This window comes from Epinephelus lanceolatus, chromosome 23 (genome assembly GCF_041903045.1).
Source record: "Epinephelus lanceolatus isolate andai-2023 chromosome 23, ASM4190304v1, whole genome shotgun sequence".
NCBI classification, from domain to species: Eukaryota; Metazoa; Chordata; class Actinopteri; order Perciformes; family Serranidae; genus Epinephelus; species Epinephelus lanceolatus.
The window spans coordinates 24,366,462-24,435,910 of NC_135756.1; the positions used below are offsets into that span (position 1 = coordinate 24,366,462).

At 40.8% G+C, this 69,449-nt stretch overlaps 2 protein-coding genes across 2 annotated transcripts in view; one reads left to right on the forward strand and one right to left on the reverse strand.

The window, feature by feature from the left end:
* The window catches only part of il17rel (interleukin 17 receptor E-like), an 18,198-nt gene extending 7,711 nt beyond the window's left edge, over positions 1-10,487 (reverse strand). Inside the window, exons 1-9 of the mRNA XM_033614177.2 lie at positions 10,128-10,487; positions 7,511-7,538; positions 6,704-6,853; positions 3,761-3,867; positions 2,575-2,689; positions 2,327-2,371; positions 1,762-1,901; positions 125-196; positions 1-22 (exon numbers count right to left, since the gene is read on the reverse strand). The exon at positions 1-22 is cut by the window's left edge and continues 33 nt beyond it. Coding sequence (XP_033470068.1) covers positions 1-22; positions 125-196; positions 1,762-1,901; positions 2,327-2,371; positions 2,575-2,689; positions 3,761-3,867; positions 6,704-6,853; positions 7,511-7,538; positions 10,128-10,241 — 793 coding nt within the window. The 5' untranslated portion in view covers positions 10,242-10,487. The remainder of the gene's footprint in view (positions 23-124; positions 197-1,761; positions 1,902-2,326; positions 2,372-2,574; positions 2,690-3,760; positions 3,868-6,703; positions 6,854-7,510; positions 7,539-10,127) is intronic.
* A 9,769-nt stretch (positions 10,488-20,256) lies between these two features.
* On the forward strand, positions 20,257-58,350 carry LOC117249368 (protein phosphatase 1H-like). The gene is made up of 10 exons (XM_033614983.2): positions 20,257-20,814; positions 32,307-32,496; positions 37,117-37,488; positions 42,316-42,428; positions 45,326-45,410; positions 47,170-47,288; positions 50,695-50,758; positions 51,858-51,965; positions 57,271-57,422; positions 57,932-58,350. Exons 1-10 carry the CDS (start codon positions 20,582-20,584, stop codon positions 58,077-58,079), a joined length of 1,584 nt encoding a protein of 527 aa, XP_033470874.1. The 5' UTR covers positions 20,257-20,581; the 3' UTR covers positions 58,080-58,350.
* The last annotated feature ends 11,099 nt before the right edge of the window (positions 58,351-69,449 follow it).

Consider the following 69,449-nt stretch of genomic DNA (forward strand, 5'->3'; position numbering starts at 1 on the left):
CATCCATCACAGCTGACCACCCCTGTAAGGAATTCATTAGCAAAGAGTCAATCCCTTTTCCTGGAAGTGATTACTAAAAGAAACAAATCGGAAATGCTATAAGAAGTGTTGGCTGAAACTTTACCTCGATACAGAGGCAGGGCAAAGGTCGGGAGTATGGGAGGGTGACACGCTTTATGGGTTCCCCCTTCTTTATCTGGAAGATAAAGAAAGCTTTACAACATGCATCCATCTTTATTTGGCATGTATGTGAGTATGGGTTTGTGTCTGACAGGTCACGGGGATTCCTGAGTCACATGATAGATTAGCCACATATTTTCTCTGGCAGAAGCTGATTAAAGAGAGCTGTGAGAGTTTCCAGGAGGTTTCCACTGAGCATCTCAGCCAAACCGGTCATCAGTATCAATCACACATCAGAGAACAGCATTATGCTGCATTTCCACTGCACGGTACAACACAGCTCTATTCAATCTGACCTGCTCTTTTTTGGTTTTCCATTAGCAAAAGTTGTGGATTGTACCTCGTACTTTTTTTGATACCATCTCAGCTGAGGTTTCAAGCGAGCTGAGCAGACACTAGAAGGTGAAGTTAAAAGACTGCACATGACTGGTCAGAAAGAATCGTCCCTTGCGCACCACAGGACATCCTGCACATATCCGCCATTTTTAAATAGCCAAGCTGCTGTCAATAGCGACTGCACTTTTTTAATCATTTCACCGTACACTTCGTTGTACAACTGACTGATGAAAGGAATCGGCAAGTTGAAGATGATGCCATGGGAGTTTCAGATTGCGTCACTATGGCGATCATCTTAGAATCTCGCCTACACCGAAGGGGTAATATTGGCAGTGGAAAACGAAATAAAGAAGTCTAGTGATTGGCGGACTGATTCTTGAGTTGATACATGTAAATGTATTAAACCTCCTCTTGAAACTTTTCTCCATGACACTCTGTTACAGTACATGCTCGTCCAACAACCACTGCTGCCCAATCTGTCGTTCTTTGAGGGGCAAGAAGCAGACATCCCGTTACATTGCCTCTGCAACATTGTGCTGCATTCATGTATCAGAACAATCTAAAAATGAGTTCTCGATCATATTTCATGGATCATCTGATGTGTTTCCTTTGCTCTTTATTGCTCCTTATGTTACAACATAAAGCTAATGAACAATCTGAAATCCGAAGAACGACCCTCCAATGAGCACAAGAATGCACCACTGGCCTTGGCTGGAAGAGGTCTTGACTCAAGTCCAATTTAATCGGTTCCTTCTCGTTCATTCAGTGCTGTTGCTTCAAAATGTTTCAACATTTTAGGGACATTCCACAGGCTGACCCAGTACATACCAGACAGTAAAAAGAGTTGTTCAAAAAGATCTCTTTGTCCATTTTCGCCCATAACCAAAAAGGCCCTGGTACCGTTAGTGAGTCAAGTTGGGTCAATCCAACCATGCAGTGGAAATGATGCATTAATCACACTGACATTTGTTCTCTCAAAAATCTGCAGACAATTACAGGAAGTTAGTCCGTGAGTGAGTAGATTTAAATTTTACAAAAACAACTTTACTGACCCACTCACTGTTTAGCAAGAGAGAGGTGATACGTGACAAAGGGCACTCTGACACCAAAAAAATCACTTGTAGCGAGGGTCACTGTGCTTATGTTTAGAAATGAAGATAATGACATCATAAAAATTCATATTCAATATTTTGCAACACATAAATTCATTCAGATTCTTAGTTTCCAATACATAGGCAGACTAACCAGTGTATTGGCCCCTGTGCCAATGCAGATGAAATCCTTATGGCACAGACGAAGGTGGTAGTCGTGATCTTCCAGCATGTCTGACACACTGACACTCAGCTCCTTCCTCTCTGGGTCTACATCATATGATAGCCTCCCAGCTGAACAAGACAGAAGCCAAAGTTAGAGAGAGATTTTTATCTTGGTCATGAGTTATTCCAAATAGAATAGGATAGAGTGTTGGAACTGCCTAAGGGGATGTGAGATAAATCTGAGGGGGTCATACCATGAAGAAAAATCTGTAACAAAATTAGGTTTATCTCTCTGGCGTCTCTCCAGTCTATGTTTTTCTTATTTTACTTCTTCAGGCTCCTTAACTGTATTCAAATAAAATAATCTCAGAGGAGAAAGTTACTCTTTGATGAAATTGCTTCAGGCTAACTGACAACCTACAAAAGGATGTGACTATTTATCTTTATTTAAAGGGCTAAAAAGGCAAATATGTTGGAAAACACTGGTTTATAATACTGTACTGTATGTTATATGTAATGGTTCACTGTCTAATTTGATAATTGATAATACTTACTGATGCATTCTGGGACATGTTTTCTCAAATCTTCACTGACGCAGTCTGTGGAGTAACAATTTAAACTAATTAGCCATGGGGGAAAAGATTACAGTATGACAAATGTGACATAATCCTTGAGTGTGTAACTATTACATAATACCCATCTACTTCACTTTAAATCATTTATCTGCTAATGTTACCTGTTCGTATCAAATACAAGGAAGTACTTAAGAGGCATAATTATGCAAATATGCACGTGTTCTCACTTGGAGCGTCATAGGTGCCCGTCCAGGTTACGCCGCAGTAGCTGGGCACAGTTTTCACTGTCACGTGCACACGTTGGCGCGGAGAAATGTCAGTGCAATCATTCTCAACTTCCACCTAAAGGAACAGGGCACAAACTGTCACAGTTCAGAAACGTCACTGTGGAAACTGATGCACGTGTTCAGATAAATATCAACCAACAAAAAGTGGATTATGTAATTCGGGAACTTTCAGTGACAAATAAGCAACTGTTCTAGTCCGGGTTTTGAGATTTTAGAGCTTAAATATGCTTATAGAGTCATGCCTGATCTGTCGTCTGATGTTTTTTCAACCCAACTGCCAGAAAAAATGTTTCAATTTTATGCTGTGACAAGGCTGTGTTTGGGTTTTGGCAAAAAACAACTTGATTGTGGCTAAGAAAAGATCATGTTTTGGCTTAAAATACCTGGTTGTTGTCACCACAACCACCGCTGGACATGTGCCAACACTGTCTCAAAAATACCCGGATCTTGTCGCAACAATCACTGTTGGAAATGTACCTACATGTCATTAAAAACACAGCTCATGTCTCCAACAGTGCCTAGGTTTCATAGGGATTGCCCATTGGAGCCCCATTGGAGCTGCTGGGAGACACTGCGAAGGGTCAGTAAAAAACACCCAGCATCTGTGGCTCAAACACCACTGGAAAATTCCATTGGGAAACACAGTTGGGAGTGTGTGTTTCTGGAGAAACGGGACTTAGGGATAATCACTGTTTTTTTGTTTTTTTTGTGGGTCGGGGGGGGGCTTTCGGTCCATAAAGGGGCTTTGGAATTTTGGCCAAAAGTAAAGTACGTCATTTTAGAAACGTTGAAATGATACATATGAAATGTACAAATGTTGCTATTCTGTGGTTTGTAGGAATGTACAATGCCAACATTTTCTTTTGGTGACTGGGCTGCATTTTTTCTGTCTTCATCATCTTCAAGGATTTGAGAAATTAAAACAAATTTCTAGAATTTCAAGAATCTGCTGTTTTGGCAATGTCATCTCCTCCCTTAACTCCTATTTCTCAAATGTATTTGTTTGCTTCCAACAATGGTGAGTCATGAAAACTTACTTGGACAGAAATGTCGCTCTTGCATCACACAAATTGTAACAATATGTCTGAAAAATGTCAAATGACGTCTGTGGTGCTGTTAACAGTACCTGCGGTCCAGACATTCTTTCTCTTGACGCTTTTGTGAAGCTGATAATTCTGCAGTTGGCCATCATCCCTGCAGTGAGGGTGCAGATGGACACACCATGGATGGACTCTGGAGACAAAAATATGTCAAAGTCACAGTTGTCAAACAGTAACAGTAACTAGTAACAAGCCAGTTAACCATTCACAAACCATTCATGCATTTCAGAATGAGTCGACATTTAGGTGTCAGTCAGGAAGAACAGAATGCATCATGTTGTATTGGCTGAGTGAAATAAGACTTAATCAGGATCGAGAGGATTTCCCCGCTCCAGCCCAGGCAATTAGGAAATCCACAGGAGCTATGAAAGTGTGCTGGAGTGTACATTCGTCTATCAGCATGGTACTAATGACCCACACCTTATCAGATCAAGTCTGTGTGCGGAATAAGGAACATAAAACGTCAATTGACATACCCATGATGCAAAAGCAGAAGTTTTACAATGGAAAGTGGTTATAAAAAAAGACTTCCTTCATTGTTAACCTGCACTTTCACCAACCATAACTAGTCCCAGTTTGGCTTGACTACACCCAAAGAGCAGCATTTGAAACTTCCTCATTTAGACAAAGTACAACAATTTAAGCCACAACTTCTGTCGGCGTAAAGGTCAGTTCTAGAGAATACACAGTAACCCTGGAAAATAAAGACTGTGTGGACAGTGTGCAGTCACTGATAGCTAAAGTAATACATAAACACTGTGTAGATAAGTAGAGTGGCCCCATTCCTGATCAGAACCTTATTCCTACAGCAGTCACCAGCATCGCTGCATGTGTGAGGGATTGATGTAAGATGTTTAGTACCATGCCATTGTTCCAAACCCCCAACAATTTTCAGTGAAATGACACATTTGTCCAACAGTTTGTTATTCCAAAAACAAAAGCCCATTGCTCCAAATGTCCGTCAGTTCCAAAAATACACTCTCTCATTGCTCCTAGCGTTTCTCACCCTCTTTTCCCCAGTTGATCAAACCTCAGACCTCAAATCTGACGAACAACCACCCATCTGACCCATGACGAAATGTGAGTAGCCAGTTCTTCTCTTCAGTTCTAAATGACTGGTATGGAGTAGCAGGCTTCAAACTCTGTGTGGGTGTGAACCATTACAGAGTCGTTGGGGTCACGTGAGCTCTGAGTTTCGGAGCCGTGAAGGTCACAATGTGAGTCATTGACCCATCTGGCCATCATGTGTTAGGGACCAGATGTGAATGGGTGTGAAGTTGTCTGGGGAGGGATCCCAAGACTGCATTGTAGGTGGGTGATAAGTGGTGTTATAGTCCACCTCCTCTGTATGGAGGTGGACTACGACACTAGAACTGAAGAAGTTTCTTGGATGAGAGGCGAAACATCTTCAAGAAACCCAAGCAAGTCCAGTTGCCTATGATACAGCACTTATGATTAACTTTTAGGCACTTTTAACATCTTTAATTTACTTTTATGCTGATGGCATACGGATAGTAAATGGACTAGCACTTGTATAGCACCTTTCTAGTCTTCCTCCCAATGGTCCAAAAACTGTCCCATTGGGATTTCGGAATAATGAGCTGTCAGAAAAATGGGCAGCCCCTTAATGTTTCTGGGTGAAACTAAATTCAACTTTTAGGCACCTTAAACATCTTTTAACTTTTAACTTACTTTTAAGCTGATGACATATGGATGATGAATGGACTTGCACATGTATACCACCTTTCTAGTCTTCCTACCACAGAGCCATATCACCCGTTTACATACTGGACACCAAGGCTACCGTACAAGGTGCTACCTGCAACTCAGTTAATCCATCATACACAAGCACGCAACAATTGCAAACCCCAATTGTTGCAATTTTGGTTCTAGTATTTTGTCAAAGGATACTTGGGGGACTAGGACTGGAGCCGGGTATTGTTACTGCCAATCTTCTGCTAAGTAGACGACCCCCCCCCACCCGCCCCAACCTCTAAGCCACAGCTGCCCACATTTTGGTTGTTGTACTGCTTCATCAAAGGTGCCTAAACACAACTCAAATTCCACTGAACACTGCGGTTTAATAAGCAGCCAGTCTGGTTTTGAAGTATTTACTGATCATCAACAGCTAACTTAGCAAAACCCGGGTGATCTCTGGCTCACGTTAACAAGCCAGCTAAGAAGACACAATATTTAAATCAAACAGCTTTGGAGTTAAGGGGTGCAGGTCAGTGACCAGTTGAGCCACTTTTTACAAACAGACAAATGTAGTTGGATCTAGTTTATATTTTAAAGTAATACTGTGTCATTGGTGCCAAAATCAAGCTCCAGTGACTTGATACATTTCCTGCGAAACACATTATTCATTAAGGGATGTCTCTATGAGTCATTCCAAAAATTACTACCTAATATGGCAACTGTTCATCAGAGTTTCCCATCCTGTGGATGACCAGTTCAAAATGGTCACTAGATGGGCAGCTCAGAGGCAACTGAGCAGGGCTGCTGACTCTCACACACTTACCATGAGATTCACACAAGTGACACTTTCTACACACTCGCAAGCCACTGTCTTTCTTTTGCAGTTTTCCCATGCAAGTTCTTACTTACAACAGCATGGCATGAAAAGATGACACTGACAACTCATGGACATAGCAGCACAGTGCAACAGCAGCACCACAAAGTGACCATATAGTGTTTTAAGGAGTTTCATTGCACATTAGGCTGTTCCATAGGAAACATCAGCTCAAATATTATTGTAACACACAGACTTTAATTAAATTAATAAATGTTTTCCTTCAAAGGTTTGTTGATTGTTTTCAGTGCAATCCAGTTCAGGATGACCCTGACTATGAACATCAAAAATCTAAACTCATTTTACCAAATTGAAAAGTTGGCAGCCCTGTTGAATGGCATTTTTAATAAGAGGGATTTAGTAAATGTGTGCATTTACAGTCGTCACATTTACATACCAGTAAGCTGTACTGCGGTTTTGATTCTGAGATGCAGCGAGCACTTCTGCCTCCCCTCACAGCTCATGACGGTGGAGAGGCTGATGTTATGGAACACGGAGGAGGGTTTGAGACCTTCGGCGGGGCTCTGACACGGAAGAGAAAACCAATCTGCAAGGGACAGGCCCAAAAAAAGTGACACATTATTCAGGGAACATACTTCAGAGGAAAACACGGATGATGTCACGTTGTATTGTCACGTAGCAGTCTCTCAAGTCATACCCAAAATTGCCAGCATTTTTAATTATGCTCTGTTCTGTTTGTTTTAAGTGTGAGAGAGGCTGCCAGGTCATGTGTTTTTCTTCCCCTATTATTCATCGAGAAGAAACACACCAACATTTCCTCCATCGCTGCCATGTGATGCACAGCATTGTGATTCCTCTTTAACACTTCTTCAAATACATTCCAGATGCGCTCCACCACAACAAGAACAATGCAACGGTTTAGTTTAATGTCCAAACACCTGTCAGGGGTGCATGATATGCCAGTGTTAGAATAATATATCCAATGTTTTTTTCATTCCAGGCGAGTCATGCATACAAGAGTTTATGGCAGGTGAGAAGATTTGTGTTTCAGGTTTTAGTGTCAAATGGCCGTCTTAATGAGTTTTGATCAGCTTTTTTAACCTTAATTGCAATTTTGGATGTGGTTTCTTTGGCAACATGACAGTAAACAGGATATTAAATGCTATGTTATTGTGCAGACTCATGTCCTGTGTGCATGCATGAGTGCAGATGCGACGCAGCAGTCGTGTGTGTCTATACTCACTGTCTGGCTTGATCTTGCAGTTAAGGCCCTGCAAGAAGAGAAAGAAGAAGAGAAGTAAAATACATTGCAACTCTTTTGTGTGAATCCTTCTGAGCAAAAGCTCCAGTAATAAAATAATTCTTAACAGAGGGAGCAAAGGTAGCATCTCTCCAGAGCAGGGAATTCCCAGACAATAGGAGCTTTTAACATCCTCATTGCTCCCTCAGGTCAAACCCAACCTGCTTGTGTTTTTGCTGTTGTTCGTTATGATCCAACACACTGCCTAATACAAAGGGTAAATCTATCTATTGATTGATCACCGCACTTTTCTTTGTGTGCTTCAATTCTGCAGTTGCAACCAGGGTCTGTGCTAAATTTAGCTGAATTTAAACTGCAGGCAAAATTCACACAGCGATGCAAAACAACAGCGTGCGTGCATTACCAGCGTCATTAAGCGTAATTTGCCTAGGCTCAATTCCAAACCTTTCTGGAAATACGTCCGTGTTTCTTCATCAGCCAGGAAATATGCCCTATGGGAAATATTCCATTTTACGTTTACTCAATTGCTGCACCCAGTGATGGCTGATGGTGTATGACATATCGTTTATCACTGAGTGCTTCTGGGTTTTTCTAAATATAGTTAAAACCCTCAATTGTTCTTTGCTAAAACTGATATGTCTATAGGAGGTATTGTTCTGAGCTACGTATCATTTTGTTATGAGACCAAAAAGTATCCGGTATTCCATTACTGGATATGAGATCATGCACATGACCTCATTCATATGACCTCATAGGTAATGATGTTGTGAAAGTCAACACGACTCCCATTGGAGTCACATCTGGAGGAAAATGTTCGGATTTTGGGGGGCGCTGTTAGCTGCTACGAGAACCTATAACTTTATGTTTTTAGGGACACACATAAGGGAGGCATAATATGATGAGAGGAAGATGTGTTTATTTTAATTGCATTATGAGAAGTAAGTCAAGATGCCAAAGTCAAGTATGCCAAGTATGATAAAATCATACTTTCAGTACTCTATTAGTGCCAAACATTAGAAAAAATAACGCAGATTGATGACTGACTGTGTATGACATCATTTATCACTGAATGCCCCAGGGTTTGATAAATATGGTTAAAAAATCCCCAACTGATATGTCTGTCCCTATGAGATATTGTTCCAAGCAGTATCCTGTATCTCCTTACTGGATATGAGGTCATTGACATGAACTCATAATTAACAATGTTTTGAAAATCAACACAACTCACACTGGAGTCACAATGAGCACATAAACTTGTAGAAACTTGCACAAGAAAAACTTGATGAATGAAGTTGAAATGTAGAGAATAAAGTCAAACTTTTCGTATCAGCAAGAAAAAAAATAATCACTGAGGAAGATTTTTTTTTGTCTGCATTTCGTGAAAAAAAAACAACAAAATATTGAGGATAAAACCAGATACAATTTCAAGAACAAAGCCAAAACATCGGCAATCAACTTGACATTTCAATTTTTAAGTCAAACTTTTGAGAATAAATCAGACTTCTAGCGTAAGCACATATAGTTGCCTCAACAAAATGCCCAAACTGTACTTCAGAATCTGTTAAAGTAAAAAGGAAATTATTTTGCTATTAGTGCCTGAACACTGTGTAGTAATAAGTGGGCCAAAAGTTGCGTCTTTTCAGAAGGAAAAATCACACAATTTTGGAAGAGGTGGCCACGTTTGTGCAAACTAAAAGAGCAGGTAATGGACTGATGCTATGGTATCGATGGCTACACCTATGTGAGCACTAATTCTGAAAGTTTGACTTTATTCTTGAGATTCCAACTTTATTCTCGACTATTTTTGAAATACGCAGTTTAAAAAAATCTTCCTCCTCTCATTATTTTTCATTGTATTTATTTATTTACTTTTTTACTCATGCCTGGCACTGATAGTCTGCTGCATTATGTGCACCTGCAACACGGAGTTAACAAAGACCAGCTGGAACCGTCAAGGTATGCGAGTCTGTTAAGGTCACTGAGAGTGAAGTAAACATGCTATTGCAGTTGGGTGAGTGTTACCACTCTCCACCCAACGAGATCTGCAGCCGTTCTGGTTTCCTCCTCAGACGTGAGTAAATGATTAGGTGAGTAATACTGTGTGGGATTCAAAGAATACTATAGCCTCCAACGAGGAGTGAGCAGCTTCCATAACACATGCTTGCAGTCCAATACGCATGCTCACTTTTGCATTATCTATCATTCTATCTATCATCTATCAAAAAATGTTCACTGACTCAATAGGTGAGTCACACAGGAAGTTGACTTTGTCAGGAATTGGCTTTATAGCAGGGCACAGGAGAGCTGTTATCCTAATTAAACTGATAGGCTCATGCTGAGATAGCCTCTTGGGAAATTCATACTCAAGGTTTATCTCTAAAGCAAGTTGGTGCAGCTTTACATGTGGACGTTGTATTAGTATTAGTGGCACAGGAATTATGATAGACATGGGTGTATTTCTTTGACCCCCTGGAAACAAGACAATAAGCAGCAGAAGAAGAAGGGTGTTAATAATAGGAGACAACTGTATTTAGTAGCTCAGAGTCAGTCTGTCAGTGCATATGTGTCTTGTTAATGTTTCCTGAGGATGCAGTTTTACCTGAGAACACCTGGTGCCACATTTCTCTATCCTCTCCAGTCCTGTGCTTTCTGCTGCGGCTCCATTCAGACCCCACCAACAGTGAGACATCAGCAAGACGACCCACAGGACCATTTTCACCAGCCAGCACTAAGGCTTCCTCTCCTACTGCACTGCTTCTCTGGGTCCTGTGATCTGTAACTTTCTTCTTCTTCTTCTTTATATTCTTCCTCTTTTCTTCTTCTTCGCACCAGGGCTGAGTGGCAGGGTCAAAAGAGGCTTGACCTGGTATGACAAGAGGTTGGATGGTGAGGAGGCTCTGAGTGTGATGATATCCAGTGTGTAGTGTGCTGGGGCAGAGCCAAGCACACAGAGTGAACCACACTGCTGAAAAGAGTGGATTTAAATATTCCTCAATGGAGGCGGGGCTTTTGCTCTTTAGCAACATTTCCAATAAGATTTGTGTGTCACACTGCACATCCTCATACCTTCATTTAACGTTTGTAACTGGCACTTGTGACACACTTTAAAAAAAATCTATTCAAATGAACAAATGGATGAACATTTTTGCTACTGAGTCATTATGCCTAGTCTACATGGGCTTACTAGACACCATAGAATTAAACAAGGCAGGACCAAAATCCAGCGTACATAGTTTTTAACAATGAAAATAGAGAAACAAATGACTAAAGAATGCTTAAATTAAAATGATCATTGAATGGAAAAGAGTTCATAGATCACTCACAGAGACATTTATGTAGTATTGAAAAACTGCCAAACTTAAATCATATCATAATTCAACAACCATTCCAGTTTTAATTCATTTTAAAAAACAGAATATGTCAAAGTTTAGGTGAGTCATTTCAGGGAACATTAACTCTCTTGCATCATCAGTTTGTTACGTTTATTATTATACATTATGGCAATAACGAGTGCGATTACGTGGACATGAATAGCCTATTTATGAGGCTCATCCCGATTATGATTATAATCAGGATATGTTGTTGTCATGAGCTGAGAATTCAGGTTATTTATATTCCTCGTATACATCCTGGTTTCTTTCACAGTTCTCCAGCTAGCATATTTGAATTTCTCACATACAGCATGTGGTGTTTGCATGCTCAAACACATAAACGGAAAACTCTATAAACCCAGTCATAAACAGGTCATTCATGTCTACGTAAACGCAGTCAATAAATCCGATTTCCTCCTGAATATTTTTAGATCACATGACCTCAGTGATTCAGAGAAGCTTCTTCAAACTTCTGTTTGATATACACATATGTCCTTATATTTTGTTCATGCCGAATTGTTTTTTGAACCAGTTGTCTTTAAGTTTGAAAAACAGCTTATTTTTAATAGAGTTGTACCACAAATTATTCCTGTAAATATATATCATGTACACCTCCTCAAACACTGAGTAAAGCTCTTTTGCCCATGAAGCAGTGTGTAATACATAACATAAACATATTATTTATTCTGCCCTCTGACATTTTGAGTACACACACATGTACTGTATTAGCAGAAAGTCTGTATCAGGATTTACTGGAAATGAGCAACATTTCCCAACTAACATTTTGTTTTACTATTGCTTCAGAAATTCCATTTCAAAAGCGTACCTGGTGCATCTTTTCCCTTTTTCATTTACTGTAAATGCAACAACCCTACTGTGAATCCTGCCTCAATCAGACGAGTCAAAGAGGACACTGAAACTTGACACAACAATGATTTTCATTATTGTGGTTACCTCAGGGAACCTTTTTGAAGCCGCAGGGCAAGCTGCTGAGCGCTGTGTGCATAAACATAATTACTGGTTGAATTTTGAGATTCATATGAAAAGTTGAGAAAGACACTTAAACATTCATGAGTAGATTATGTTTCTGTAGAACAAAAACACTTACACCCAAGGCATTCATTGGTGATAATAGTGGCCATTGACATTTAACTCCCCCACAAAGACAACTTCCTCTTGGCTCTATGCAACTACTGCATGCCCTAACATGGACAACGTGCTGTGAGGCTGACAGCCCAGTCGTCAGAATAAAGTGTTGGCATTGCACGTCTCTGCAAATCACAGATGCATTATATTTGTATCTTTTAATACACATGACTTAATTCAGATCACATGTATTAGGCTTCTCAGCAGGAGGAGGAGAAGGGTGGATAGTGTTACACCTAGTTGAGCAACAGATCAATGTTCGAGACCAACAAAAGCAGGTATTTTTAACAACAGCTCAGGACATGTCAGGTTGTGTGTGTAGTGACAAAAGTGGGTATTTTTTTTTTACAAGACTTTGGGACATGTTCAGCTGTATATGTAGCGGCAAAAGCGGGGTTTTTTTTGACAATTCAGGATACGTCACGCCATGTTTACAGTGACAAAAGTGGGTGTTTTGCTTTTTTAAGATTATTTCTTTGGCTTTAATTTATAGGATAGACACAGAGAGAAGGGGGGATGACATGCAGCAAAGGGCCATAGGTTGGAATTCAACCTGCAGCTGCTGCAACAACAACATAGCCTTTGTACATCGGGCCGCTTTACAAAGGTGAGCTACTGGGTGCCCCAAAAGCAAGTGTTTTCTGACGACATTTCAGGACATGTTCAGTCATATGTATTGCAACAAAAGCAGGTCTTATTTACAAGAGTTTGGGACAAAAGCAAATATTTTAAGCAATAGTTCAGGGCATATCCAGGCCTATGTGTGGCAACAAAAGCAAATATTTTAAGCAAGAGTTCAGGGCATACCCAGGCCTATGTGTGGCAACAAAAGCAAATGTTTTGTAACAACAGAGAGGAAAATGTCTTGATGTGTTTGTAGCGAGAAAAGCAGGTGCTTTTTAACCAGAGTTCAGAACATGTCCAGCCATATCTGTAGCCACAAAAGCGGGTGTTATTTAATGACAATTTGGGAAATGTCAAGATGCGTTTGGAGCAACAAAAGTGGGTGTTTTTAAACGAAAATTTGGGAAATGTCAAGATGCGTTTGGAGCAACAAAAGAGGGTGTTTTTAAACGATAATTTGGGAAATGTCAAGATGTGTTATGAGCGACAAAAGTGGGTGTTTTTAAACGATAATTTGGGAAATGTCAAGATGCGTTTGGAGCAACAAAAGTGGGTGTTTTTTAATGACAATTTGGGAAATGTCAAGATGTGTTAAAAGCGACAAAAGTCAGTGTTTTTTAATGAGAGCTCAGGAAATGTGAGGCCTTGTTTGTAGTGGTAAAAGCAAGTGTTTTTTAAGCGGAGTTCTGTACATTTCTAGCCATATGTGTAGTGACAGAGGCGGGTGTTGCCTAACAGTCTTATGCAGCCAGTCACAGCAGCCATATCAGGGATATGCAGGTGCATTTCTAGATTACTAGGATGTATGAACATTCAGAGCTTGGCCCAAAATGATTCATTCATTACTGTTCTTTCATGGGTTTTCTCAGGGTACTCCGGTTTCCTCCCACACCAAAAAACATACTCCGGTTTCTTCCCACACCAAAAAACATACTCCAGTTTCTTCCCACATCAAAAAACATTCCTAATTTGGCAGTTTTAACAATCTGGGACATGTCTAGCCATATTTTTAACAACAGGGTTTTTTTGATGATGTTTTCCTTACCCTAAGTGTTCTTTGTGCCTAAACTTAGCCAAACGTTAACCAGCATCTTCACAACATAAAACTGAGAACCAAAACGTAAAGAGACATAATATTTCAACATATCTACATTAGAAATGTACAAATGTTACATGTCCATGCTTTGCAGAAACATACAATGCCAATGTTGATTCTTGCAATTGGGTTGGGAAGGACTGTCTTACACTGTAGAATTGAGGAGTTACATGCATCTCTTTGTATAATCATTTCTTTAATGTACAATATGCGATTTTTTTTGGCGACTTGGGAACAAGCTGTGAATACAACACTAATGTATAATCACCTTTTAATTCAACATGACAAACTTGTTGGCAAACAGTTCCTTATTTACACATCCAGCAGAGATTAGCAACATTAGCATTTATGTAAACTTGTGTTTCTGACCACCTGCAAAGTCCAATGTTAACTCTACTTTTTGCTTCCTACCAACTCCTGAGGGACATATTTGGCGCTTTAGCAGGTAAATGTTTCACTAAGTTCATCAGATAGTTGTTACCTGTGCAGATGAAGTAGCATACAGTAGCTATTCATTGCTTTTATGCTGAAAACGGAATCTGGATTTGGCCAAAATCAACATGACTAAAGCAGTGAGAGTAATCCTAATACATTTTTGAGTCATTTAACCCATTATTATTGTTAAAAAATATAATTACAGCTGCTTTAAATCACTCACCCAGTGTCTTTGTTATAGAAACATCAATTGTTAACATTTCATTTATCTTTGTAAACTGTGCATCACTTATTTCTTTTACACTCTCCATTTTACAATTGGAGTCTTTTCCACTCTTACTGAGTAACAGGCACAGACAGCACAGACAGCACTGAAGCACGAACAGTTCTTACACCACGTTGTTGTCCTTTTCTCACAGTCATTCGTAGGAACAGCTTGCACCAGAGGCAGAATATGCTGTTACGGAGAGCCGTTGCCACAAAGCAACTAAATGGAATGTCTTAAGGCATTCAGTAAACTTCCTATCACTCTCATACCGGGAATGACACAAGGAAGAATTACCCATACGTACTTCCAAGCACTTCCACGTTAATCTATTTGATAAACTTGATGGCAGTCACATCATTTAAGTCAAGTAGAAAGAGACATACTGTAGTAAATAAAAGTCTGTGTGGCATGCGTCAACAGCGACCCCGCAGTACAGGTGAAAGAGCAGCAGCTTCACTTCTGTTTTACTGTCAGCCACTGCACTTCTTTTAAATGCAGTGTTGTGCAACGACATCAAAGCAAGTCCATAAAAGAGCTCAGGCAAAGGAAGCTGATAAGTGCCAAGCTCAATTTCAGTCCAAACACAAGTGATGTGATTCTTAAGTTCATGGCCTTACCATCAGATTTTATCTTGTCACAACCTTTCATTTCAAGGATACCCCATCAGAAAAACAAACAACAACACATAGTAATCAAGTTAGAATTATACCTAAAATCTGGGGCTATGTTTTCATGGAGTTTCCTTTTTATCTGTTTGAAAGCTAGTAGATCAGCAACCTCATGCACCTTATCGCTGGTTGATAATAAGACGGGGAAAAAGCGACCTCAGTAAACAGTAAACACCCAACCATAGTCTCTACAAAAATAATGGACGTAGCCACAGTGACGTCACCAATTGGTTTGTGGAGTCCTGTTTTGAAGCCTTGCATTTAGCCTTTCGGCTGTCGCCATCTTGGATTTTTTGAGGCAGAAGTGACCATATTTGGACGAGAAGGTGGAACTGGGGAAGAGCAAGGGGTTTATCTGTTCAAGTGGGTTTAACTGCAGCTGGAGAAGCTATGTGACATATCCACGTACACACGCCAGTCCACGATCAGCACCCTTCCCATCCCGACAAAATTGCTAAGTTAGCAGTTAGCTAGCTATTAAGTATTATAGAGGTGATTAATGTCAGGATAAGGGTAATAGGAAGGCTATGTCTTGTTACTAATGCTAATGCTAAGTTAGCAATTAGCTAGCATTAGCGCTTGTAAATTATGTTAAAACAGAGGCGGTTAACGTTAGGATAAGGGTAATGGGAGGGTTACATCTCATTACCTATGCTAATGCTAAGTTGGTGATTAGCTAACATTAGCGCTTGAGAATTATGTTAAAAGAGAGGCGGTTAACGTTAGGATAAGGGTAATGGGAGGGCTACATCCCGTAACCTATGCTAATGCTAAGTTAGTTATTAGCGAACATTAGCTCTTGAGAATTGTGTTAAAAGAGAGGTGGTAAAGGTTAAGATAAGGGTAATCTCTCAAGACAGATTCTGCAATCTACATTGTAGAATCTCTCGGCAGCCCTGTGTGAAAGACGACTAGAGAGGGGGGGAGGGTGGGGCTTTGAGTCTGAACGATATGCTGCGCTTTAGCCAATCACAATGGAGGGGGCGCGGCCGAGACGTGCAGGTGTCCCCAGGAAATGTGTACCTACAGAAACAGCAAGCTCCGCGTCCATAGCGCGTCCATAGCGACCACTCCAGTAATGCCGTCTTGTCAACGTGAAAAAAATTTTTTTTTCCAGCGGATGTCTGAGTTACAACATGATTGAAATAACTGGAGTAGTTTCATGTCGTATCCAGCAACGGGAGGCTTTTAACAGATGACGTCCTGATGTTAGCTTTGCTAACTGTCCCTGTCAGCTGCAGCCACTGATGCTTTCTAGACATCGTGATTTCCCATAACTGAATAAATACCACACATAGCAACACAAAACTGCTTTGCTAGCTCAATCATGTTGTAACTAAGATATTCGCTGGAATTTTTTTTTATTCACGGACCATTTATTGAGTTATTACCTTATTTTTGTACAGTCTATGGTTATAGACAACGCTAACGGCTAAGGTTAACAGCTAACGGTTAGCCCAGCTAATCTACGATAACCATATTAATTACGTGCACACAGAAATAGTAACGTCTGTTCAGTCATTGTGTTTATAGACTTAACAAACATCAGATTAGTCTACACTGTGATATAGTGACGTGAAAAATGTGATATATAGCTAAACTCTGCTGGTTCTCTACCCAAATTATTTGCAAACAACACGGCGATTCCCTGGGGCACCACCGGAAGTGAAGGGCATGAAGCCCCTGCACTTCCGGTTAGTCAAAAAACTCCGGGCTGTGCCTTTTTTTTTTTTTTTTTTTTTTTTACCAATGGATTTCCAGATTGGGATAAGGGTAATGGGAAGGCTACATCTGGATACTTATGTCAATGCTAAGTTAGCAATTAGCTACCATTAACTATTGAGTATTATGTTAAAAGAGAGGCAGTTAAGGTTAGGATAAGGGTAATGGGAAGGCTACATCTTGTTGCTTATGCTAATGCTAAGTTAGTGATTAGCTAACATTAGCGCTTGAGAATTATGTTAAAAAAGAGGCGGTTAACGTTAGGATAAGGGTAATGGGAGGGCTACATCTCATAACATATGCTAAGGTAGTGATTAGCTAACATTAGCTCTCGAGAATTGTGTTAAAAGAGAGGTGGTAAACTGTTAATAAACTTCTTCACTTGCTTATTCATTGGGTTAATGCCAAATTATAAAATGGTACCAACATATGTTGATTTCTCAAAACTTGATTCCTATACCAGGTATTATAAAATAATAAGTAGGCTATTATTATTTTATTTATTTATTTATTCATTTATTTATTTTTTGTTCCGCTCATGTCCAGCAATCAAAGTATTTTACCTGCCCCTCTCTCAAAACAGAAATGATCAGAAGAAACCGTTATAGTTAAAAAGTTAAAAAGTGCATGTGCTGAAAATTCATATTAGGAAGTCCATAAAAAATCCACAAAAATTCATATCAGAAGGTCCATATAAAATGGCAATTGTGCATGCAAGTACTGGATTATTATTGCAAAAATGCCCGGTAAAGTGCAAAATGCTGTAGCTGACTGTCCATAATAAAGTACTTGAATGTCCGGTAAATACACAGACAATGTCAGGCATGTCTAAATAAAAAAACAAACAATAGGATATTAATCAAGTTGCATCTGGCCATTAGCCAGAGGCTCCTTTAAGTTTCCTAATGACATAAATGTAAAAGAATTTTATTTCAAGGACACAGCGTTACCAAAAGAAAACCCTCCCCAAAAATCCACACTTGTTGAAACCCAGTTATAGTTGGACCTCATAAAAGCAGTGATTATCCAGCTATGTGTATCATTGTTGTGCCTAACCCTTAGCAGGAAGAGGAGACAAAACCAAACACATGCCTGGATTACATAAAATCCCTTACACAGATATAAATAGACACATATAATAGGTCTAAATAAAGAAGCAAACAATAGACTATTACCTAGTTAGCACTAGCTCAGCTGGAGTCAGCTTGGAACTCCCTCAGTGAAAACATTGGTGAACTCAAAGAATATTGACCTGACCTAGACCTGAGGTGGAGATCAGTGAAAGTACTATTGACATGAGACCTCAGATGAGCACTTTGAAGCATTTCCTGTTTGAACAATGTCAAAAAAGAAGTTCTTTGGCACCTTGCACAGTAGTTAGGACATTATGAGTTCTTTAAACATGTTCTACTTCAGTGTAATGGCTCTATCTACTGGGATTCAGTGTGTATTACAATACTGCTTTTCCCCACAGTTATGACTATGCACTGGCTGTGGGTTTCTATGGGTAATAATGAAGTTATAAATATGAGTAATTCATTAATAATTAGACATTTTTAATATATTTATTTCACTTATAATAAGCCATAAACCCCACAGTCATAACTTTTGGTAATTAATTGATAAGGATTCAAGAAGTTCTTATTTTATAGTCTAATAAGTCATTAAGTCTGCTGTTTTTATTGTAAATCATTAATAAGTGATTCCTCCACTTGAATAAAATATCATATTTTTGGTTGTAAATGTTAATAATTTGTTCATAGATTTTTTGTTTTCAAACCCTATGTAGTCAAACAGAAGATTGGAGGAAGCGTCCTCCTGGTGAATTAAAGAAACTAAAGATAGTTGTAATAGAGAAGATTGTTGATGTAAATAAATAATTAATTGACAAATCATTTTTAAAGAAATCCTTACAAATTATAAACCCTCTCTAATGAGTTAATAAACTTCTATACTTGCTTATTTATAAGTGTATGCCAAATTACAAAATGGTACCAGCATATGTTGACTTCTCAAAACTTGATTCCTATACCAGGTATTATAAAATAATAAGTAGGCTATTATTATTTTTATTTATTTATTTATTTATTTATTTATTTATTTATTTATTTATTTATTTATTCATTTATATATTTTTTGTTCCACTCATGTCCAGCAATCAAAGTATTTTACATGCCTCTCTCAAAACAGAAATGATCAGAAGAAACAGTTATAGTTAATAACTAATACTTACAGTAACTTCAGAAAGAAAAATAACTTAATTAATGAATAAATTAATGAACAGGAGAGTCGAGAGCCACACAAAATGTCCCCTTCAACAAAGGAACAGCTTCTACATACAACTTCATATAGACTAATTGTTCTTTCTTTATATTCTTTCTTTTTATCATTATTACTGTTGTTACAAAAATAAGTTCTATCTATCTATCTATCTATCTATCTATCTAGTTCTATCTTATTGAAAAGTGAATGTTTCATCTTACCAGTAATGTCCCCCTCGGCTGCTTGTTGATGACTTAAGTCCTTCCTTTCAGTTGATTAGATAAATTCCTCAGATGCCACACAGTCTGTGTGATGTGCTGTGCGTAATTACGCACCGTTCAAGGGACTTGTATTTCAGTCATTGTGTTAAATGACACATCCTCGTGAAATCACAAAATAATCAGTGAGTTTCCTGGACACCAGACTGACCAGAGTGAACTCAGCGGACAACAGGAAACGCCCTCGGCTTTCTCCCTGAGCTCCACCCAAGGAACTTTTTACAGGCAAAACTTTGATTTTGATCATCACAATATTTCCTGTCAGAGCCCTACAGCCTCCGGCGCCCTTACTGTGTCAGGTTTTACAGTGTAATAACGTCTTAAATTTCATTTAGGACAATCTATTACACAAAGGCAGGGTCTTTATAGCATGTATAATGGCTATAGGCCTGATTTACCTTTAACCTGCTGTCAGCCTCTGTAAGCTGCTCATCCTACACTGTAAGAATTATCAATCTTTGCTCATCCTGCACCGCAAAAAATATCAGTCTCACCAAGCCATTTAGCAAACAGAGACTTTATTTTTTTTTCTATGAAATAACTGAAATGTAACATTCTAAAAAATTTATGTAATTTTTGTTTGTCTCCAGTGAGGTAGTTTAGAGTTGCCAAAATAGGGCTTTCTTAAAATAATGACATCAATCTTCTTGTTGAAGCTGATTCCTGAACATTTTATTAACAGTTAAACTTGCAGTACAGTAGCAGGAATGATATATCTCACACCACTGGGTGTTACATGTGGTTTTATGCTTTTAAATTGAGTGTGTAAGTTGATTTAAACGTGGAGCGCGTGCTTTGCGTTAACATTTTTTGCAGTGTGTATCCACGGTTGCGTCACATGACCCGATAATCTTCAGTGTATTTCCGCGTTCACGACGGCCGAGCTGTTATCAATGACTCTCCATGGGTGTGCAGGGCTTTACCTAATGCATTATATCTGTGTCTATCATTCTCTCCTCCGGCTGCGGCTGTTGTCTCCGCGCTGACTGAATGAAGCTGTAACCATCTGAGGTCCTCCTCCTCCTCCTCTTCCTCCTCCTCCTCCTTCTCCTCTTCCGCCGCCTCTTATTCTCCATTGAGCCTGTCGTCGACCAGCGCGGTCGAGCTGGGGGGGAATCCGGGGAAAGGGAGCCGCGGCGCCGCGCACCGGCCGACGGACGCCCCGCCGCGACGCGCCACCAACATGCTCACCCGGGTCAAGTCCGCAGTGGCCGGTTTCATGGGTGGGATCATGGCCGGGGGCAGCTCCGGCGGAGGCAACCCTGGTTCCGAGCTGCCGCTGAGATTCCCATATATGAGACCTGAGTTCCTTGGACTGTCCCCGGATGAGATCGAGTGCTCCGCGGACCACATAGCCCGGCCCATCCTCATCCTGAAGGAAACAAGGAGATTACCGTGGGCCACCGGATACGCTGAGTAAGTACACCCACGGCAGCTGCACTTTAAATCTGCTCCTGTTGTCTTTCAAGTGTCATCACAGTTGGGTTTAATGCAAAGCATCTGGGAGGCCCAAGTGTCCATCACAACACTGTGTTACTGATTTGCTCCTGTCAACAGATGTGCACACTAAGCTCTGCCTGGGAGCAAACCTGCACCTGTTGTCACCTACATCCACATCCAGCATGCTTGTGGATCCACGCAGCATCCTTTTGCTCTCTGTGTCAAATTGCAATTGCGTGCTATAAGAAATGGATGACAGCATTCACAAAGGTCACATCACTCAGAGAGCCCAAGCTGGTTCTCACGTGCAAGAGGATGATGATGCACCCTCCACTGTACCAGCAGCATCTGGGTATTAAGTCTACAACTGTGCTCTATTTATGGCATGGCTGTGTGTCAGTGTGTGATTGCATGCTAATGGCTTCTGGATGCACTGTAGCAAACCAGTTTAAAAAGATGCACCCTCATACTCCAGCCTGGCCTTTCCTGACATCAGACTGCTGACTGCTGTTTAATGCACTTAAGTGAAGAGTTTGTTGCTGCCTGTCATTGCTGCCCCTGTCAGCATCCACATAGTACAGGAGGGAACCAGTGCTCTCTTAATCATGTCACATTTTACAGTGGGTAATTAATAGCTTACTAGGTGGGTGTATTACAAGTTGACTTCCTTTGATGATTGCATTTATAGGCTACCATTGTTGACTTTATAGGTAAGCAGGTAGCAGGATGTACCCTGGGATGCCAAAACAAAAGAAGGGATATTCATTGTGTAAGATTTAGGAGGATTATGTGGCTGAAACTTCTCCTGGTTAGAATTTCTAAAGTGTTCTTTGTTCATGAGATTTTTACCGGGAGCTGAATTATCCGCAGAGGGATCTTCCTCTCTAACTCAAACAGACTCATTGATTTAAACGGTTAAAATGCTGAATTAAGGGAGTTCTTGTGTTACAAGTAAGTGTTTCTTCGACACTGTTTGGCATAACTTTGGATCCGGACATTCAGGAGATTTTTACCAGGAGCTGAATTATCCACAGAGGTCTCTTCCTCTCAAAACAAACAGAAACCACAATTTAAACTGGGAAAACACTGAATAAAGCAGTTTCATGTTAAATCTGTGTTTTTCCAAAGACTCTCACCACAAATCTGGTGCTAACTACGGTGGCCGATGCAAAACACGAATGGCCCTATCTATAGCCAGTGTTTGGTTTGTCCATTCTAAACTTCTAAAACATGACAATCTCCAAAGAAGAGGGCCTGGGATGCCTTACAACAGAAGGGAGCTCCTGGGTTGGACCAGACAGATAAAGTCATATTCTTAAGTAGGGGAGACCGGGTATGGTTGTAAAAAAGGGAATGGTTGTAACAGCACTACTTTCACCAAGAAGGGATGATCTATGAGTCATGTAATACATGTATTGTATGACCACTTCCTTCCTGACCTTGCATTTGAAATTTCATAGCCATGTAAAAAAGTATGCAAATTTTACAGGCAAAATACTGATTTTCAGGTATTAAAGTATTTCTATATTTTGGTTAATGCCGACATTGTTGAAATTGTAATGATGTAACTTGTATTAGATGAGAGAGCCTCTTAGGTGAAGTGTGAGGCATTTCATCTTCATCTCTCTCATTTCAAACCATCATGTTTCTACAGCTACCTAAATAGTGACTGACCGGGATGGGGATGGTTGTAACACCTTTTATAAAAGCGAACTAACCCCAATGACAACTAAACACATTTTCTCCATCTCACTCCTTTTTTCAGCCAGGAGATTTGGCAAGAAAAAACTGATAGTGGTGCTCTTACACACGGCCTTGTACTGGAAAATACAGCCTTATACAGCCTTAACTTTGTGTGACCTGATGTTCCAGGATACAGCCACAGTGTTCTCATCAAACAAGTATGCAAGGTTGTCTTGAAGCTTATCAGTAAGGGCAGTACTTTGTGTATCAGAGATGCAGCCTCAGACTGTCAGCTTTGTTTGACATACTGGTGTCACAGGTGACTTCACTGCAACTGTATTAAAGTGCTGCTAGGAGAAGTTGCCCATCTCAGCCTGAGACTCTGTTGAAGGTTGCCTGTGCCTGCTTGTAAGTGTGGTAATAAAACTCAGGAAGACACTCTGTTTGTGAGTCTATATTACAGACATTTTCACCACAGTCCTAATGTCTGTATTAGATGAGATGAGGCAGGGAAGGAGAGGAGGGTTGGTCTCCAAATAATAGCTTACCCCAGGTTGTGTTAACCTTACCGCCATGGTTGTGGGGCAGGTTGTAACAGTGGAACTCCTTGTATCTGACATAAATTAAGTGTTTAAGAGTTTTATGATATAGTTGGAGAATTTGGAAATATTGCTATTTGTAGTAGACAAAAAAAGGCTGCTTTGTGTCAAAATTTTAGAGCTATAGCACAAAAATTCACAGAGTTATTGGTGGTGAGATAGAAACTAGGGTTGAGAATCACCAGGGGCCCCATGATACGATATTATCACGATACTTTAGTCATGATGTAGTATTTTTGCAATTTTTAACATGTTGCGATATGCTGAGTATTGATTAATAAAATATATTGCAATATATTATCTGCAAATTATGTCCCCAAAGGAAAACTGTCATTTTTATCAAATAAGATAGATTTTTCAGTCTGTTCATCTCACTTCAGTCATTTTAATGGCAACAAAATGTATCTGGCGATCTGAAAAATCAATTGACCATATTCTTCTAGTAGGCTACTAAAAGTTTAATTTGTATTTGTAATATTATTAAATTTTATAATAAAAAATCGATAATTTGCAATCAAGAAATGTTTAGTATTAAAAAAAAATTAAAGGGGCATAATGCGAAATCGTTTCACTGCTAGGTTTGCTGTTGTGCACTGCCTGTAGACCAAAACAAAGTGTGTCATGAGCCACTCCTCCCTCTACCTCTGCTCTCCACCCCCCACCCCACTCGCCTCGTCTGTGCAGCCGAGGACCGCAGCATCTCCATGGACTGTTACATCCAGACGGTCCCTGTGTTTCTTCCGCAGGCTCCACTTCACTCAGCGGCCCGATATACCCGCAGCTTCTTCCCACATTAACCTGAATAACAAACCAGGGCTCAGTGCTCCAGTTGGATCCAAACGGAGAGCCTGGGCTAACGTTAGCTGGGAGGCTAACTGGCTGACGTTAGTGTTGGCACTAGTCGGCTGCCACGCTAACGTTCCTACTCTTCTCCGTGAGCCCACGGCTCATGGCTCCGGCTCACGCAGAGTAGGGACGTTAGCGTTAGCTCCTGGAGTTAGCTCTAGAGCTACTACGGCTACTGGAGTAACTTACAGCTATGGAGCGCTTCTACCAGCTCTTCTAGTCACTGAGCCTCGCCTCCATCTCAGCAAATATATTACATTTATTACAGGTACCATCATCATTGAAGTAGGCAGAGAAATAGCTAAACACAGCCCGCCAGGCTGCCTGCCGGGCTACATTTTACAATGCTAATTGCAAATGTTAGCTGGGCTGCCGGGCTACTCACCTAACACATGAACGTACATGAACGCGCAGCTGGACTGGCTTGTAAACAATTGGCTGGAGAACAACACAGAGAGAGGGTGTGTGAGGTCATGCTATACTGATGAAATTACACCTCTTGTTCTTCACATAGCAATTTTTTAATTCCTTCAATCTAGAAATGATAAATTTCACTTATTGCTCCTTTAAGGTTAGTTTTGTTGTTGTGTCAGTTGGAAACTTATTTTAAGAAGTTGGTCAAAATCCAAAACTTTTTTTTTACATTTTTTAGTGGGATGGAATTAAAAATAAATAAGTTAGAATAGAATAAAATAGTTTGACCATTAAATATTAACACAACTTTTTGATACATATTAAGTTGATTCAACTTAATTAAGTTTGTTCAGGTCAAAGCAAATCAAGTTGGTTGTACAAATTTCGTTTTTTTTTTAACTTGAACCAGTGGATTCTTTTTTAGAGTGTGTAGATACAATATTGCCATACATAACTATCGCAGTACTATGTTGTATTGATTTTTTTCCTCGACCCCTAACAGAAAGTGTTACAAGCATATCACCAGCATCACAGGGACCTGATATAGCCACAAAAAGACCTCATCTGTAGTCTAAGGGCAGGGCACAAGACACACAACGTGATGACATCAACATATAGTATGTTTAGACTTTGGAGAAGCTTGTTGCATTTGTTTATTAAAAGGAAACGATGTATGAATATGTAGCTCTAGAGTTATGTAGCTATTGTACGTGATATTTGATCAACGCACTAAATCCGTTTCCACCCTCAGTTAATATATCACAGTGAATGAATTCCTGGATGACAATCCGTCTCTCCACCCTGTTACCAATTATGTGTGTGGTTTCACAGTAAGATACGCAGAATCTTGGGTAATTACCAAGAAATAAAGGAGGAACAAATCACTAATTAATCAATAGTAATGACAAAAAGCAGATATAGATAACAACGGGGCGCCAGCTGAACCATTGTCTGATAATTGTTCACAGATATGTCAATCTACTACTTATCTCAAGAAGAACAGATTATATTTGAATATTTTTAAATAGTTTCTGTACTGTTTTCTGCAGAGGAAAGTTTGTTCCCATTCTGAATCCTGTGGATATATAAGCTATTATTAGAAATAACCCGTCCCTCATTCTCTTCTCTGCTGCTGTATTATAATAGAATAATACTGAAACAGTTTTTATCAGGTCTTTGGTCATATCTTTCTGTCCTTTTCTTTCTTTCTCTGTAACACACACACACACACACACACACACTGATACTCAGAGCAGGCCTGAAGTGTCTCTTTGGGACCGGTGTGGTTAATGAGTTCAGCTCCTACCAGCATTTATCTGTAATTAAAGCCTCCTGTGTTGTCATTACAGCAGCCATTTTGGCTCTCACCTCTGTTACCTCTTATACTCTCGACTCTTTTCTGCTCACAACAAAAACAACAGAACAGAACATCAGAAATCGATTACAGTTGTCTTTTTCTTTTCTGTTTGGAATCAAGGTAAATCCCAAACACTTACAAGTCAAATCTTTTTTTGTAATGCTCATACTTGACCATTTATTAAACTACAGTCATAGCTTAGCTCCCTTTGTTGAAGCATTGGTAGGAGTAAGTGCATGCTAAGAGCAATACTTGGCATAGAGAATGTGAAGGTACAGTACGTCATGCCCTGTTGGACGGAGGTGCAATGTTGTGAAGTACACACTCTGTTACCTCTGTCCAAAAACGATACCGTCTGGGGGAGGTAGTGCATGGGGCTCTTGCCAAGTCATATCAAACTATGCTGTTTATCGTGATTAGCTTGTCTAAATACTGTTGCCTAACCACAGTAGCAGATACAGCAAACAGAGCACGTTCCTCCCAAGATGGCACTCCCATCTAAAACATTTAACACAACGTGACGTCACATTCTCTATAAAGAGTTTGGATGGTGCTGTTTATTTTTTTTACCTTTTTAATAACCAAAAATATAAGCAAAAGTGTAAAGAATGTGAGCTTCAAAGGTTAGCATGTAGCTAATTAGCTTAAAACCTAGTAGCATGCAGCTTTGGTCGGAATTCGGAATTCGCACATTCCACCAGGGTCAGTCTTTAGCCCTTTTTAGATAGGAATTGTGCAGATTTGCAGGAAAGCCCAGTCTTTTTTCAGCAGTGGCAGTATAAAAACAAAATCGGGGAGTGCAGCAAAATGCAGCCTACCTACTTTTGTTTACAGAATGCGCCTTTTTCGGGGCAATGGGGGGCATGAGCAAGTAACAAAATGTGTGGCTCAGCGTGTGACGTAAACAGTGACGTGGGAGGGAAGTTGCGGCTAGTCAGGCGGCGATTCTTTCGTAAATCGGCCCGTTCTTCACCGTCCCCGTCATCTGACGGTTAATTGCCTCTTCGTTTGCGAGGACAAGGAGGTCGCGCAATACCTTGTCTCCCCAGTTGCTCATCTTCACAGTGTCTGTCAGGTTTACGTTTCCCTCTTGCTACTAGCTGCTCGCTAATTCCTGCTATCAGCTGTTTCCTGTTTATCCAGCGCCAGTGGCTCGCAAGTGCGGCGTCATCAACAGCTCCTCCCACAAGTCTTCAACAGCCCCTCCTGTTGCGGAAGGCCGCCATGGTCTTTTTAAACTAAAAGGGTTGCGGCAATATGACTACCCTACGAGGCGGAAAGTTGGGCGCCTCAGATCAATTCGCCAATCTGGCTCTGTGTGTCTAAACATTCGCAGCTGGCCGGCAAAACAGCCCAACATTCGTGGAAAATCTGGCAGTGTAAAAGGGGCTTCTTTTTCTGGGTGTTCTCCTCCCACAGTCCAAAGACATGCAGGTTAATTGGTGACTCTAAATTGCCCGTAGGTGTGAATGTGAGTGTGAATGGTTGTCTGTCTCTATGTGTCAGCCCTGTGATAGTCTGGCGACCTGTCCAGGGTGTACCCTGCCTCTCTTGCAGTGTCAGCTGGGGAAGCTCCAGCTCCCCTGTGACCCCCAACAGAATAAGTGGTTACTGAAAATAAATGAATGAATGAAAAGTGGAATTACAAGCGACTCCATCAGGTGATGCCATGGGGCCCAAAATGACTTTTTCCCATAGACTTACATTGGGAAAGACTCGTCTGTAAATCAGTGGATGCATTTTTTTGAGTGTCGCAACCCCCTCAATAAGACATGTTTAAATATCAAACATTTTGAAGAGTCTAGAGGAGCCACAAGATTAAAATAATTTTATTCCCAGTAAAGTTAGCAGTGCGCTAAAGCGGAAGTCAGCCCATTGGCCAGCAGAATTTAGCTCCTTGCCTGTGCTTGTTGGCTGTAAGTAGTGGGCTTGCTCTTTGGGTCCCACAATGCAAAACATCCAGGTGATTTCATACTTTTTTCAAGCTTTTTTGGCTTCATGCGCCACTGAGAAATTTTTATAGGAATGAAAAGGGGCCCGCTTCCAATGCTGTATCCAGGACTCTTAATACATCCATGGTACCATGCATGTGTAGCTCTCAACAGAGATGAGAAGGAGGCAAGATGGCTCACTCCTTAGCTACTTTTTTCATCAGCTACAGAAAAAACAATGTTTTTAATCCTTTTATAATTTTTGCCTAATCGAGCCCTGAATCTGGCAGCAATATTTGTTATTTCAGTGAGCAAAATTAATGGTCGTGGGTTAGAGATGAGTAGGTGTCAGTCTCTGTCTGAAATCAAAGACTAATTGCTTCAGAAATTACTAAGACTTTCGAGTGGTAATCTTCCACTGTTATCATTGTAAACTAAAAAAAATGTACCATTTTTACTGATGTTCCTCGCAGTCCCTTTAGAACCAAATATTGAAGACAACCCCATCCATTCTTACACTCCATTCAAACACCCATTGTTCCATTGTATTTTCTTATCTCTTATATACAGGTGGAAGTGCAATCCTAACCAAACCCCCCCGGGGAAAAGTACTAAATTTGGACTTTTTAAAAGACTGTTTTAAGTATTTCACTCGTAGCTCTTTTGCTGTTATTGTTCCTTTGATGTTACGAATTAAATGGAGGCAAAGCTATGAACCATTGTGCTTCACCAAAAATTTATATCTCATCCTTGGGGCCAATGTCTGGCCCAGAATCTGTTGCCGAGGGTAGAGAAACAAAGAGGGCATTAGATGTCTGACAATGGAGGGGAAAATTAGGTTTTGTTCCTAATGGGAGGAAAGCTAATTGTTCCGAATGAAACAAAAATTTGATTGGCAGAGAAGCGAAATGACTGTCATTCTTTCTGCGAATGGCGAAATGGGGACAAATTAGATGCAAGGGTACTTTCAGTCGCACACACCAGCTGCACCTACCAGGACACAGAGTAACACACAATGATCCATTATCGATTTGACCCATTAAATACATTGGACAATGCATTTAGTGGGTCCAATCAATAGTGAAGGATGAGGACTGGGTTTTTGCAAATAGTTTATAGGGTTCAAAAGTTTATACAAACATGTATTTTTACATACAAAATGATGTCAGGCCAGCAGGACATGATTAATCACACACATACATGCACAGGTCATTACATTACTGCGTTTGTTGACAGCAGATTGGATGAAGCAGACAAAGACTTCCCAGACCTCTGTGTATCATGAGCTCAAAAGTGGTTGATGCGTCAAAGTGTTTTATGACTATAATAACTCAGAGGGCATTTTCGACTGTAATTATGGGTGCAGTGGTAATATATTAGGTTTGAAAGCAGAGCTGCGCAATCACAGTGAAGAACAGCCCTCTGGACATGATGGCTTTTATACCACATGCATGGTGAATGACACAATATAACCAAAGCAGTGCCAGTTTTAGCTCCGGCGCACCCTCGATACCACAAGACCAAGCATGGCAACCAGTTCCATTTATAACACGTTGGGCTTTATGGAAGTTGTTAGCACAGTTGTAACAAATACTTCATCAAACGTGGCAGTGCCGGGTGCGGATTCTTGCCTGTTGCTGCCATATTCGGAGGAGAAATTAGATGTAGAGAGTAGTAATTCCACTGTTCCTACAACCCCAGCAGAGGCTAATTAGCTGTGTTTCAATGGAACAGTTTAATTATTTGAATGGTTTTAAAAACACTCAACATGATGCCAAAATTCGGCATCTGATGAGACAATAATGCTTCACACACTTTAAAAGAAATTCCCTGGTCATTGGGTTTCCACTGCAGGACACTGAAGCAAAATGGCCAACACATTTACTCTAAAACCAGATTAGAAATACAAAGGCCTTTATTGATTGGGTATCCTCCCATTTAACCACTGCATAATCCGCACTGATAATGGACAGCTACACACGGCTTTGAAGACAATAGCTTTCTTTTTCTCTCACTCACTCTGTGGGTATTAGCAAACTAAGTATGCAGAACAACATAAAAACTGTTACATCGAAAATTTAAAAGCAAAAATCCATATAAATTATGCTTATGAGCATAAATATTAACATATATTCATACTAATACATGCATAAACTGTCACTTTTGCTAAATATCTATGCCTGTCCTTATCATTCTCTTTGTATCTAAGGTTAACAAGCAAGGAACAAGGAACCAGACATTGATGCTGCCTAGCAGAAAGCATCCAGAGTCTGTGTCTATAAATAGGCATGCCAATTTCTCAACTCTCACACACACATTCACAACACCCTCCAGAGACGTCTGTCAGACTTGCCAGTCTCATCGGAGCTGCCTTCACAATCTTTATTTTTCCACCATTCATTGGTGGCCCCAATCACATTTTATCATTAACTGTTGTTCAGCAGGTTGAGCAACCTTTGAGGTGGCCAGTATGAGATTAGTGCTGCAAAATAGGCCCAAGCGTTTATTTCTATGCCAAAATTTTAATATTGATTTTTTTTCTCAGTTGTTGTAGCAAGTAGAAACTGGATTATAACCTTTAAAATGTCACTGCTGTGTAAACATCTTAAATAATGCTGTGACTTTCACAGTTGGAGCCCACAGTAGGGATACTCATCTTGCATTGCCCAGGGGCCACTTTTGCAAAATGACAGGAGGCCAAGGGCCAGTTGCAGCAGCCCCAACAGAGGGGCATTTCAAGGATTTGAGGACATTTGGGGCTTAGCCTAGAGCTCTATTGGGTTGTCTGGGGGGTCCTCTCCTTTTTTTTGATAAACAAGCTCCATTTTGATGCTTTTTAATGCACTCTGATATCTAATGGCACACCGGCCCTGTTTGGTTCGGTTCAATCAAACTCAAGTGTGTTTGCCCCCCAAGTGCGGTTCTTTTGGGCAGGTGTGAATACAGCAATCATAGTTGGGTGCGCACCACAACAACCAGACCGAGACCTTCTTGAAGAGGTGGTCTTGCAAGTCTACTACATTTTGTTTACTTCCTGGATTTTTCCCGCGTGGAAATTCTAACCAATCAAGAGCAGCTTTATCGTGCAAGACATTTTATCTGGTCCGCTTGTAAATGCTGCCATGAGAACATAAACCAACTCTAGGCAATTATGCAACTTTATAACAAAACTAGTCCCTGATTCAGACCAAAGCAAGACAACTCTAGGTCTGAAAGCACCCTTTAGATAATTCCCAGTCTGAAACAGAGTTTGGGGGCCACCTGGTACCCTATCACAGGCTAGATTTGACCAACGGGCTGTAAATTGAGTATCACTGCTGTTAGCAATCTATGTTTGGAATGAATGTAACTTAAAGAACATTTAAAGGGATACTTTGTCATTTCAACCAGCTCTGTGTCATAAAGATGTGGGTAGTATGTGTAAATAAACTGTGGTGAACTTCCCTTTGTCTTACGAGCGCCCAGATCTCCCTTTTCAACTCTCAGCTCAGATTCATCGGATGACGCATTTTGTGGCGCTGTGCATTCTGGTTGTCATAGGTTTTCTACCTCTTGATCAAAAGCAAATGCCTTTTTTTTTATCTGTTTTCTCTGGTCGTTTAGCACCAATTTCAAAAGTATTTGTGTCTCTACTGCACAGGCAGCCCAGTTTTATGAAAAGACTATCTTTCCAGCAGTGAAATATGTGTTCAACCAAATAAATAATGTATGAAAAATCCAAATAATTAAAATGTTTTCATACTTTACTGTTGGTCTCTGGTCAAAATTTGGGGTATTTTACAAGGGGTGGGGTATGTGTTGGGGGGGCCTAAGACTCATGACCTTAGTATATTTAAAACCCTGGCCACGGCCCTGCTCATATACATTATGTATTTCATCTAGCTTCTTTTGCTGTTTGTGACAACAACACAAAAGAGAAGCAGAGTAGTAATTTAAAAAAATTGTTGTCAAATGTTGACGTGTGAAAAAAGGAGGAAATAAGACATATTACTTTTGTGCAAACCACACAGTTATTGTGTGGCTGTCCTTAATCATTACCGGGTTGCATCTCTCCTTGGTACCGTCTCTCTTTGCAGTCTGCCTGGTTAAATAAGGGACAAATAAAGATGAATGAGGCAACATGCACATAGCTCTGGGCGTGTATGTATAGTCACACACAAACAAAGACGTCTAATTCTCCCAGAAGCGACTGTCCTGATGCATCAGGACACTCCCGGCAGAGCAAGACCACAAACAAGCTCTCGTGTTTGATCTTCATCAGGAACATGATACATACAAAGCCAGCTGCTTCGCTGGGCGTGCAGAGAGAAACCTCAGGCTGTGGCTCTGACTAATTGTTGTGATCCTGCAGTGAGCCATAATAACCATGAAAGACTGCAGTACCATTTCATCCAACAAAAAAAAGCATCTGATGTCGGCTTTCATTCACTGGCTTGTTCCAGACCACAGCTGTCAGACTGGGAAATTACAGCAAGTGGTGCATCTGTTGCTCATAGCAAAATTTTATCTGAAAAAGAAGAAGAGTGCTGAAAGTATGTTGCCAAATGGGATTTTTATGTAACAGGACCTTTGAATGGCTGCAGATAAGCTAACAGTTGAAAATATGAGTCAACCTGTGTGTGTCATCTTCTGTTTCAGGGTGATTAATGCTGGTAAGAGTGCGCTGAACGAGGACCAGGCCTGCTGCGAGGTGGTCGTAGCGAGAAGGAGGCCAATGAGCTACTGCCCTCCCTCCACGCCCAGCAAGACCCCCACGGCCAAGAGACGCAACTCCCTGCCCAACGGAGAGGGCCTGGGGCTCCGTATGGAGCACAGCAAGCTCGGCGAGGTAAGAAAACCCCATATACAAATACACACTCCATTTAATGTGTAAGTATATGCACAAGGGTATGCAGCATTCATACATAATGGATTTATTAACAGTTTTGCATGTGACTAAAGTAAGTAAACTAGCGGAAAGTTTGTTAACTCAACCATATCTGACAGTGTAATCAAAAAGGTAACATTCATTGTGGACCATCCATCATGGAAAAAACATCACATTTACAGGGAAACTTGGGTATTTTTTTAACTGTCCAATGGTCCAATACTGAGAGAGACAGCTGCAGCCACAGCGGCAAAACAGGCTGCAGTGTAACAGCCGGGCTCCACTGGGCATATCAGCGGCGTGACATGTCTGGAGCGCGAGTCCTGTAGCAGCTCACCCCCCTGTTAATCAATTACAGCGGCTCAACTCTCTATTTTACGCGGCTCTTCTATTTTTGTTGCACTACGCTCCCCTACGCGACCCTCCAGCAGATGAAAACTACATGAAATAGTGTGCTAAATGAGCACAGTGTGTTTTTAAATGAATAAACCATTATCAGAGGTGATATGTGATGATTTTTTTCATGCATTTACCCATGTTTATCCGTGACATTGTGTAAATGTCCGTGGCGGACATTTGAAAGCGAGTAGGTGACAAACAGTACTGTAAACTTGTAGATAACTCAAATATATGTAATAATTTAGGTGGAAAATGCTTTAACATTTCATGCAGCCTACATGCAGCCTCTCGGCTCAGCAAACGGTAAACAACCCCGCTGGCTTCTCTACGTGTCGCTTCTGTACGCAGTCAGTGGAGCCCAAATGAATACGCCGCGATGCTACACTGACATGACGCTTACGTTTGCAGCCGGTAGAGCCCAGCCGTAATCCTTTTGTTTATTGTGCACCGTTGAGTTAAGGCCATTAAAAGTGTTTGTTTTTGCCATTGACAGGCTCAGTTTGTTATTCTAAGTGTCTAACAACATTATGGAAAGGACCCTACAGAGAAATAAAAAGTTTTCTCTGCTTTTCGCTGGTCTGGTGTGTTTGTTACTGTGACTAGTCTCACTAAAGAAGTCTCATACTAAAATCTTGTGGACTTTCCCAGCTAAATATTCAGCCATGACATTGAAAAACTTTTAGAGAACACTAAGTTCTTTGTACTCCAACACAACCCACTCTTCCTGGCACTCTCCAATTCCCATCAATGTTTCTACTGTTATTTTTCCCGCAATAAGTCACCTCTCGGGAGGTTAAAGAACGAGAGTTCTCCGTAGGTGAGACTCAGTCAACATAACAAACAGACCACTGAAAGGTAAGGAAAAACATTCGATTTCTCTGTCGGGTCATTTCTGTAATGTTGTCAGACACATATAATAACAAATTGAGCCTGTCAATGGCAAAAACAAACACTTTCAAGAAACGTAAATAGACAGTGCACAATTGCCCATAGAGATTACATTGCAACTAGTCTCTATATACAGACTCTATATTCAGTGAATGTCGAGTCTGTAGGCAAACCCCGGAGATCTTGCCTCCGGAAGAGAGCGGAAGAGCCCTGGTTTCCAGTTGTAGGCTGTTTGTAGTCCACATGATATTGACCAATCACGTGTGAGCTGCCAGGTTAAACGGTCCGTGCGGTGAACTAACAAGGCGGAACATAATTGGCGTCACTGCAAACTCTGAATCCATCGCAATGGTTCAGCATATTTACTTATATATAAATGGAAGTCGGAAACGGAAATTCGCCTCCTCTGCCCAAATCAAAACGGAATGCCAAAAAATTGGGGGTCTGCCCCCAGAGGCTGTATCGCTGTCTGCTGGAAGTCAGATGCCGAATACAGCCGATGGGTTCCGAGAATGCATTGCTGCAACCTGTTTGGTTGATGTGGCTGCAGCGGTCTCTCTCAATACTGGACCAACTTTTAAAGATCGTCGTCTCTGTTAGTCACTTAGACCCAAAAACATGGGAACACAGAGTTGAAAAGGTTGAGAAATACTTAATATTTCAGGAAAAATCATCTCGGGTCAAAGCAAGTTTTATTAAACCTCAGGGGTGGAAGTTGTGCAAGATATATAAATAAAGTTGATTGCCATTTTAACCATAAAAATGATGAAATGAATTGTTTTAGACTTTATTGTAAATTTGATTCATGTAATTTTTTTTCCTGGAAACCTTCATCCAGTGCCACCTCCGCATATTGGCCAGCAGTTGCAAAAACTGTGAGAACTTTTCTCTTAGAGGAGGCAGTTGAGACAAATCATCATTCACACCACGAGGGAGTTTGTACAAAAAAACAAAAAAAAAGGTTTGTGTCCAGTCTCGTATATTTCCAGGGTTACGCCCTGTGCAATGCGTGGGAAAGCTTGTACGGAGGTCTGTTAGGAGATGATTGAACTCAAAATGTCCGGAATGCGAATTGCAAATATACTCAAGTAAGTTGTGGTACAGTAATAGTGGGGCATAGCAGCAAAAAAAAGCAAAACTTGAACGTGTGATAGCAGAGATATGACAGAGGTGTGTTCCTCCCTCCAGAGAGAAATAGAGATAAGGAGGTTTGACCTCCCAAACACCTTTACACAGGATGAGTCATGGTATTTTCTCCTGGGTCTCTCCTCCCAGAGATGACTCACACATACTACAAGCCCATCCGGCAGCATTACACATTTCGCGTTGTCTTTGTTTTTTTTAAACTGTCAAATGATTTTTCCTAAAAGGACATCATTTGAGCTTACGCATGGTACTGTATGATGAGCTGGTGGAGGATTTTGGCATACTTATGTCAGATTACTAGGACAATTTGCAGTATTGAAATATGTAAACTCATATTTATGTTGCTTACTTTCAGTGCAAAAATATACATAATTAACAGTTTCTCATTCATTTAAATTGGAAAAGGTTGTAGAATCATTTTTGCCTCGATATTTATTCTTCTGAGTTTGATCTTAGTCACTTATTTATCAAAGGACATGATGGTAGGAGTCAAAGTCCTCGTTTCAGAAGGGTGAGAACTGCATCTTATTGCCCCAATAGGCATTCAGTTTATTAACTTCTTCATGCTGTGGGTCCAGTAAATGGGTTTATTATATTTCATTTCTGAATCCAATTACATCCTATTTTTCCCACGTTTCCTCTATACCTCTCCTATATGAAGGCAGGTTGCCAGAGCACACGTCGGCCCCAGGGAGAGCTGTAACATACAGTTTTTGGCTGTACCTAATTGTCAGTTCATCAGCTTATTTTACAGGGCGCTTTTTTAAATTAAATATTTCTCATTTAAACTACGTCGGATCACTTAAATTTGTTTGGAGTGCACCACAAAGCGTGTCTAAAGTCATACCTGGAGCCTCAGGGCGAGTTTGGTCAATAGGATTCCCTGTAGTGACCCTCCACTTAGCTGTTTCCCATCAATACGCTGCTTCCATTGAAATATTGTAGATTGCTGCCAAGGGCTGCGGGGTTGTTTTACTTACAGTAACAGTGGGGGTGGGGGTGTTACAATTTTTAGTACTTTTTGCATCACTTTGCCTCTTGTGCTGGTCCTGCCGGGATTATACAGATTTTCCACTGAAGACTCATTATTCTTAAGTTTGGTACAATGGCTCCTGCCCTTTGTTAGTGCATTAAAATTGGGCGCCACCGCATTTTTAACAAAGTCAGAAGAACCAAAATATTCATTATAGCATCAGTTTATATTACGTCATGAGGGAAATTACTTTTGCAATTTATAGACTTTAAAAAATAAGTTACATCTGAGTGTGGTTTAAGTTTAGACAGATGTTTCTGGACAACCGCAGCTTTTACTTGTGTGTACGTAAAAAGGAGTCTGGACTTAAATGCTATTAAAGGAGTCTGTAATCATTTCCGTTGCATACTCCAGACTCATTATGTGGAGCATTTATGTGTATTAAAAGCCACTGTTTTACTGAAACCCCACTGGTGAATTTGACTTCTGAGGGCCGATGTTCATGTAGGTCCTGTCTTTTAACGCTCTGATTTGGAAACGACAGACAGTTGGTCAGCTACTCATTAGTGGGTATAAAGATGTGCATTTTTTAGCAAAAAAAATAGAGGAAAAAAAAATCAAGGAAAAAAGACCAACAAATTAGCCAGTCAATAAAATCAGGCAGGCAGAATGCTCGGCTTCTGAAATGCTCCCGCTGTGGTAAAACACCATGCAGAGGATGGACCACCTGGTCCGTAGCAAGCTGCACCAGGTGAAATTGCCCCTCCCAGCTCCCTTACAGTCAAGATGGCAATCAGGATAACAAAAATGGTTGTTTATTCATCTCATACTGTGTCTAACTTAAGTGGATTATAACATATGTACATGTATGTACATACATACAGATGCTGTGGTTCAAAATGAGTCCAAACTTTTCTATGGATGTCTGTTCAGAGCCATGACGAAGGACAAAATGTGGCCTGCAACAGACAGTTACAACCGTGAATCACCACAACCACAAGTGAACCTTGAGCATACAGTCATAAATGTGCAAACAGAATAGTAGGCTGATTGGTCCAGTAGTTAGCGAGATTAGTTGCCGACAGGCAGATACACATGCACAACCAAACACTTGATCCCCTCCAGGCTTACATGTGGCGGAGATAATGATATATGATTTCTGTATGTGTCTGCAGGACAGTGAAGGACTGGTGTTCCACTACTGGGCCTTGTTCGATGGCCACGCCGGTTCAGGTGCAGCAGTCGTCGCCTCCCGCCTACTGCAGCACCACATCGCCTGCCAGCTCCAGGCCGTCATCGAGATCTTACGCAACTTATCCTCCTTGCCCCCGACTGTTCTGGGCGAGGAGCCCGAAAACAACCCCTACCTCCAGGGAAACACCCCAGGCCCTCACCGAGCCCTGACCCGAGCCGCTTCCCTGCGGGGGGCCGCAGGTGCGCCAGGCTCCCCGTGCAACACCCCACCTCCACCTCGCTTCTTTACCGAGAAGAAGATCCAGCACGAGAGCTTGGTGATAGGAGCCATAGAGAACGCCTTCAAAGAGATGGTGAGAGGCAGGTGCAAGGTCATGATAAAGCAGATTGCTCATCCTGATGGGTCCTGAAAGCACTCACAGGAAGCAGCTCTGTCATGCATCATTAGCTTACACTTTAGGATTTTGGCTGGGAGTCTTATGTTGGGAAATGTACATTATCTTCTTGCTGGGATCAGTTGTCCGACCTCTCAGTTACAGACTTGCCTCCTTGTTATCATTTTATTATCAACATCTTTAGCACCTATACCACTTTCACCTCTGCTCCAAGTTCAGCACTTTGAAAATACAATTTTCAGATATTTAGGCTACTTGAACATTTTTACGTTATAGCAGGAAAAGCACAGGTGTAATAACTAACTATAGCTGCATTTCTATTATATGAACAAGAGTCCTCATACTGAGCATTTTGACTTACAAAAGTGGCTTACAGGGACATGTTTTTGTATCTTAGTGACTAATGGAGAGAACAGCTTTTGAAACTGGTCCAGTACTGAGCGAGAGTTGCAGCTGGCAGTGGTGAAACAGGCTGCACTATAACCATTCTGGGCATGTTTGTACCATCAATTTAGGTCCACTAAAAGTGCTTGTATTTACCACTGACCGGCTCACATTATTATTTTAATTGTCTGGCAGTATTATAAAAAGGATCCCCACAGAGTCAGAGCTTTTCGTTAAAGAGTAAGATCATTTTTGTTTAGCCAAAGCCACCAGACTCCATTTAAATAACCAGTAATTTTATCATCGTAAAACACACTTCATTTAAAGTTGACTGAAACAAAATTTAAAATTGAAAAGCTGTCTTGGTTCGTCCTCCACTGTTCCAACAATCACCAGCTCTGGTTTGCTTGAAATAAACCCTTAATCTTGTGATTTAAATGTAAAAATATGCTGGCAGTATACACACTAAAATTAACGTTTATTTAAATGGAGTCTGGTGAGTTTGGTGAAAGTGAATTCCAGGGCTGTTTCTGCTTCAAGAAAAAGGTCTATTTCTGCACGGCATCATGTTTCACAGTTAAAAGAGGACACCAGGCAGGTTTGAAACAAGAAGCCAGCTTTAATGTAATAAAGCTGAAACCAAAAGAAAAAAAGGCAGACAACAACACTGAGGGAGAGGGCTGAGGTCAAACAAGGTACAGAGAAATAACACAATCAACTGAACTGAGAACAAACAGGTACTGGATCAAGGAACACCAGTGACCAATGCAGACAGATTGACAAAGGACAAGGCGAACACAAAGACTGAATACACAAGGAGAGCAGGCAGGTAATGAGGAACAGGTGACAGCAGGGTTGATGAGGAGCAGGTGAAACAAATCAGGGCAGGGCAGACAATTACTGTGGTAGGATAACACACAAATGCAGGAAGAGAAACCAGACATGACATATGAGGAGCGAACCTATGAAATAGAAATGAGTGAATACCATGAAACAGGGAAAACCCCAAATCAAGAAAACAATATAAAAAGCTCAAGCTCAAGGTAGCAGACTTCAAATAAAAACCCAGGACCATGACACAGGGATCCTTTCTATAATTTTGTGAGACACTTAGAGTGACAATCTGAGCCAGTGGCAAAAACAAGCAAGTGGATACTTTGGAGCTGGATTCATCACTGTTAGCTGCAGTGCTCACAAATAATAATAAAAAAAATCTTAAATATCATTGTCTCCATTACTCACTTTGACACAAAAACACAGGAAATTCAAGTCCAGCTTGAAAAACACCAAAGTTATCCCTTAAATAGTTAATACATTACTGTACTTCCATTGAGTCATCATAAGATTGTTTCCACACACAATCTGTTAAGTATTAACCATTTTTATTCAATTCACTACTCATAATTATTCAACAAATGTGATTTAATTGTTTTCCTGGAAGTTAGTGCAGTCACACAAATTTAGAGCTGAAATCAACTTTGATGATCACTTCATGTTTTCTGTAATTTTTTCAAAGCAAAAAAATGGGTTAAAGGTCTAATGTGTAGGAATTCGTGGCTTCAAGCAGAGAGGTTGCAAAACTAAAACTTATTTTGTGTACTAAGGAAGCATGTAGGACAGGGATCAGCAAAAGCCACAAAACATATTTTAACCCCTATAATGAAGGTAGCACAGCCTATTTAGTCTAAATTAGCCAACCAATATTACTAATAGGTCTAAATGAGCATTCATTAATTTGTTTTACCACAGGGTGGTTGTTCTGCAGTGGGCAATTTATGACTATTTGGAACTTTAACTTTGCAGAGTTGGTGGCAAAAGCAGATAAGGTTGTTCACACACTGTAACATTCTCTATTCTCATTCAAAACTTGACTTTTTTGGATTTGGACTCCATAGCTAGCCTAGCCAGGAAGATGTAAGCCTAGCCACTGCTCCTGAGGTGTGGCAAAATTTGGAGGAAAAGGCATCAAGCCATAGATGTTTGAAGCACATTTTAGTTGAAAAAATGTTTTAATTTTTTTTTTTTTTTGGTGCATAATTTCTTTAAAATGTTAAAATAAAAAGACAAACATTTTTTTCCATTTGATTTTTTTTTCTCAAGGCCACAGGGAACCCCCAAAGAAGGGCTAATGTGGCTCCGCAGCCACAGGTTGCCTAGCCGTGGTGTAGGAGAACTATGGTGGCCAATGTGACGGCACAAAAACACAAATGGCCTGTTTTTTGTCTGTTCTGGGCTACTGTAGAAACAACATGGCGGACTCCGTGGAAGAGGACCCGCTCTGTATGTAGATATAAACAGCTCATTCTTAGGTAACGCAAACACAACAATTTTTATTTTCAGCTGATTATAAACCAAAGTAAACTTTCATAAATATGAATACATACTTTATGCCAGTAGACACCCCTTAAATCTCACACTAGACCTTTAAAATACTAGGCACATCAAAAGTTGGCAAAGATTAGGATTAAGGAGTAAGTTGTGGTTAGGTTTTATATTGATAACAAAATACTTAGATCATTGATAGTTGATTTATGATATAAATTATAGGCAGAGATGTGTTTCTCTGTAGCTGATGGTCAGTAGATAATTAAGTATGGTTAAAATCCCTTTAGATGCCCTTTGCAGTTTATTGGAGGCTAGTTAGGAGGATACATTTTGTCATATTTCAATTGATATGTGTTAGAGTATTACACTTTTTTAAGATATCTTAAATGAAGTCATCACACAATAATTACACTAGATTATAAATCCTCAAATGTATTTAATTTGAATGAATTATGTAGCTGTTTGCCTGGGAATTCCTGGGAACACCTGGAATCATTTCTCCATGTTTTCTTATTTGAAGGAAAATATTAACACTGGAGTGCACGACCTGTCAAATTGTATAATTTTTGCATTAGCAGCAAGCACACTGCCAGTGTGTGTGTGTGTGTGCAGTAAATATTTGCATGAATACTAAGCAGATATGGAAATGTAGTTACTGAAGGGGCTAACACATGCAAATAAGTCGAGATAAACAAAAGCTGGTATCAATTTCTGAAATTGTTTTTGCTGATATAATATGCGATTGCTATATACACTGACCTGAGGGCAGGAACACACACATATTAAGCAACACACACACATTTTACCGAGATGCTCACAAAGATTATTTTCCACCACAACCTTTAGTGGCTCTGTTTACAGTTTATTTCGACATCTGGCTGCCTCAGAGAGCTGCTGATGAAATGATGGCTGCGGGCTAAATGCCACTCAACCGCGCACATATGACTGTGGATGTCTGCCGCTGTGGATCAAAGGCAGCATCTGACTAATATGTCTCAAGCAGTTTGCTTTTTAATCAAGGTATTTAGCCAAAGTTCTTTATTGTTAAAGAATTAGCTACAGGGCAGTCTGCTTTTTATGTCACCAAATGTATCATGAAGTTTTTAATTTATACAGAAATCTGCAGTCCATTTCCAAAAGAGAACGCATTATTTTGCACCATTAAATTGTGTTTCATTGTTTCTTTTAAATTGCCTTGTGAAGAGATATCTGTAGAAGCCAAAGTCTACACAGTATAACCACTAGATGGCAATGGAAAACAGCCCACGCCACTCCAGCTGGACCCTGCGGTACCCAGACTAAAAAGATCACTGTGAAAGCTCCTCAGATCAACCCCCTGCCACCCTTTCCCGCTTGTGGAGAAAACGAAGTCTCCTTACTCTTGATTTGACGTCTTTGTAGGAGATTATCGCCGCATCAGTTAAAGCTGTGGCCTTTATAGAAGGAAGTCCACGTGCAGGAAAAGAAACTGCTCATCAGAGAGTTGTGTCTGCAGGGTCTCTGCAAGATGGGAATGCAGAGAAACCAACGTGATTATATTCCTATTGTAGAAGGTCAAAAAGTAACAAATGCATAATAAGCATTGTGAAATTGCGGGGGAAAAACAGCGCTCTGAGTGTGTGCATTAGTCTAAAGCCTCTTGAACCTGGACATGCTCAGGCAATGTACAGTGCAACCCCTCTCACATTTCGCTGTCTACATTATTCATGCACAACAAGTTGTTGTTTACTGACATGCGGTCAGCGGTCAGGTTAAGCCAATCGATAGTCTGCGGCGATGCCCACACATCGTCTGACTCTCTAAAAAGTTGATCAGATTTTCCTGCCTCTTGCTTTCTTTCTGATTGTTTCTCTCCGTCTCTCTCTCTGACGGCCGTGCAGTCACATTTACGAATGTTATTGAATAGAAGGAAGGCAGAGACTGCGTTTCCCTCTGCATATGTGGGCTGCCTGCAGTGTGGGTTTTTGACTTTTACTGTCGCACTGTGGGTGGACGTGGGAAGGTTTTTATTTTTTTCTTTTGTGCTTCTTAAGTAAGGTTTCATTAAAGATTGACAACTGTCTCTCCCTTTGCCAGGATGCCCAGATTGAGAGGGAGAAGCAAGTCTACAACATCACAGGAGGGTGCACAGCTCTCACCGTGGTTTACCTGCTAGGGAAGCTATATGTTGGGAACGCAGGTGACAGCAGGTGTGTATGCTTACTTTCTCTCCACTATATGACAGACTCTATAAAGCAGGCAGTGATTATCACACCGCAGTAGAATCTAGAGACCCAAAACATATGATGTCAGTACATTACGATGGCCGTCTTGCTGTTTTGGACGCTTTCCTGGCCAAACTCAGCAGGACATTGGCTGATATGGGAGGGTAGTCACCTGATCACCTGGGGCTGCCATGCTATAAAAGCTGGTCCACGTGTGCACTGTGTCTCACTTCCTGCAGCTTTCTATTGCTTTTGTACCCTCAGCACCTCCACAGCACATCCATGTATTGCTGTCATGGCTAACATTGGTAATTTTCACACCCTGTTTGTATGAGTTTGGATAAATTATGTTTGTTTTAAAGGTCCAGTGTGTAGGATTTAGCGGCATCTAGCAGTGAGGTTGCAGAGTGCAACCAACAAAAATTCTTCTCCTGTGTGCCAAGCATGTTGGAGAACTATTGTGGCTGACGTGAAAACACAAATGGCCCTATCTGGAGCCAGTGTTTGGATTGTCCATTCTGGGCTACTGTAGAACAACATGGCAGACTCAAGAAAGAGGACCTGCTGTATGTAGAGGTAACAAAAACACAACAATTCTTATTTTGAAGGGATTAAACACTAATAAAACATAGTTATGATTATGATATTCCATGATTGGCAATAGAAGCACCTAAATCCTACACACGGGGATTATGCTATAGAAGAATGAGGGCCTGGTTCCCTTGTCACAAAGCCTTTGGGATTTTTCCACTGGATTTTGGGTTATCGCCGAAAATAAGCTCTGTGATGAACAAACGTTTTTGATCCTTACACGTATGTTCAGCAGGATAATTTTCACAAATTAACACCACTTTCATGATTATTTAAGCCTAAATGCAATCGCCAGAAGTAACGCTAATGTTAGGCTATTAACAAACAACACTACAGTTGCATTACCTAATGTCACCACTGTAACAAGACTGTAAAGCTGTGTTTGGTGCAGCTCTGCGTGATGAGGTTCTGTAGTCTCATTTAGCCACCTGCCAGCAACTGCCGTTTGTGAGACACACAGAAGCTTCAAAGTTCAAGAGTGGGATATTTACTGACATATTCTATGTTGTAGAACTTAACGTGAAAGTCTCCTCAGCTTGTGTTGACCTTAGACATTATTTCAGGCATCTAATCAAAAACCCACTGACTTTGAGACGAGGAAACTGTGAATGGTAAAATGCTAACTCACTTCCGAGTTCTAGGGATCATTCCTTGGGCACTCTATAGAGACAGAGTGCAATAAGGTCCCACCACACCAGAGGGGAAGACCATTCGTCTCTCTCTCTTGACTTTGAATTGCGTGAAGGTCCCTCCTTTTCATTTCCGTCTGCTATCAAACAGTCAAAAAATGTCTAAAAGCTTCTGTGTAATAGGATGCACTACCAACAGGCTATAGCCCAGGACTACCTTTTTTAAGCTGAAAAGCCGAGCTCTTAATAAGAGTAAAGTGGATACAGGCAATAGGACGTGAGGCATCAGCAAAAAGAATAGGAAAACTGTGGGATCCTAACGCTCATAATTAAATTCCAGTTGCTAATTTTGCCAGACAGACTGTAGAGGTTGAAGCTAACTAAGCTATGTAATGCCTGGTTTTAATCTTTGTTAGGTAAAGTGATGATCTTAACAGGTGATTCGATAAAACAGTTGTCAATATTAAAGTATGCCACTACTGGCCTAGAGTGGGATCATTACTCCAAGATAAGTAAGGTAAAGAGATGAGGACACCAAGATAGACTGATTATATTGAGTTTGTGAATATAATATTTCTTCTCAGTCTCAATAATTATTTGACATGCTGTAATCTAATGTTTTTAGCAAGTTACAGCCATTTTCCTTGGTGTTTCAGCCGTTGGTTGTACATTGTGGCAGTGATAGTTTTTCCGTTCTGGTGGGCAAATTTGCACATCCTAGGTTAGCGTAGCAATGACCCACCCTACACTCCTGATGATTGGCTAGTACTTGTTGTCTTCATTGATTGGATTAGTTAGCCTTAGGCAAGGGGAGTGGGATTGGTTAGGGCTAGGGTGAGAATGTGAGGATAGGCTGATCAGAGGCAGAATAAGGCCGAGTAAGGTTGGCCATTCCTTCGCTATCCTAGGATTCGCAAATTCACCTCCAGTGGGTGTGGTTTTCGCACTCTGTCTCTATGCAGGAGTGGTCGGTTACTTTTCGTAAACACAACATTCAAACTTCGCTCGTCCTTCACCTGCTTATATGTACACTGCAAGCTGCTATTGTAGGAAAGTTACATTTGTTAAAATGGAAAAGCCAATACTTAAGCAAGCTAACTAAGCTAACTGCTGGCACCCAGCTACCCAACAAAATAACAGGCCAACTCTGTGCCACTCTTCATCTGCTTCTTAAGTACTCAGCAACAAAAGTGAAAAGTGAAAGTCAACCACATATTCACTCTTCTTTTGGAACAAACCACACTGTTTGAACCACTGTTTGAATTTCCTTTGCACCATGTCTGCAACTTTTCTGTAGCTTTGTCTTGGATGCATGCTGTTATCACCTGATCGCTACCTTTTTATTAAGTCCCAACCTCACCTGAGTGCTGTAGGGCTAAACACACACAACATCCCTAACATATCGCTCACAGCAAACTAAGAAGAAAATACAGGCAGAGGGCAAAGTCTCTGCAGATAAATACACCACCACACACTTCTAGTGGGTCATATGTGATGATTGAGAGGGATTAGTGCTGTATGAGTCTAAACATTGTTTTTTAGGAAAGTCTTGCATAGACCCCTCCTTGTCACATTCTCTAACACATTTGTTACAACATGATGGGGCAGAAAAATCCATTGAAATGAAAGGTTGTATGTACATTACTTTTTGTGTGTCTTCAGGGCCATCATTATCAGAAACAATGAGATCATCCCCATGTCGACAGAGTTCACACCAGAATCAGAGCGACAGCGACTGCAGTTCCTGGTAAGAAAACACTGTACCATTTCTGTTTTTATATCTAACAACAAACAGTGTTTATGTGTCTTATTTTGAAAAGATAGCACATACTAAAGTGTGATCTAAATCTTGACAAATACATGTAGTAATTTAGTCACTCAAAGTCATGTCAGTTTATATAGTTGAACAAAGAAACTGTACTTTTTGGTGGCCACAGTTTCTTACAGTGTGTTCACACAACAAGCAACACAATCAGCAAGGCTTCTGAAGTCCATCACTTTCCCATAGAGCCGTGAGCCAATGTGAGGACACTCAGCTGTCAGCTCAGAGTAGCGGGCTGCAATCGACTGTTTGAGAGTCGGTGGCAGTAAGCAGTGACGCTTCCATGTTTCCTTTTGATTGTATGAATAAATCTGGAAGATAATGTTTGGATAAACTCTCTAGTTGCCTCTTTAGTTGGAGGCAGTGGAAAGCTCACTATCAAATACTTTTTTTTCTGCCAATATTGCCTGCATAGATATATCGAGGCCCATTTTTGCTGGTAAAAGAAAAAATCCGATAAAAACTCTGCCTTTTGGTGGAAAAAAGGATCCTGTAAGTCATTATGAGAAATTGTAAAAAAGTATCTTAATATTTTTTGAGATACTAACTTAATATTTCGAGAATAGTCATCTGTCATTATTTTGAAATACTGTCATTATTCTGAGTTATGAAGTCATTATTTCAACAAAGTTACTCACTATAATGACTCTTTTCATCACTGTGATATCTATGTGCAATATCATATATTAAGAAAGAGTGAAGTCGAGCCTGACCAATACGTTTGAATTGTATTATCGCCGATATATCAGCATATGTGTTTGCAGGTAATTAACAAGAAATTCCAGCACAGAAATGCCAGAGAGGTGTGCGAGTTAGATTACAAATAGTGCCTTCATTACACAGTTTGTCCACCAGAGAGCAATGACATCTTTATTTTTCAACTGTAAAATATCCTGCTTAGTACAATTCTTTAATAGCCAAAGTTAATGAAAGATTTAGGGGGATTTAGTGACATCTAGTGGTGAGAAGTGCAGATTGCAACCAGCTGAAACTTCTACCAGTTAGAAATCCTTTTCTTTGTTCAAGAGGTTCTTACTGAGAGCCGAACTATCTGTAGAGGTCACTTCCTCTCCAAAACGAAAGGACTGGGTGATTTTAAACCGTAAAAATACTGAATAAAGCACTTTTGTGTTAAAAAGAATCCATGTTTTTCCAATGCTTTCATCGTGGAGGGGCTGCTAACTACTGAGACTGACGCGAAAAAGTGAATTGCCCTATCTTGAGCCAGTGTTTGGTTTGTACGTTCTGGGCTACTGTAGAAACATGGCATTGCAACATGCCGATTACCATAAACTGCTCCCTGTTTAGATATAAACGGCTTATTATAAGGTAACGAAAACCCAGTGATTCTTATTTTCAGGTGATTATACACTAAAGAAAACACATTTATTATATAATATTATAGTTCTGTCAATGCATCTCCCTAAGCTCCCTAAGCTAGGCATTATCCCTATATCATCAATGGGAGCCTGCTACACTCTTCTGCACACGTCAATCACATCAGCCTCGGCCAGTATTCTATCAGAAACTGTCAACTCTCCATTTTCATATTATCAGTCTCAAAATATGAGTCAGGCTGGAGACTGAAGTGGCAAAAACCCAATGTGATGAAAGATGACTTTCATTTAATCTGCCACATATTTAGCTGCTTGACTGACTTGAAGACCACCCTTGTGCCCTCCAGGGTTTTATGCAGCCTCACCTGTTAGGAAATGAGTTCACGCACCTGGAATTTCCCCGGAGAGTTCAGAGGAAGGAGGTGGGCAAGAGGATGCTCTACAGAGATTTCACCATGAATGGATGGTGAGTCGTCCTCCGTCTTTTCTTTATCATCTCTTTTGCACACTATTTTCACTGAGCAGACAAAGCACTTCAGGACGCCAGGTCTCAGCCATCCTGCGAATGTGTGCTTAAGATAAATGACCCGCCTTATCGCCAATCACACCTGTCAAATTATGATGTGAGATGAAAATGTTGTGGGATGGTGGACAGCCCTCTCCAGCTGCATCCACCTTTTAAACGGCACAGTAATCTGAAAGAGAATACCTGAGTTGCTGCTGTGCTGGAGTCTGAGTCTCCACGTCTCTCTCACTCCCTTTACCACTGCTTTTACTCTCCTATACAGCGAGAGTTGAAGAGACCAGCAGAGAGCTAATGAGGGAGCAGCCTGACTTGATACGATATAATGATACAGCAGAGATGGCCCTGTATGTGCAGTGTTCTGCGGGCTAGCGAGGCACCATGCTGTTCGACTCTAGCTTCAGTGGAAGCCGGTAATGAGATGTGCTTTTACTGCTACTCTCGGTCTCACTCACACTCACTCACTGATGCATACAGCCACATACAGCACTGTGTGCATTGTGATGTATATTTCACCATAACACCACCCCTCAGGAGCAGAAATGTGCCAGCCAGGATGTGCCACTGTGTGGGCTACTGCTATGTTTCTCTTCACATCCAAGCGTGGAAGCAGTTTGGAGTCTTTTTTTTATTTACTGTATCTGGGCTGGATATCATTTGAAATGTTTCAATCGGCCTGGGTCACAAAACGAGGCAGCTGGAGAATAATTTTGAGGGATCTGAGGAAGCCAGGAGATATATAATGACTCTGCTTTCGGCAACTGTGGCTTGTTACCGCAAGCAGCTACATCTGAGGTACCCTTGAGCAAGGCAATGTTCACTGGAGCTCTTCAAAGGGGCTAAACCGCTCATCAAAGTTTCTCACAGCCTGAGGTGATGTCTTTAAATTGCTTGTTTTGTCCAACACATGGTCTAAAAGCAGTAAAACCTCAACAGTGAATGGGTGGCATCTATGATTAAACACTAAATGTGTGTAGCTCTGAAATGCAAAGTACGACCTTCCTGAAAATGAGCATTCTGGTTTGGCAGTCCTTGACAACAGTGGGAGGATAAATTACTGCAGTGTGTGACTCAGTGTTGACGAGCAGGGATCCAACACAAAGGCCAGACAGAGTTGTTGCACTCGGGTTGGGAAATCTCGCCTGCGAGATAGACAAATGGGCAGAGAGAGAGACGCGGACTGACAGACGGAGCAATCCATGGTCAGACGTGACGCCGTTTGAAGTTGTTGATATTCTTCACTGACTGGCGACGCCAAGTCTAATCTAGCTAGTTTAAGTACGTTCGCGTCAGCCGCCGAGTCTTTCAGTCCGACATCAAAGCTCCGTTCCTAAGTGCGTTTTCAGATCTCCTGCTTCCATTTGTGCACTTCTGAACTCGTTTTTGTGTTGTTTGCTCGTGTGTGCTAAGATCCCCTCCCCCTCGCTTTCTCTCGCTAAATTTTTCAGCAGCGAAAAACACTTGTTATAGCACTCAGGAGAGACGGTGCAATGAGACACAGAGTCAGAACCTACAAGAAGAATGGCGGTGGCTTTGTTTCCCACCTACGGGGTGTTTATTAACAAGGGTTGAGCGAGAGCAGGAACAAATGGTGGGAAAAAAGGAAGTGAATGTTTGTTGCAAAGCTGACAAACACGAGACCTAAAAAACTCACAGGCTGATATCATTAAAGGGACATTACACCGTATTTCCACATCAAGACCAGTTCATTCATCATGGATGGATGTGGGCATTGACCAGAAGGGGAAAGTCAAACAAAGATGCTATGAAGTTGCATTATGGGAAGTGTATTTTTTGGAGCTTGTCCCATACTAGGGACTGTTGCTGTGTTTACGACCAGGATTATTATAATTAACTAAAACTAAACTAAAACCTAAAACTGCATGTGAAAAAACATTTGAGTTAACTGAAATAAGAATAAAAAAATTGACTTTAGAAAAATAAAATCAATTTAAATGATATTATGTTCTTAAAATCCTGACAAAATCCTCCCATAGTATAGTTTTTAAAAAACTAAACAAATACTGAAACTCGTAAAAACTAAACTGAAACAAGTTAACCCAGTCTGGGTTACTGGAGCTAAACTGAACTGAAACAAAAATCTTAAACTAAATAAAAAAACTTAAAAATAAATAAATTATATATATATTAGAAAAATATAATAAAATAAAAAAAATATAAAACTATAATAACTCAGTTCCAGACAACTCGGAACTCAAAAATATCCGACCTCCTGAAAGAAAAAGTACAGTGGAACACCGCTTAAAGTCAAAGTTCCCATTTGTAAACTCAAATCCATCAACCCCGACTTAATGAGGAAGCAGTTGACTGTGTTCACACAACAGCGGCACACACACATTGTAAATGTAAACCATTAACTAAAAGGCAACGGAAAGTAAATCTGCCTCTTTGAGATTACATAATTATTACTATCTTATGGCTATTTATACATAGTAGCAATTAGGAACATGCCTACGCCTTTCAGCCATTAAGTCCTTAATGGCCTTAACAGTGAGGATCTATGGTCTCCACTTCCTGTCACTGTACAAAAATGAAGCCATACACATTTATTCATTTATTTATCATTATTATTGGTATCTTTTTTAATATCTTTTTCTTTGCAAGTGTGAATCTCAGGTACATCTTACCACACTCAAACACTTCACCGTACATCTCTTAAACCTGGATAGATGTTACAGCAGCTGAAAACTTTGTACAGTGATCAAAGTGCTGCGTACTATGTGAGCTGAAGTTGAAATAAAAAATTAGTTTCAAAAAAATGAAGCCATATTATCCCGAATACGGCTGCTGCCATCTTGAGCTGGTCATTTGAAGCCAGAGTCTCTACAGTAGCGATCTCTGCAGTATCGAGGTCCCGCCCATACATTCATCTGACCAATGATGAGCAGCACTATTGATCGCAAACATACCGATTGGCATACACAGCTGTCAATCATGATGTCAGAGCCCCTTTTTTTATAGTGTCCAATAACTAATTAAAACCAAACTTATTAGAAAAATGAACACTTGAGCATACACTAGCATGATAACAAGTACCTAAAATGGCAGAAACCATCAATGGGAAAAATCTATTTGACATCTACTCTGAGTTTGAGAAGTTTGGGCCATGCCCCACCCACTAAAATGGAGGGGGCGGGGTTTATGACCTATACCAGGCTTCACTTTTGGGGGAGTTGTCATGTCGTCCATCTTTATAATACACTCTCTATTCTAACTCCTCTTAGAAGTGAGTGTGTGTGTGTGTTATTTGTGTGAGTTAGTGTTTGTGTAACAGAAAAAGATTCATTCACTGTCTTGCTCTCTTTTTCTTTTCATCCCTCAAACACAGGGCATACAAGACCATTGAGGATGAAGATCTCAAGTTTCCACTCATATATGGGGAAGGGAAAAAGGTAAGAGTGTGTGTGTGTGTGTGTGTGTGTCAACTCTAAGTTCTGCGCATCTACTCAGGAATTCAGAATTGCAAAGAAAATCGCTCTAACATTGTCAATCTGACACACACACACACACACACACACACACACACACACACACACACACACACTGCATGCCTGCCAGCCACCCAGAGAGTGGGTGAACACTTGGTCTCTGATGTGCGGCTACCACACTGTGTGCGCATGTGTGTGTGTGTGTGTGTGTGTGTGTGTGTAAATGTACACCCTCACTAGAAGAGAGAGGAGATGGTCCATCTGTTTCACTCCAGCAGCTACATCTAACACACACACACACACGCATGTGGACATTCAGACAGACACACAGCAGTCGGAAGATGACAGTCGTCTCTCTGAGAAGTGAAGTTAATCCCCACTGGGACGGCAGGGGATGAGATGAGAAGAAGAAAAACTGAAAATGAAAACACTCCACCAAATGAATTGCACAAAACGCTTCAAATTTTCAGTCGTGTCAGTTTTGTTTCATATTTTGGGTTTGATGCAAAGACAGACATAACGAGAGTCTCCATCAGAAAGGAAGGCAGCATCTGGCGACCACACAGTGCCAGTGTTGTCTGATGAATCGCTTTTGGATTCAAAGAACGGACAAAACTAGTTTTCACGCAGGGATGAAAGAGAAGAAAACTGAAAGAGAATTTGATAATTAATAGAAGAAACAGAAAACTTTTTTCAGCTCACTTATAAGATTTTACAGACGTCTGAACATTTTCACATATTGTCATATTTGTTTGTTAAATGCAGCACCAAATATATTTACATTTAATGCACCAAAATGCACAGCTACACTGCAACAGACTGTACTGTGAGCAATTACCAGCTCTGCCGCCCACATATGTTGTAAATTCCGACAGGGAGGAGGTGACAGGGTGAAACACTGCCATCGTGATTACTGTCAGTCAATATGGGAACATCCATATGTTCATTAATGGCTAACTGACAAACACCAGAGTTTCTGACAGAGACGCTTTGTGAAAAAATAAATAAATAAATAAATAAAAACAGGTAAGAAAGTGAAACTAAAGCAGTTTGTGTTTTGCAGGCACGAGTGTTGGCCACCATCGGTGTGACCCGTGGGCTCGGTGACCATGACCTCAAAGTTCACGACTCCAACATCTACATCAAGCCGTTCCTGTCATGTTGCCCTGAGGTAAGAGTCAATGCTGCAGATAGCTTAATTCAGCCATTAACTAGTCCATACCCACTGAGTGCACAGTTGCCCACGTACACTTTCATATGGTGTGTGTTTGGGATACAGGTCATAGGAAATTGCAGATTAAATAGTCAACTGAACCCATTAAGAAGAGCAATGTATTCAGACAGAGTTTTTGTGAAATTGATAATACGATTGCTTTATTGAAAGTACAGTAGTACCATTGCCAATAGTGGGATAGTTAGTGGGCATAGTAGTTGAGGTAGCACGTTGAAAGGCAGATAGTTAAAGTCATTGCCATATAGAAGCTCAGTTTTAGTAAGTTTTCCAACTTTTTCCAAGAGGGAACTTTAGATATTGGTCCCTAGATTATATTCACCGAGTTTCATGCAGATCGAGAACTTCCTAGGGAGAGATCGATTTTAAGTGTTTTTCGAAAAATTCTAAATGGCGGAAAATCTATATAACCGAAAGTTATGGGTTCCTCATGAGGAGAGGCATCTCTGTGCAAAGTTTCATGTCTCTACGACATACGGGGCATGAGATATGCCCATTCAAAATTTGCAATTTCAATCAGTTGCTATAGCGCCCCCCCTTTGGCCAATTGATATAATATTGCTTTATTCACATCCTCCCATGACCCTCTACCACTGTGCCAAATTTCACATGGATTGACCAAGTCAGTGAGGAGAAAAACGTGGAACAGACACACCCACAGACAGATAGAGTTTCCGTCATTATATAATAAGATGACTTGAAAGGAAGGTCCAACTGAAGTTAAATTTGCTTTTTTCTGTGCTACATCTTAAATATCTGCTCTGCGTTCAGAAACTAAAAGAGAGAAATGTATATTTTTTGGTTTCATGATGGCTTCCCCTAATTTTGCATTGCATGTCTACATAAATGGAAAGTTTATGTCAATACATAAGACATGCATGCATGTAAACGTACCTGCTAATGTCACTTTGGTTGGGTTAGATGCTGTCGTGGTTCCTACTCTTATATACCACTAACATTACACTGTCTGCCCGTGACATGTAGCCACAGTGCAAGTGTGATTATTTTGCCTCTTGTTCCCTGGTTCCCTGTGGTGTAATGCTGCGTTAAATTTAACTCAGAGGTTTGGACATCGAGTTGACTGCGTTCCAGTACAAGTCGGAAAACCAAGATGTTGTCAGCAATACCAGATGATAACAACACATTACACTGTATTTTGCACATACAAACACCATAGAATGAGAATGAGTGAAAGGATGTTCAGGGTGACTGAAAGGAACAGATCAGTGCTGAGGAAAGGAAGTGAGGTAAGTAAGGAAAAGAAGTGTCAAAATAAAGGAAAATAGGAATCTTTACTACAGTGTGTATGACTGTTGTCATCTATTGTACGTCTATTGCATGTCTGTCCGTCCTGGAAGAGGGATCCCTCTTCAGTTGCTCTTCTTGAGGTTTATACCTTTTTTCCCCCCCGTTGAAGTGTTTTTGGGGGTCTTTCCTTAACCCCTGTGAGGGTCTAAGGACAGTGGGATGTCATGTGCTGTAAAGTCCCCTGAGGCAAATTGCGAATTGTGATATTGGGCTTAAATAAAATTGAATTGAATTATTTTGGTGATACATAAATAAAATAGAAGTGCTAATAAACAGTATATTACTACAGCTCTCACTACTGTTAATGCATGGAGCAGCCATATTGGATTTTGAGGTTGGGGTTGGTGAGGTTCCTCCAGCTTCCGGAGTTGGAAATCCAAATTCGGGGGTAGAGCTCTGATTGGGCCCAAAATACCAGGCATGACTCGACATGAACCCACACTGAAACTGTGGGTTCAAGAGGAGTCCTGAGCCCGAGCTATGGCAGCAGTTTTGGGCCCAAGCCCGATTAAAACCTGATTTTTTTAACGTAAAAAAAAAAATATTGTATTCTATATATTCATTTTTGGTCGCTCCCCAGCACACGCTCCATCACTCTCCCCCAGTTCTCCACTATATTGATACATTGTTCCGCCATTTTCCCTTCTCAGTTACAGTCCCTCCTTCTTTTTCTCTCTGTCCCTCTTGCTTCAGTCCATTAGAACTCCTGCCATAGTGCCTTTTATGCCAACTGCCAGTGTCATTAAAAACAAAAAGGAACACTGGTAAATTGGCAAGAGCCCCAGCCAATTCAACCCTGGGCGAATATTGAGAAATTATAGCCCGGCCCAAACCCAGCGAGTCGGGTCAACCCAGCTGAGCGTGGGCAAAGAATCGGTGCTTCATTGACGGCGTGTTCCAGTTGAAATTTCCAGCTGGGAACATGGAAATTCCAACTTCCCAGTGTAAATGAAACATACCCTAACAGTGTGTCACACTCTGACAGCCTGCTCGCTGCTGTCAATCAATCAACCACTGACACTGAGCCGCCCTGACATTTGATATCTCCCCTAGACCTTTTTTTTCTTCTTAATGATAAAAAACTATTCAAAATACATGTAAAAACATTATTTCTGAGCTCAATAAAGCAGTTTTTGTCCGCTAGTATAAATGGGTAGCTTCCCATTTTTATGTCTGTCTGTAAGTACACAGTGTCCAAGCGGGTGACTCGATACAGTCCCACTAGTGTTTTTACACTATGCCAGTGATCTACGGGTGGTTGTAACACACCAAGAAACAGAAATGTGCCAACAAAGGGAGCAAAGAAGACCGCCATCTCGTAAACAGTTTTGGCAGCAGGTTGAAAGCACGAAAATATATGATTCCAGTCTGTGTAACTTTGGCAGAACATAATGAACTTGTCCTCTCTCTGTAGCTCGTGCCAGTTAAGAGCACACGAGGAAACACAGTAAATATCAGCTTATGTCTGTGGTTGGCGCGCTTCATTCTGTCATGCTAGACTTTCTAAACACGAGGAATGTGTGGGCCAACACGTCAGCAGCTATCTTGTTAAACCCATTAACCCTCAGACTGGGCGCAGTTACATTCTCAACGAACCAGTGTCTTAAAGATCCTAATTAGATGTTGCAAATGTTCTTTTTCTCGTCACCGCCAGCCCCATTCCTTACCTTGTTTTGTCTCATGAAAGCACAAGTCAGTCACATGACTTACCCTGCATCTCCCCCTGTCATGTCTGCACCACAGTCACAGTTGCATGTCTGTCTGAACACGGTCCTCTGCTGCAGGAGAACTCAGGCTCACCTGTCTGCCTGTCTGGCGCTGGTTTCAAAGCTCTTTCATCTCCTGATGTAGTTTGTCTTACAGAGTTTTGCATTTCCCCTCCCAGAGCTCTCTGCTTGATCTTTAATTCATTAATAACCGGGTTCACACCAGGTTCACATGGAAGACTGAACTCCTCTCAGCACTCTGTGTCTCTGTCTGCATCTCTTTCTTTCTCTCACAAACACGACTCTCGCCCCGCACAAGAGTCTCTCAAGTACTTTCTCGAGATGCTCTCTGTGAATGAAAACTGCATTGAATTCATTAAGGGGTGAGATTGCGAGGGCTAGGTCAGTATGGATTTCAATATGGTTGAGAAACTTGAGCTGCTGAGTGCACTTAATCTTGCCAGCCTGTTAAAGAAATCTTTCATCCTTGGTGAAACTTCTGGTAGAAGTATTGCTGTTATTGTTCTGGTTTCTGAACTGACAACCACCAATATTTAATGCTAAAAGTCTAGGTGTTGCAGGGAAAGAAAATAAAGGGCCTTCTTACACTATGTACCATTGATTCATGCCGTACTCAGGACAATTGTTGTTCTGTCCCATAGTACACTTGTGTCATCATTTTTTCCATACAATGCCCATACATTGGAGTCTATCTTCTCATTATGCCTACCGTGGGCCTCATTTTCAAACAGCGAGTACACACAAATATGTGCTTAAACCATGCGTGAGAACGTTTTACGCTCAAATCCTAGATTCAATAATATTTTCTCACCTGAATTTGTTCATACTCTGCAAACAAATTTAGAACTGCCTGTCTAATCCTAGCTTACAAGCATATGAGAATGTCCATATTGAAATGTAACAGTTTTGATTTTCATTGTTTTTATCGACTTGGCCTGTAGTGATTGGCTGCTCCTACCAATTTCTAGTGCCATAAAATTGAGCCTGTTGGTATGTAGCCAGTGTTATTTGGTAGCCGAGTAGAAGGCATGTAAGTTATATAAAAGATTCTGATTTATCTCCAAGTAGGTGTTAAGTTATCTACCCTTGCTGGAAGATATTGCTCCTTGCACCTTGAAAGGGTGGTGTATCTTCAGAGACCAACATAACGTGCTTTATGAGAATGATTAAATATGGAGGGCAACAACTTTACCGCAATCTCTAAGATATACTTCTTGCAAACAAATTTCCTTATATAGAGAAATGGGGGTTTGGCAGTAAGCTTATGCAAATAAGGGGCACACACCTGTCAATTTAGAATGATTCTGATTCACCAACATACACACAGTGGTTAGTACAAAATTGGCCATTACGCAGGTGTCATGAATGCGACAGTTATTTTGCATGTGCACTTGTTTTGCCTGCAAAGTAAGAACATTTCTACGCATATATGAGTAAATGAGGCCCATTGTCAAGAAGTGCTTTCTCACATGACTCCCTACTTTATCACCCATTGCCGTTCAGTTCAGAGGGTCATATCAGAATGTGATGCCACATACGCAGATTTCCTGGGAGACCAGCAACGTTGAGAACTCGCTTTGGAACTCTCCTTGCTGACTGCAACCACCATTAAATAGTAGTCCACACACACTTTGTAACAGTTTGTTTTCACACCTGATGTGGACTGTACCCAAGCATACATTAACTGTACTCAAGTCCCCAGCACAGTTTGTCGACTGTGCCAGGGTCCACCTGAGAAGGTACGGGACACAGTGTTCACACTAATCAAACAAACCGGAGTTTGTACTCAAGGGTATTGGGATCCAGGCCTGGGTCCCTGATATGAAAGCCTCCAAAGTCCGAAAATCAGGGTTCTCACAGTCGTGAGAAACCTGGAAATATCATGGAATTTCACAATTGCATTTTCCAAGCCTGGAAATTTATGTAATGAATGAAAGTAATTGAAATTTTTGGAGAAGTCATGGAATTTTGTTGTGAGGAAATCATTACAGTAATCTTGCCAGGAAAAGTTAATGTTACATAACTGCAAATTTATGTTTGTTCCCTCCATGTATGCTAGCTAGCTAAAATTATATTTGAACAAAACGCTAGGCAAGTAGGGCAAATTTCGTCCTTGAAAATATGTGGGAACCCTGTAAGTAATTTAGTAGCCACTTCAAGTTTTAAGTGTTTTGAATGAAACCCTTTGTGTATTGTGTTTTGGCATGCAGGTTAAGGTATATAACCTGACGCAGTATGAGCACGGGGCCGATGATGTTCTGGTAATGGCAACCGATGGCCTCTGGGACGTCCTCTCCAACCAGGAAGTAGCCGAAGCCGTCACCACATTCCTAGCCAACTGTGACCCTGATGACCTACACAGGTCTGCTGGTTGTTTACTGTCCTCAAATTTTAATGTCTTTCTTTCTCTTGAATTACAAGTTTGTTGCTTTAATTATGTAACTATGTAAACCTGAAGACTGGTTCTTCTAGTTCTCCAGTAAATGCCAAGTATTTTTGTCCACATTATTACACCTTAATAACAGGCATTGTTTCTCCTCAAGCATAAATTACACTCTTTGTCACGTTTCACTTTCACTCATGACTTTCACACTTTGTAATATAATGATAAATCTGTTAATAAAGCCAAAAAAAGAAATTCTCACCAGTGCAGAGGAGGCCCAGTATCTTTCCGTCTTGGTAAGTCTAAAGAAGGTATTAAATGAAGAATAATACAGTGGGACAGTACAATGACAAAATAAGTAATTCACTCCCAAAACCTGATAAGTGGCTTTATGTTTCATACACCATAAAAGCAACTCTATATTACAGTTCAGTGGATGGGTCATATACACTGTGGATTTCTTCAGTGCTGTTTCCTCTGTTGTCCAGGTACACAATGGCAGCACAAGACCTGGTGATGCGAGCGCGTGGCGTGCTGAGGGACAGAGGCTGGAGGATCACCAATGAGCGTCTGGGCTCCGGAGATGACATCTCAGCCTTCATCATACCGCTAATGTATGGCAACCGTCAGCCCTGAGGAGCCTGAGGACAAAAGATGCTGCGGTTCAATTACCTGAAGGGCTCATAGGCTCTTAAACCAACAGGACTGATTTAAACTGAGAATCCCCGTTCAGTTTTCCTCAGTGCCGTTTGCACATTTATTTTTCTTCCTTAGACCAAGGATATCCTAACGTTTGGATATTTAGATTTGTCGGTGTTTCATATCTCTATAGGAGTTCGGGTGAGGAGGACATGATCGTCAGCTCTGCTTTTTAATCTATTTTTGAAAGCCTCAAAAGTCAGAAAAACATGAAAATTTTGACACATGCTAATTTGATTATGTGTCATGAAAAAAAATTGTCAAGAAATAATTTGGCCTGTTTAAAGTGATGGAGGAAAAACCTTGACTGCCCCTGAACTTCTGCAGAGATATGAAAGCTGAAAAAGACACTCTTCCAAAGCGAAGAAAAGACCTCTTTTCTTTCTGTTCTTACCTCTCTTGCAGTGCTACATCGCCCCTCTTCCTTCTCTTTTAGTCCTCTCCTCTTCTCCTATACTGTACAGTCAACTTGTTTATAAAAGAAGAAAACCCTCCTCCTTCTCGTGACCATGGACCGAGCTGAAGGGTCCAGCTGCACTTTGTGTTTTGCCACAGTGTGGCTTCGAAGGATTCACTTGCTGAAGAACTGCTTCCAAATTGAGACTGATTGAAGCCATGAGATTTTGAACCCGTGTTGCTGTTCCGATTTTGAGCATCTTGTTGTCATGTTCGGAGGCTTGCAGGTGGTAAGAGCCCAGGAGGCCTGAAATCTTTTGTCGCATAGAAAGTTGGGCGGTGTTTGACTGTTTCACGTGCAATCACTTATCATGTTTCTGAGAATGTGGATGCAAAAGAAAGGAGACAAGGACCTTAAGTTGAACACAACACAGTAGCAGGACAAATCGGTAGTCAGTTTTACCGTAGGAGACATTTGGACTTGTCAAAGTAGGAAAAGCACAGGTGTAGTTAATGAATTTAATGATGGCTGAATTCCATCTAGCTGCTTTGATTTCAGGTTCCTGATATCGTGAGCGCTGGCTCACTGGAAAACTTGAATAGAAAAGAGCTATCAGTGATATTATGCTGCAATCCATTGCAAGTCTGGTGTTGATAATTCTCGATAATTCTGAGTCATTATTTCCGACTTCCGATCTTAATGCGTCAAAGTGCATCCCCATGGGAAAACATGGACACCCACAGTAAACTGATGTCTGTATGGCAAGTCTCTGAGCTGCACAAGCATCTACAGAGGACCTACATCAATTACCACAGCGCTATTAGCAAAGGGAAACGGTGCATAAAACTCATTCAGATAATGTTTACACAGCTCAAAATTGTGTAAATGTGGGTGCTGAGTATAATAGTGTGAACCACTACAGCCAATACAGAATGACGTGTGCATTTGTTTTGTGTGGACAGAGACGGAGCTATGCCTGCTAGCAAAAACCTCTATCAAGCACATATCAACTGACTACGGCAGCTACAATGTTGTTACATAATGTTTCACAACACAAACCATGTTGAGGTGATGTCAGGTGTATTTATGTTGGCAAACTCAGGCTTGATTGATCTTGCCCGAGTTTTGGACTTAACGTTACATGACTGTTCGATTGCACTTTGAGTTCCAAGTAAAATGGATTGCAGCATCAGTAACGTTAACACCTGTGCTTTTTCGATAATGACAAGTCAAAATGTCTGCCTTGAGAAAGGCCTATTAGCAGTCATGGTTATGGGGTTTTAACTTGGCTAGATGTTTCACGAACTGACAGGTTTGTGAAACATTCATTCTTTATCACTTAGGGAAATAAATTTGCTTTTTTAGCTGAGAGTTAGATGAGAAGACCAATACTATCATTACTGTCTGTGCGTTTGGGGAGCGTTAGCTTAGATAGCTAACAACTTGAAGCGGGGGGAAATACCTCATGCCTCTTCCCAAAGGTTAAAGAGTTCTGAAAACCTTAAAATTAACATATAACAGGGGCTGGAAATACACTACACTTTTTTGTTTTATTCAAGAAAAGAAATATTAAATGTTTGCTTGATAGCTTCATAGGTTCTGTAAGGCGTCATTGGACAGAGCCAAGCTAGCTCTGTTCGCTATTTTTGCTGAGCGCTAGATGAGAATATCGATACTATCTGTGCGTTTGGAGACCGTTAGCTTAGCTTAGCTAACGACTTAAAGCAGGGGGAAATAGCTAGCATGGCTCTCTCTAAAGGTAAAAGTGCTCTCAAAACCTTAAAATTAACATATGCCAGGGGCTGGAAATACACTACATTTTGTTTTTTGTTTTATTCAAGAAAAGAAATATTAAATGTTTGCTTGTTAGCGTCATAGGTTCTGTAAGGTGTCATTGGACAGAGCCAAGCTAGCTCTGTTTGCTATTTTTGCTGAGAGCTAGATTAGAAGATCAATACTATCATTACTATCTGTGCATTTGGGGACCATTAGCTTAGATAGCTAACAACTTGAAGCGGGGGGAAATACCTCATGCCTCTTCCCAAAGGTTAAAGAGTTCTCAAAACCTTAAAGTTAACATATAACAGGGGCTGAAAATACACTAACTTACACTTTTTTTATTTTATTCAAGAAAAGTAATATTACATGTTTGCTTGTTTGCGCCATAGGTTCTGTAAGGTGTCTTTGGTCAGAGACAAGCTAGCTCCTTTAGCTTTATTTGCTGAGAGTTAGATGAGAAGGTAAATACTATCATTAACGTTACTGTCTGTTCATTTGGACACCGTTAGCTAACGACTTGAAGCAGGGGGAAATAGATAGCATGGTTCTCTCTAAAGGTAAAAGTGTTCTGAAAACCTCAAAATTAACAAACTGCAGAAGCTAGAAATACAGTACACTTTGTTTTTTTGTATTTATTATACAAAAGGAGATATTACATGTTTGCTTGTTAGCTTCATAAGTTCTGTAAGGTGTCTTTGGACAGAGCCAAGCTAGCTGTTAGCCACTGCCTCCTGTCTTTTCGTGTCGTTTCCGTATTTGTGTTTGTATGTACGTGTAGTATGTACACCCCTAATGTTTAACGCAAGCAAATGCATCTCTTTGCATGCTTTCACTGTCCAATCTTATGAACAGAGACTTAGACAGGACCAAAAATGTATGGTGACAACTAAGAGAGGACGTTGGCCTGTTGGGTGTGTAGCAAGTTTTGTGAAATATTTTTGTTAAAACACGTATAATTCACGCTACGCATGCTACCAATGTTAGCTAGCTAAACATGCTGTCAAACTTATTATCCGTAAGCGCTTATCCCAGTCATGGCTGTAGCCTATTGCAGCTGACATTGGGCGAGAGGCGGGGTACATCCTGGACAGGTTGCCAGACTACACAGAGACAATCATTCATGCTCAATTTAGAGTCACCAGTTAGCCTAGCTAATGTAGCTGGAGCTACATGGAAACAAGGCGTTAAGCTAAGCTAGTCTCCTGGCTGGAGCTTTGTGTTTAATGTACAAATGTGAGAGTGATATCAATATTCTCATCTAACTTTCGGCAAGAAATTGAATAAGCTTGTCTCCCAAAATTTCAATCAGTTCCTTACAGTTAATATTTTATATGAGCTAAATTGTGACACTGAGACAGTTGAAATTTGTGCAAATTGAAGTTGTCAAGATATCCCTTTCACACTTAGCTAAATGCCAGTTTTGTTTTGTTTTTTAAAGAAGATAAGATGGCTTGTACATCAGTTTGCCTGCACTTTAGGCTGGCGTTCTTCATTAATGATGCAGCCATGATACATGAAATAATGAAGAGGCATATATTCCCTGCAGCAGGGAGGACTGAATCAAAGTCATAGTTGTAATTTAAAAAGAACCCATGAAATACAATCAAAGTCAATCTGAACTTTAACAGAGAAAAAGACTCAAAGTATTCTTTCGCTTCAACATGTTTTGCATGTCTCATAAGCTTTAGATGCTTGTTACAGATCATGTTCGTCTTCAGGGGGACAGTTTTGGGAGTAACAATGTACTGAGTTTGGATGTAGTGATTTACTGTGTGTCAGTGCATGCAGTGACATATTGTAGGCCTGGGATTATGAGCAACGGTGCAATGGTTTACACTGCTCTTTGTTTTTATATGGACTGAATTTGTATTTCTGTAATGTATCAAGGCGTTAGTGGTGATGTTATTTGTTTGTAAATGTGCATAGACCATGCATATATTTATAAGGTTGGTGTTCCTTTAGAGCTTTTAGCAACCCATAGGTTACATTTAGCATAAGCAAGGAAGGATATGAGTCTTTATGAAGGAAATGAAATGAAACCAGACAATTTTTTTTTTTTTTTTTTTTGCACTTTTTTTTTTTTATTTTGTTGACTTAACTTCACTAAAAGAAAGCGACCATGAAGAGTTTGGCTGGTCTGAAAACAGTGTCACGGCCTTAGAAACTGATGTGCATGTGTACTTTTTTTGTTCACCCCTTCCCTACATTATTATTCTGCATTCATACAGGCTACATTGCCTCAGACAGCCACACTGGGTTGAGATGCAGGAGATGAGATATAGTCTGGGGGAAGGAAAAACTTAGACTTCAGAGGATCAATGGAAAAAAAAAGGGTCATCATTTTTTAAAGAAGTTTGATTCCAATCTGAAAAAAAAATGACTGCATTAAATTAAAACAAACTACACATTTTAAGGATTCTGTCCATGACAGATGGTTAAGGGTTCATGATTTTATTTCCTCAATAGTGGATACGTATAATTTTGGAGTAGCATTAATTTACTTAAGGCTTGACTGTAAAGTGAGAATATGCCGCCTTCTTTCATAAAACAAGGCATGCAGGTGATTGACTGAATCCAAAGAAGTTCATGTGGGAGTTGTGCAGTGCCAGGATGAGGAAGCCATTGTTAAAGGAATCGTTTGACCTTCTGGGACACACTTCCTCTTGTGAAACATGTTTCCCAAAAATGTCAAACTCTTGATTTACGTCACACAGTATGTGCCATTGTGTAGCATGGCCTATTTATCATCGTAGCTTTGACTTTTTTGCAGTTGACAGTTATCGACATTCCTCCAAGCAGCAGCCATTAACATTTGCCTGAAGTTCATATGGTGCATTTTTCCTCCTGTACATTCCATGAAAGAAATATTTAAACTATACATTCTGTGTTGTAATACGTCATGATTATTTGCAGTTTCATCTGTAATTCAGTCAAATAAGCTCTTTGACAGTTACAGAGTTCTTTTAAACTTATTCTCTGTTTAATTTATTGAATGTCTGTTTTAATTTTGTTTTACTTTGTTGAGTAAAACCTTTCCTGCCACCACCTAAGCTTTGTCTTAGCATGCACCCCAGTTCAATGGAGCAGTTTCAAACAACCAGATCCAACACAGAAACTGAATGTTTTGAACTGCAAACATGCTAAGACAAGTCTGAATGGGGCATCAGACTGTGTTGAATGTTCATCCTTATACCTGTCATTAAGCCTTTTTCTCTTAGATGAATGTCAAACAATGACCATATGATTCATTTTTGTCATCCTACTGTGCCACCCAACTGCTGCACATCAACTCAGGTTCAATTATCATGTGTAGTTTAAGTAGACAAGCTGTTAAGAGTGATTTTCTAAAGGCGAGGAGTCCCGCAGGGTGGTTTATTAGTTCCACTACATTTGTAAATGCATGGGAGTGGAAGTACTTGGACGAAAGTTTACGGAGTCCCTTCAGACCGACTGTAGGTTTCCTTTTTTTGAAGTTGCTGTATTGTGAAAGTAGTCACTGCTGTTGTTTTTCTACCTTTAGACTCTAAGGTTTCGTATGGGAAAATAAGAGCTGGGAGGTTTTTTTCTGTAGCAAAGAGGAAGTTTGAAGCCCAGTGGGGAACCATTTTTAAGTGACCATTGTGCTACCCTCAATCTCTCCGTTTGTGAATGTGAAATGTACATTTTGTATAACAAAAAGATAACTTATAAAGTCAAAAAAGAAATATTTTTAATGTTTCCTTGTGCAACTCTGACTTTGGAGGGGGAAGTAATGTTTACCTTCAGTGTTTCTTTTCCAGAAATGAAAAAAAAAGGATAATAAACGTTAAAGATAAATGTGAGAATCTGTGTCATTAAAAAAAAAGAGTAAAGTAAACTCAATATGCAAGCACCCCTTTCCGCTTGCAGTCCAAGTGAGTTTACCAGACCAAATCTGAAGGAGCAAGGCACAAAAGACAAGTGCACAAGAGCTAATCAATGTTGTTGCTGTTTCTGTTCCCTGGGTTCTCATTGTGGGAAAGCAAAAACTAACAAACAGGGTCAACGGGCCTCCAACAGACTAGTTGGACTTTGTGAGCGGACAGCAGAGGGATTCATTAGTGGAACTACAGAGTGCTCACTGAAACTCAAAACATTTCACAGGACACACACTGACAGAACAAGGTCAATTCATACAGTATAATGTGGACTCACTGAACGCGCACAATAATACAGACGCAAGTCTTAATGATGATGAGGTTAACCCGGGTAAAAGCCATTATCCCCCAAATTGATTTCCTGCATTGTATCTGCATTAATCACAGAGAAAAGGCAAAGAGAAACAGACGAATTCCCCTGTTACTTAATGTGGTACTTGTACTAACTGGTTTATTTACTACTAAGGCCACCTAAAGGTTGACGACATTTGATGGTGCCTTTATCCAAAACTATGTGCCTCCTAGGGACCATACAAAAAAGGCAGGGGTGGGGAGAAAAAAGGCTCTCACCAGTTTATTTATTTATTTATTTTTAATCATTTGAAAAATGGTCACACCTTACATTAAATCATAGTAATATAACACTTGATTGGCACAAATTAGCTTGCCATTATTAACTATAAGTGTACAAAGACTTTTAGATGGTGTACGTTGATGAAATAATTTTCTTATACTCAACAAAGAGCACAATGGCAGTGGGATTAGTACTTGCCAAAATTATGACGTGTCATTTTAACAGAATATTTGCACAATTACTTTATTTTAAAGAGCTTTTGTTGCACACTTATAGTTTTATTTTGTTTTTTTTGTTTTTTTACATATTTTGCATCTTTCTATGAAGACGCACAACAACTAGAGGGCTAAATTTCAATCACTAAAGAACCTCCTTTACTCTCCCAAATCAATACCCTCCCTTCAGGATAAAAACATATCCACACTGCTCTCCTCTAATAACTTTAGTACAGTCCCTAAACTTGTCCTCATAGTCGCATAATAGCAGCGGCATTAGCCAAAATTATGACACACAAAATGGAATAATGCATCCTTTTTATGGTATATCCACACTGTTATTTCATTTGGAACCATACACATTTGCTAATTGACAGATTTTCCTGTTTTTGTTTTATTTTAAACATTTTGCATAAAGTAAAATTTTAACTCTGTGGAGAAGTAAATTTTAATCACTAAAGAACCTCCTTTACACTCCCAAATGAATTCGATTTATCTCTGTTCAGAGAAAAAAATGAACATACAAAAATACACACTCTTCCCTGTAATAAATTTCGTACAATCCCTAAATGTGACCTTAGTCCCACCAGCTGTTACACAGGCCCAAAGGTGGATTCCCGTGCACTAAATAGCATTTACATGTTAATTCTCACTATTCCATAAAAGGATTATTACACTAAAGACTCATTTCAGTTCCTCTGACTTCTGCATACACACCCAGACTTCGGTTGGAAAGTAAATTAACACCATGGCTGGAGAGAAGAAACACAAACGCACGCGATACATACCATTAAAATCATTTTTATTTCAAACCAGATATTTTTTAGCTTTGCATAGGTTTCATTTTTACATATCTGTCCCAGTTCACACCTTGTGATAATTTACAGGAGTTTCACAGGAGACGTGATGATATTCACAGCATATTAATCTCCATTCAATTCATTCTGTTTACAAACAACACAGTCAGCTCAGGCATTCACGTTGATCCGGTCTGACTTCCTCCGTCGCAAGTCACCAGCGCCGGCAAGGCAGTAGATTGCGCAGTCATCTCCACAAGGGGTAATATGACAACCCGACCAACAGCACAAACTACTACCTCACCCAGCGCCTGGCCCCCGATGCTCCTCGCCTTTGTCTTTTGTCCTCTTCGCTCCACTTTCAGCCAGGAATTCCCGTTCAGTCGGTGTCGCTGTGCGTAAAAGCGCACGAGAAAAATGGCGTGCGCGCAAAACGTGGCCGCAATGAAGCGACACAAAAACCCCACCCAAAGATAGAAAGGGGAAAAACACACACACACACCTCCTGTACCTTTCCCTTATTTCCTGCACCCGCTGCTCTCCTCAGATGACCTCGGTGAAAATGACATACGGCAGGTGAGGACGGCGGGGCTGTCCGTGGATTTCCTGAGCGGCACTGGCGACATTCATCGCTTTGTCGGATCACAAAAGGGGAGTGTGGTGTTAATACTGTTTTTTAGTGATAACATTGAAATTTAATCCGCATTAATGCGAGTAAATCGAAGGAGGAAAACAAATATGATCGGTGTAATTCAGCTATCAGCAATGCTGTAGTCTCCAGGCGTCAAAACATGAAATTACGCGTGAAAAATGGCCATAAAGACACCATAGTATCTACAAATTTTAACTGACAGTGAACAGATGCAATATTTTTAAAACAATATTTGAGTTAAATCATGATTATTATAGTCTTTTGTTTGCGTAATGAAGCACTCATTATTAGAACTAGACAACCAAAGAGTCAGAATAAACTCGCAGCTTTATTCTACAGAAATATTACCGGGGTTTGGTTGGATGTGAGAAAATTCCAGGATCCCACAGCGTCTCCACACACACACACAGTCCTTCACCTTGCAGCTCAACTGCAGCAGACTGTTTTATAATCTATTGTTGTCTCTTTCTGCTTCTGCGTCGTCAAACAAAGTTGTCCCGGTGTCAAACCCGCTCGGTTTCAAAGCACCAAAACGTGTCCAAATCCACAACCGGAGCCGATTCACGTTTTTCTTTTGCCCCTCTTTTCTCGCCCCGCAAATGCCGCATGTCAGGTAGGTGTGGAAAATGAGTGGATTTGGCGGAGCGGCGTGGATAAAATTCGCGGGGAACGTCAGGACTGGTGTAGGCACGGCCGGAGATCAGAGAAAAAGGCGGAGGTCTCACTCTGATGGGTTTTCTGAACACCAGCAGAAAGGAGGGAAAGTGTCGGAGTGCGCCATCGGCTGGCTGCATCCAAAAGAGCAGCTTCGTGTCTCCACAGGGAGGTTGTGATGAAGTGGGACTCCAGCTGTTAGACATTTTGCAGAAGTAGCATCAGACTAAATCTCCATATGATGGACAGTCTCGTGATCTATGCAAGTGATGCATTAGACCCTGCCTACGTGTTCCCTTAAAGGGAAACACCGCCTAAATTAAGAATTCCTATGGGTTATTTCCAGAGCTGAGGGAAGTGCAATCAATATTTGTGAACAGGAGCCACTCTCTCTCAAAGCCAGACACCAGAGAAGTAAGTGTAAAACTTGTGATGTCATCTAGGCGCGTCACGTATCATCTCGTCATATGATCCGAGACTTGACATTGGATAACAGCAACATACACATTACCCAGCAATCATCATTGCACATCTGTGTATGGCAAAAATTACCAAAGAAATAAGAAATTATTAATTTAACATTTTTGATTGTTGATCTATAGTTAAATAAACTTGTTATTTTGTTACAAATATATAAACATGTTGAAGATGGCTTTGTCTTTTTCAAGGGCATATATAGCAAATGGATTTTAAGTGAATGAGAGTTCTTTGAAGACAGGCATTTTTTCAAGGTGGCAGTTACTCATAAGTGCCCATTCTCCACTGAACACATTGTTGGAGGGCCCACTCTCTGTATGGGCCCCCCACCTCACAGGTCCCAGTGCAACTATTACAACTCAACAGTACAACTCAATTCAGGGGCCGCAGCCTTCGAAGGTTGCATTTGAAATCCAATTGCGTCACATCGGCGCCACCAGGGCTGTCCAGTTTCAAAGGCTCCTTCAAATGCAGCCGAGAAATGTGGCCTTCTTTTCCAGAATTTGGAGGATGTGATGGATGTATCCTTCGTGGCCCCAACAGTTGTTAACTAGCTAACGTTAAACAATCTTAAAATGGCAGTGTCTCTGGCGGTGAATCATCTCAAGTATTTTTTTTTATTTTATTAAAAAATACACTGCTCAAAAAAATAAAGGGAACACTTAAACAACACAATGTAACTCCAAGTCAATCACACTTCTGTGAAATCAAACTGTCCACTTAAGAAGCAACACTGATTGACAATCAATTTCACATGCTGTTGTGCAAATGGAATAGACAACAGGTGGAAATTATAGGCAATTAGCAAGACACCCCCAATAAAGGAGTGGTTCTGCAGGTGGTGACCACAGACCACTTCTCATTTCCTATGCTTTCTGGCTGATGTTTCGGTCACTTTTGAATGCTGGCGGTGCTTTCACTCTAGTTGTAGCATGAGACGGAGTCTACAACCCACACAAGTGGCTCAGGTAGTGCAGCTCATCCAGGATGGCACATCAATGCGAGCTGTGGCAAGAAGGTTTGCTGTGTCTGTCAGCGTAGTGTCCAGAGCATGGAGGCGCTACCAGGAGACATGCCAGTACATCAGGAGACGTGGAGGAGGCCGTAGGAGGGCAACAACCCAGCAGCAGGACTGCTACCTCCGCCTTTGTGCAAGGAGGAACAGGAGGAGCACTGCCAGAGCCCTGCAAAATGACCTCCAGCAGGCCACAAATGTGCATGTGTCTGCTCAAACGGTCAGAAACAGACTCCATGAGGGTGGTATGAGGGCCCGACGTCCACAGGTGGAGGTTGTGCTTACAGCCCAACACCGTGCAGGACGTTTGGCATTTGCCAGAGAACACCAAGATTGGCAAATTCGCCACTGGCGCCCTGTGCTCTTCACAAATGAAAGCAGGTTCACACTGAGCACATGTGACAGACGTGACAGAGTCTGGAGACGCCGCGGAGAACGTTCTGCTGCCTGCAACATCCTCCAGCATGACCGGTTTGGCAGTGGGTCAGTAATGGTGTGGAGTGGCATTTCTTTGGGGGGCCGCACAGCCCTCCATGTGCTCGCCAGAGGTAGCCTGACTGGCATTAGGTACCGAGATGAGATCCTCAGACCCATTGTGAGACCATATGCTGGTGTGGTTGGCCCTGGGTTCCTCCTAATGCAAGACAATGCTAGACCTCATGTGGCTGGAGTGTGTCAGCAGTTCCTGCAAGATGAAGGCATTGATGCTATGGACTGGCCCGCCCGTTCCCCAGACCTGAATCCAATTGAGCACATCTGGGACATCATGTCTTGCTCCATCCACCAACGCCACGTTGCACCACAGACTGTCCAGGAGTTGGCAGATGCTTTAGTCCAGGTCTGGCAGGAGA

Excerpts from the sequence above, each read along its gene's own strand:
- LOC117249368 (XM_033614983.2), top strand. The coding sequence starts at position 20,582 with ATGCTCACCCGGGTCAAGTCCGCAGTGGCCGGTTTCATGGGTGGGATC. Across the intron at positions 32,497-37,116 it reads AGCACAGCAAGCTCGGCGAG|GACAGTGAAGGACTGGTGTT; the intron begins GTAAGAAAACCC and ends ATGTGTCTGCAG. Across the intron at positions 57,423-57,931 it reads GACCCTGATGACCTACACAG|GTACACAATGGCAGCACAAG; the intron begins GTCTGCTGGTTG and ends TCTGTTGTCCAG.